Raw genomic sequence first — 60,948 nt, 5'->3', positions numbered from 1 at the left:
TCCTTGCCAGCGCCTTAAGGCCCAAACGCACTGAAAGCGTCTGTCATGCGTGTTTTGAAGTGCACATTTTTGTTTAAAATCGCCCAACAACAATCAAAAGCACTGTGATGTGTGTCAAACTGCTTTAAGGCCCCCTCTCCAACCTTGTTTCAATTTTGGAGAGTCAAATCAAGACCCGACGATTTAAGCTGTTTTTGAGGCAGCAGCGGTTTTTGTTCCCATTCCCATAGAATGATTTATTAAAGAAATAATTAATAATTATTAATCAACAATATTTATGGTACTGCCAATTTTACAGATTTAAATGACAAACACCATCAATGGTAGGTCAGCTGTCACTACTTGACGTAAATTTCATTAGTAGCTTGATGGCAGACCAAAATGAAACTATTTGGTTGTAGGCTTTGTGTGCTCTCTGCAGGAAGGTGTCTGTACTCAGCCAAAGATTGTTTATGAGGCAAGAGAAGCTTCACTATGAAACAACACTGAAACACTGCGAGTAGACTGAATCAAAAATAGTGATAGTGAAAGTCATCCATGTAGCGGATCGTGGGATGTCAATTTCACATTATCTAGTTAAACTTCCATCTATATCATACCTATACTTTAATCTCATCTATATACTTTAATCTCATCCACCAATCTCTAAAATAGTAGTGATTCTCTGGTATTGGCATCGCAAATCTGATGCCTGTTGTGCAACAAAGAAGCATCAATTATTGCTTTCAGAGAGTTTGGGCCTTTCAAATCAAAGTTCCTTAAAACAGCTCCTTAAAAGAATAAGACACATAGAGAGGTTTTTCCTCATCTTTCTATCCCGGTGACTACATGTGACTACTTGACGCATGTGACTACTTGAAAGCACAAATCACAGAGGCAGTTAAAGACATTTTGCAGAAGTAATATAATGAGTTTGTATTCTACTTAAACTCATCAAACGGCATACTACGTACAAGTAAAACACCTCTCTTTATTCACATTCTAATTTGCAATACATCGGATTACTAGTCCAGGTCATGCAGATACACAGCCCTTTTAACGTCCACTCTGACCTCATCAGTAATTACAGGTCATGCATTATGGAAATTGGTTTTGTGTGTGTTTGACAGGGTCAATATATGTCAATATTTTTTATGTTTGATCATTCAAGGTCTTGCTTTAGTTCTCTATACGCACATCATGAAGGAAAGCTGAACTCGCTGCAACAATCTAGCTTGATAAAAAGGGATGGTAATCGCTGCATTGTCCTTATATTCTGCTGACAGCAAATGATGCTCGGCGACGGCCGCCAAATCAAACATAAACAAATGAAGACCTCTTCACCCTCTGGCAGCCCGATGAAAGCGAGGCCCACTGAGGCCTGAAGTTTGGGATACATCGTTTGTAGAGAGAAGTTTTTCTCGGCCTAATTGATACTAGTTTTATCCTGTTTCAACCCTCTGGGAAGCCAAAGGTGATGTTTTCATAAGAAGATCATGTAAATAAAGGCAACACAAGGGGAGGACCCCTGCCAGCAGAGCATCATGGGAAGGGGCTACAGGCAGAGCCCACACAAGACGCTGATCATGACACACAAAAGGTTAAACATGGACATCATGCTTGTGTTAAATTTCCCTCTGACCCTCTTGACTACAGATGATTGGAGAAAGTATGCTTTGGAAATGTGCACTGCTGGTTCCTTGAAATATGAATAATGGCGTCGCTTTTGAAGGAAAATAAATGATTTGGCGCACCGGTTATGTGTTTGGGACAACATGAATTATAGAAAAATAGCTTTCCTCCATTAAAAAGGGATGATTTGATTGGTATGTTCGATAGTTATGCATTATTGCAAAAAATATTGGTTTAAGCCAAACTATGGGTCCTTTCACACCGGACACATGTGGTTCGGTTAAAATGAATTAGTACGGTTTGTATTAAAGTAGGCGAACCAACCACAGGATTTTATGATAGCAGATATGGGGTTCAAGCATTATTTCGATAGACGAAAGTCGATATTCCAGACAGGTGGACCGACAGACTGACATTGCCAATAGTGTTGTGAGTAAAACATGTATGTTTCAAGATTTAATTACCATAATAAATCATACAGTAACTGTGTGACTAATGTGCAAAGAAACAAACTATTTTCAAAGTAACCAAACCGCTTTTAAAGTTCACTTATTTGTGCCCACATTTGGGTACAGATACTTTTTGAATCTGTTCTTTTGGTTGTTTTTGTAAAAAGGTGACAGAAATCTGAAGCTAAATCTTGCAGTGCTTTTGACCTCTCGGTGGTATTATCTGATTACACTGCTGGCAGCCAAACAATACTACACCACAGAAGAGCCAGGACAGGAGCTAGACATACTGTATGTGCTCACTAAGCTAAGCCTTTCATTTCAGTGAAGTGCCGCATGTGCAGTGGAACACACAAACTGAAAAACCCTGTCCTGTGTGGGACTAGGTAGTAATAACTGTACATTTACAAAGGCTGCAAATGGAAATAGTACATAGTTGATTAATTATTTTTCCATGATATAGGATAGTCCCATGAGTCATAAAAAAACACCTGGTAAGCTAGTATATTTGAATAAACCAAATTAATACTACTCATCAGTTTTGTAATTATTATCTTTGCTGAAGGGAGGATAGGGTGACTATTTTGGGGGAGCAGATGAGGCTTTTTTTTCCTCCCCCATATACTTTAATCAGATGTATGAGTATAGAGTTTGGAACATACATGACTAACATGATATGTCCTGCAGGGCCTTTTTCTATCTCTATGGGCAATTTGGGCAGACTTTATCATCCGCTCTTCCACAGTTAATAAAACTGCAACCAAGACACTAAAAGCTTTCTTCATAAATTTCACTTTGCACTTAAAACCAAGTTCCCTCATGCGTAAAACCAGAGTTTACTGGTAATGTGACAGTTAGCAGCTCTTGCAGCAGACAGTGTGGCTGGTATATTTATCTGGCATGCGTCGTTTGTTAGCCATAAATTCAGCAATTGGTAATATCATTTCTGATGTGTTTTTTGTGCACATTGTGATAATTCATGTTATATTAAGATATTAAATGTTAACAACATGGTACGTTGGATTAAGTTATTTTGGCATTTTTCTCATTTAGTTTTTCTCATAGGAGTTTAACCAACCCCAATCATTTTCACACAGTCCCTTAAATGTACCTATTCATTATTAAAACTAGTGGCCTCACAATTATTTCATTAACTCAATAGTATGCTACACTGATACAGTGAGCAAAAATATTTCTTTTTAAAAAATATTATTATATGTGTTTTTTTGCTTTATGTATATTAGTAACTGAAGGCTTAACTGCAGTGCTATTTCCCACACTTTATCACCTGTCATACCTAACAAAGAGATGGCTATGAAAAAAATAAGTGTTTTTTTGTCCCCTTTTAATTTTAGTGTCACAAAGTTGGCAGCTGAATAGGACCAGTGAGTTGAATCTGACCACAAAAACATGTTTGATTGGTCAGAGCTGAGGTGGGTGGGTGGGTAGGTTGGTTGCGGGCGGCTGCTGTGCGTGGAGGGTAGCCCTCTCCTTTGGCAGTGGAGAACAAACATAAATCTTCTTCAACAATCTATTTTCCATCATACTTATTCACAGGGGACATTTCAAAGTGGTCTTTACCCTTTCTGTCAATGGCTGCCCTCATCCATCAATTTCATAGAGAATTATACCCCAGATCGATGTAGTTCACGACCGCTGAGCATTTGTCGAGGGGCGGTGGAGGTGGTGGTGGTGGAGGAGGGGGCTGTGTGGGGGGAGGTGGTGGGGGGGGAGGTGGTGGGGGGGGGGGGCTGCTTGTTCACAGAGGCCTTATAGCTACTTTAGGTTGGCCGACCGCTGCACCTTGCAGTTTAGAATGAGAAGCGATGCAAAGAGTCCAAGCAAACGCAAAAAGAATAAATGGATTAATTGAATGAATGAATGGAATCGTTCTCACAAAGATGTTATTCCACTACGAAACAAATTAAAACGCTATGTGAAATGGATCGCTAAAATGCTGCATGCTCACTGAAGCTCATAGGCCACATCAAACAAGGCTTTTAGTTTGGCAAATGGCATATTTGTTCTTAACATGAAACAATAGAGCAAAATAAACATAGGCGTCTGTCTCCTTGAGTGCACAGCCTCTCAAACTTCACTTGTGTCCTTGTTATCTGCTTGTTGTCAAAAGCTATTATTCAAAAAAAAAAAAAAAAAAAAGAAGCTCAATTTAAGGAGAAGGACAAGCTAATAATAGGTGTGAGGGACGAGGCCCCGTCTGGCCATTATGGAATATGTAGCAATACCATTACACACCCTCTGACAAAGATATTCAGGCGGGATAATGGAGCTATGAAGAGCTGGAGCACAATGCATAATTGCTGCTTCTGAAACATTGATGAATTAAATTAGGGGGTAGGTGGGATCAAATTCATAAATCAAATTACAGTACCTTTGCTTCTAAATGCTTAAACAGTTGAGCACTCTTTAGAAGTTGCGTTTAAATTGCGTGGAGGGGGGCTAAAGTAAATGAAGTAGGCATAATTATGTGTATCTTCTCACTCCAGCATTGTCTTCAATGAATTTTTAACAAAGGCGACCATTAGCTACAAACTAATACCAGTTAAGCCTCAGCAAAGCTGAATTATTAAATCTGTCGGCCAATATCCTGTTACAGCCTACTTATGAATAGTTGATTTTATTTTGTATAATTGACAAGGCTTATCGTACAGTGGGGCCTTCCGTGGCAGCTTGGGTTTTTGAGATGCGGCGATATGTATAGCCCCCGTGGTACAAAAGGCCGGCTCACGTCAGGTTCATTTCATGCGCTCGGTTGCTTTCCTTACGGGTGGGATCTTATGACCTGTCATAACCGCCTCATGGAACGGTTAGCCTTCTGCTCTATGCCTGCTGACAGGGTGAATGCATGACAGACCATTTTATCATGATCTGCATACAGCAAAAGGGAGAACTAAAGACACTGCGTGTGTGATGCAGATCTTGAATTATTAAAATATTTAAAGCCAGTCTTGTATGAGTAGACTCACAAACGTCATGTTTGCGGAAAATAACTCAAGTAAAATAATTAATTAAGTAAATAAGTACGCACAAATGAGTAGCCCTATTTCTCTTCCTTATATGCAAATGTCTCTCCTGCACACACACACACACACCCACACGCACACACACTTAAGACATTAAGTCCTCAACCTGGACCGGGCTTGTGAGGGATATTGGCATGTACATGAGATTGATGAAAATTACTTCCAGAGCATTTATTTCTTCTAATACCACTGAAAGAGGAGTGTGCACTCAGGAGATATTTGATCTGAATTAGGGAAACTGATGAAGCAATTGATTAATTGGAATTTAAGCCATCAGTCACCGGAGCCATCAGCAGCATCATTTACATTCCAAACAATCAGCTGAAGGGCCCAATAGGACACTAAGTATTAATACGCAGGAGTCAATGTGATACTGCCGCGTCGCCACCAACCCTTATTGACAAGCACAATGACATTTTTAATCCCTGCCTGATCAAATTGCATATATTTTGGGATTTCAACACCAATTCAATATATCTTATGAATTTTTAATCTGGTAGGAGGAGCAGGGGGTTTAGGCAATAGAGATTTATCTTTTCCTTTCTTTAAGGTGAAACACACTGAAGACAGGAGGGGAAGACCAGATCCATTATTAATTACTTCCCCCTTCATCTTTTGTGTCGCTGTTGCCAGGTTATTGTGACGTGAATTGTTTTTAATTCATGTTATTTTCCATGCGGACACTGACACCACCCATCATGTTCCAAATCTGTTTATTTGAAATTAATTTAAATTGGATATTATTTGCTACTATTAAGTATATAAAGCAATAATGGTTTAATTAATACAACTAGTGTTTAGGTCAGTTTGGTCGTGATTGCATTTGTTCTACAACTACCACTTTGGAATAAATGTTTTATGATATGCATACTTTTGAATTACCTGAAAAACATTTTACTGACACATCACACCTTACACAAATGAAAAAATGTGGAAATCTATCATACTTTGGAAGATGTGAATTCTATTTTGGCTTACATCTTAGTGATAGCAACAACTTTGCAATGGCACTGGCCTATGATGTCATCAGGAAGAGCCCTTTGCCAGCAAGCATTTGATGCATTGGCAGTAACATACAGGTGGTGGTAAATTTTAACATCCACCCTAACAAGCTCAAAATGTTCCCAATATACCATTATGATAACGTAAATACACACAAACTTTGGAAACCGATACTTCCCGGGTTGGGCCAGCAATAAAAAAAAAAACTGACTATAAAAACAACAAAGTCTTGCAGCAGGAAATGCTTTACATACAAATAGAGACTCTATAAAGGAAACAAGCAAAAAATAAATGGAAAATAAATGGAAAAAATAACAGCAACAAAAAATATGAGGATCTACTTTGAGTCAGAGTATGAGTGGTGATGCTGTGACTCATAACAAGGAGTCATGCATAACCTTTAGCTTTGTTTCTGCAGACTACAAATAGTTTTTGTTCCCATGCTCCGGCAGAAATTCACAGACGCAAACATGAATTACATGCCGGGCTATATGATTCACAGAAGGCACTGATTGTTCTTTCAAAGTGCCCATTACAGAGGCCTATCATTGCAACATCAAGCCCTCCTTCCCATTGACAGTGCTGACGTTTTCCCACTTGGCCTGAGCCCCCTACTGACAGCAACACCAGTAATGCTCCCTCCTCTCCCTCCTCCCCCCCCTCTCCCTCCCTCTCTCTCTCTCTCTCTCTCCCTCTGCTGCTGCTCTCACATTGTTAGATTTTGCTGAAGAAGTTAGTCATTAGTTGAAACAGCAGAGTGTTGTAATGAAATCTGCTGGCCACATCAATAGTGTTTACTGTTGCCTGTTTGCTTTGCTCCGTGCTTTTATTTTATTTTTTTATTTATTTGTTTGGTGTGCAGCAGTACGGCATCACTGTAATGATGTTTGCCCCCGCTGACGTGTGAGGGCGAGCGACTCAACCCCATGTAATATCTGTGTAACATTTCAGAAGCAGGTCGTCATGTACCCTGTAGGTTTATCATTTATCAGCACCTCATCAGATCACACTGATTGATTATTCTCAATAAAAGTGCCTTCCTCTAGTTGGTTAGCCACATGGCTAGTTTACCATGAGAACCTTATACTTTTTCCCCCACCAAAACGTAACGCTCTAATTAAGTAGCCAGGGCGCTAAGTTACACAGAAACAGCCAGCAGGAACCACAGGAGACGGGCTGCAGCTCTACAGCAGCAACAGCAGCGGCCCCACTCACTGCGATCGTTCCCTCAGACGGGTGTCAAAACACCCCGGTCTGCCTCCCATCAAGTCCCCCGCGCAGAAATAGGAAGTGAGCCTCTGAGAGGAAAGATTAAAGTTTTCTGGAAGTACTGTTGGCAGCTGCACATGCCCTAAAGATAAACTTTATCCGGCCGCATGTGCAAAACTTTGCCGGAGCCATTTGTCATCTTCGAAAGTAATACGTTTCCAAGTAGAACACGAGACTGGCCACCGCAGTGGGGCCTGCTAGTGGCCCACTGTTTGGATGCAGAGGGAGGAATCCAAGTCATACCAAACGTGTGCATAAACAAATGAATACATTCTATCTTATGAGTTACGCTATATTTCATCTATAGCTCAAAAGCTCCGATTGCTATATAATTCTATCCGTTCCGTTTCATTCATTCAACATTCACAAAAATGTTGAAGTTCCAATGGAATGTCAGGAGAGCAGCGATGTATTGTGAGAGAAATGAAAAGGTTTCACTTTAGGTTGGATTCAACTTCTTCCTAGAGAAGAGACATGACAGTCAAATATGATGAATCCAGATGTTTTACAGTGGTTATACTGCACAAAAACGCTAAGACAGCTGTCAGAGAGAGAAGAGGTGGAAAGAGTACAAGAATAATGCACTTAAGCAACATTGATGATCCATATTGGCAGATACAGATCCCTTTGTTGTTTGATTAAAGCAGCTGGTCTACAAAGCTCCAATTTGTACAAACAATTATTTCAACTGCTCTGAAGTCAGTTTAAAACATAAAAAATTCTAAATGTTTATTAGGAATTAAAAGATTTAATTTTTTGGGGCCTAAAACAAATCTAATCATAATTCATCTATAATATCTATTTTTGTGTTGTGAAAACTTCACCTTCAAACAACTGGACAACTGAACAATTGGAATTACATATGGACACATCATGATAACGTTATATTTATCTTCTTTTCCCTGAACAGAGCCGGAACGCACCTTAATGTTACTAAACAGAACCTTTGTTCGTTAGCTGTTAGCGGTGCTGCTAAACTTTCTAGCTCTTCTTCTGTCAATTTAAACACGGATTGGTTGTTTACAATGTAACATTATCAGGGATTGGTGAACAGAGAGCATTTATGAATATTGGTGGGTAACGATCGTCAGTAAAACTTTATTTCTCACTGTGATGGTTAACGCCATTACATTTGTGCCGAACCATGAGGGGCAATCCGTACGGATCAAAGATCGACAGTGGTCCGTTACACCCTTAATGTGCACACACCTGATCATCATTAGGGCCTACACAACAGCCTTCATTAGTGTACATGAAGCCTCACTAGAATTAACCAGAAAGACACAAAACTCAGACAATTAAACAACAAAAGACCGACATTAAATAAAAAGTCTGCCGGCTACAAAAAAATCAAATAACCTGATACTTCTTTTAGAATCCACAGGAGAATGAAGCACCTGTTGATGAGGCAGCATCTGTCTGACACAGGTGTGTCTGATTTGGGTCACCATGGTGAGCTCGCCGTGTGGTGCATTAAATCAGTGACAAATTAAGGTAGATGCAACCTTTTTTTAAAACTATGTCAAGGCTCAATAATGCGACAGAAACCCTCACCATAAGGATACAATCCTTAATGTGAATGCATTGTGATGGATTTTTGGTACTGTTCACGAAGTGCTAGCCCCGGCCGCTACCGCTGTTCCGCATACCCTCGCACCCGCTGACATGCAGCCAGTGAACGTAAACATTTAGAACACGCGTCATTTCCGGAGTGTCGGCTGAGTTCAGAGTGTCTCCTCTGCAGAGCTCTGCCCTCCTGCGGCTGCAGACCCACCAGCAGTTTCTTCTCTGCTGCAGCTGCTGATTTATCTCCTTTCTTTTTGTTCCATTCTGACAAAAGTTTATCAGGATTTTGTTACGGATGCAAATAAAAAAGATAAAAAAAATAAAAAATAAGAAAGTACATGTGCATAAAAATTCTGTGAGGAACTTTTAAGTAGTTATGAAACACAGATTTTAATACGAAATTAATGAATAATGAATCATTGGTTCCATTGGGTTGGATGCTGCGTGAAATTAGATCAGGCTTTGCTTTCGTCTTCTACCTGCAGTCAGAGCGCCTGTGGGAAGTGGAGAGATCTGCACCCGGCAGCAACGTCTCCTCATCTGACCAGGAGCCATCGGTCCCCGCTGGGAGCCAATGACGACACCACGGTTCTGGAGGCCCAGGCCGTATTGCCGTTAGATGAACGGGACGCTCAGGAGAACCAGAACCAAGAATGCGTGGGTCAAACTGTCAAACCCTGCTGCAATAAATTATGAGATTTCCTAAAGGGATTTTGGTGCTAGAAAACACTACCATGTTTGTCCTCAGGGACCGCCAAAATCAACCCCAAATTAGAGTTCCTCATTTTGCTTTAAGTAAAAGTATAATTACCTTTTTTTCTTTTTTAAAGACTTAAAAAAGGGCAGAAAAAAATACTTTGATACAGTAAAGAGAATAAATGCAATTTCAATTCCATGGAAGGCAGAAGCTAGAAGTTGGCATTCCTAACTATGACAGATACAATCATAAAATTCAACGCACACAAACATACAAAGAAAAAAAATGAATCTCTCAGTAAATTGGCAAACCATGATGATGATGATGACTCCCGGAACGTGGCTCTAAAATTTCGTTTGTACTTAAGAGAAAAATCAATGAATGCCACAAATTTTACTAGATATCTTGTGTCTGCCACACATCTTTTTGTGTCGAGTTGTTCTTGCATGAGGCCCACTGTCTCTGTGTGTATATGCGTAGCGTTTCGATATGTTTCTAAATGAGCAGTCACAATGAATTGCTATTCATTCCCACTTAACCCCTCCCCAGCGCGCACACACACACACACACACACACACACACACACACACACACACACACACACACACACACACACACACACACACACACACAGAAACACATGTTCAAACATACATATACACACCCTGCCAATCCAAGCCCTGGTGCCAGCTAGCCATCTGGTCAGAACATGATCATCATATGCAATCTGCCCACCCAGGCTGGCACTGATTCACCAGACCAACACTCCAATTACCCTCATCATGCCAACAGTACAGCAGAAAAGCAAACAACACACACACACACCACAATGGGACCCACCTGTGCATGGGTGGAATGATTGCCAGATAGACTTGTAAAGAGGGGTCAGTGTGTCATAAAATTGAAATACTCAGCTCTACAATTAGAGGCATTTCCAAACATAGTCCAACACTCCATTAGCCTTCATATCGTGAAGAGGAAAACTCTGATTATATGTTGCAAGGTTGGATTCATCTCATACAAATCATCTGTCTGCATCATCACAATGGATTAGGGCTATAAGGTCGTGACCTTTGAAGGATCAATAAGCAAACATATTCAATGCCCACCCAGGATGCATATGCGGTTGCCGATGCAAACGTAAGCATAGAGGAAAAACTTAAATCCACCCAAGTGTCTGATGCTTTTTGCTGAAGTTTGCCGTGAAATTAAGAGCAGAAGTTTCTAAATGATGGATTTCGCCTCATCGGTGAAACCTGGCCGCTACGTCTGTGGCCCCCATCAGCTGATAAGCCCACTGGCTCAACATTGATCTATCTCTCAGACCATCTCCCTTTTCTTAATTTTAATTTTCCCATTCCTAACCCATGCTAATTCATCCCCCTCTGCTGTATGATCCATGGAGCAGAGGCCTCGGCGGCGCAGAGTGCCAGGAAGGGTCACTGTTAATTATATCCATTTAATACCCACTTATGTCTGCAGCGACGTCTTCCTCCTGGGGTCACGCAGACTTCGCCCTGCACTTTATCCAATAATCTCGCAGAATATAGGCTCGGATATTCCAAAAGATCAATGTCATTAACAAGAAGGCACAGAACGCATTTGATTATAGATGTAATTAGTACAGGCTTGAGGGGACTTGCTCCTATGCACAAAGAGGCAAAATCCATTTAGTATCAAAATTGCCTTAAAAATGGACACCACTTTGAGATCATCTTTGCAACTGATGACCACCATAATGCAATTGGTAGCACTAATGACAGGGAATTGGGGCTCATATACATAATACTTCTGTCTAACTTTGACAGATAGAGAAGAGCATTAAGTGTGGCTGAAAGCGAGTCATGTTCCAAGTTGTGGTGAGAGGGGTTCACTTACCATCACCAGTGGCTGATGTTGGATCGAGTGCTCGTCTGTTATATGCCAATTTACCTGTGAAAAAAAAAAAGGCAGTCCTACCGGGCAAGTGTCTCTGAGGACCTGTGAAAGGTGACACTGTGAATGCTGCATTAAGAGGATGAGCTTTTAATAATTCTGTCACGGGGCCGGAGAATATCAGACCAGGATCACTTTACAGCTGAACTGAACATGCAACCATCTCTCCAACGAGAGGCCGGCCTCATTAAAACGCTGTCCCCTGCTGACTTTATCTCTGCGTCATCAGATCGCTTCTTTCCCTACTCCATTTCTTTCTTTTCTTTTTTTTTTTTTTTGGTCTCCAGCATTGTCTCAGTCAGCTTTTTTGACATCACACAGACACCTAGAGGCGTTGTTGTCCATCAGCGATTCACTGGTGGCGAGGGACTAAGTCAGTCACATCTCAAGTGAACTATAACTTAGTGGTATTATACCATTTAGAAACCTTTCAAATTCAGTTTAAATTGCCCATCATGCACCGGCAAGCCTTTGAAATAGCTGCTGTGGACATCAGGTTAAGAATTTCAGCTACTTTCAGTCACAATAAGCTCTGCGGTTTTTCTGCTAATGTAGGTAGAGGAGCCACACATACCTCTTTACTGAGAACAACGTTGGCTTCCAGTGGAAACCTGTTGCGAGGGAGATGTGAAAGGGAACAGACGAAATGACAGGACTGAGGAGAGTTTCTGTGGCTTGTATTGGATTGCATTGCCCTGAAACTCAAGCCTGTGTGGTAACAGGGTACAGCCACTTAAGATGGCGAGATAGCCACGATGATGGACAGTTTGATTTTTTTATTATAATATCATCTACGGGTTGTACTTTGCAGCACGGAGAGAGGAGAGACAGAGTTTCCAAGCGGAAAACATCCTATAAAACCGCTTAATGGAAAATAAATACTCATTTGGGATGACATAAGATTTTTTTTTCCCACTTTAATTCAACACCAGGGGCTAAGGTAACTAATAATCTCTCACTGGCACACATGGTTTAAATGTCGGCTCTCGCAACGTATAAATTCATAGGCACCAACAGCTGATAGCATAGCCAGTGTACATGTGTACTTTGCATGTTAACAAAACCTCCCATACACCATCAAACATCTCATGATACTCAATTACAGGTCTGTATATGTCTTGTAGATTAGAGGACCTTTGCGAATGACGGGAAAAAAAGGAGGGGGAGGCCTGCTGCATAACGTCTAGTTGATTTCACTTTATAGTAGACTACTAAAACCGCCGTGAACGCACACATGCTAAAACCTTCTCTGTTTTCCATCAAGCTGCTGTGTAGTGGCTATGTTAAATGCAGGTGGTAAGCTCATATATCTAATTATGCAATAGCCAAACATTTTTTGTTAATGAAATGGAAGGAGTGTAATTGAAAACTTCAGCATAATTATTGCTCGGTGAGTGGCTGGCTTTCGGAAAATTGCACGTGTAGGAAGAGGTCTCGGCATGGGGCGCCCGTGACTTATGAATCAAGCTGTTTCAAAAATCCTTACAGAGCGGCACTAAATTCTAGCTTGCACGCCCTCACACATTATCATCATTCTTATAATTGCAATAACTGCAACTTGAAAGAAAAAAGAGATTTTGCAAAATTCATGCTTTCCCTTCTGGATGAAGTATGAGTATTATTTTTTTTATGTGGAGAGTACGTAATGGGTTAAAAAAGGTAAGGATATGGATAACTTGGGACATCACCTCATAGGTCCTTGCGCAGAGAAACCAGAGCAGCCAAGACACATAGAGCCAGGTTAGAAAGGCTTGGCAGCGGCGCTAACAATGTTTGTCACAACTGCCCTCTTTCCATCCCAAGCTCAAATGAGAGAAGTCAGAGAAATATGGGATTACCATGAGTTATTTATGACGCTGAAACCCAAGACCCTCTTTATGAAATCATCCCTGTTGATTGGGTTGCTCTTTTTTTTTCGCCACGCAGCATCTGATATGATTTCAAATGGTTTAACATCAAAGCCACTTGTGTAAAGTATGAGTAGTTTTGCACACGTTCAATCAAAATACAGATCTTTATCGGCATCATGCTGATTGACATGAGCGGACTGTTGTGAAACAGATACCGCGGCTGTCATAGTCATTATGGATTTTTCAGTTTAAAGATAGAGCTAGGGGGGGAAAAAAGAAAAAAACATGTGGCCTTTACGCTGAAATGTTCTTTAGCCAGCAAAAGTGCAGTGGATTAAAGAAACATGGCTCGAGGGTAAAAGGACAACTGTTACCTTTAATAATTCTGAAATCAAAATGTACATGATCAAATCAGATTTCGCTGATAAAAAGTATGTGCAGTATATTTTGCTACGTTTACCCCACATGACTGGACTAACACACATGTTGGCTTTCATAGCTGTAGCAATAGACCGGCAGTGTACTCAGTAACCATGTTTCGAAAGCTTACACCAAGCAGAGAACTACACAAGGATACAATCAATGGTAGTCTATAGTTAATGAACTTTCTGACCTTTAGGAAAATGTATACTGCTTAACCAGATTCTGCGTATTTAATAATTCAGTTAGAGAGTAAGAGAGCTGAACAGAGGAGCATCTCTCACCCAATATACTCAGGGTATATAATTTTGTCTAGAGACAACGGTTGACATTATATTGCTGTGGCCAACAGAAGAAAAAACTCATTATGGAGACATCCATTTGTGGGGGTTTTAATAAAAAGGACAGAATGAATCTTGCACTGGACTAATGGGAAAATCTATGCGGAAAAACTAAACTCCCAAATGAGGGTGCCGGACATTTGAAGTCATTAGTGGGGGGATTGCGGTCAGTGAGGTGCATTTACATATATGGACATTGCTTTAAAGAAAGTATCTGGAAGAAGTGGAGGGGGAGAGAGGAGCGGAGATACTAAAGTAGCTTGATCTGCCATTGAGATCTTCTGAATGGGAGATCATAGGTGCATTATTGATGAGTCTCAGTTTGAGTTTCAACTCCAGAGGAAATGATAAGGTGTAATGCAATGGTCTACTGTGATCATGGACAGCTTTGTCCTGCATACTGTATTGCAGGCTGCTAAGGTGGCAACCTGCCGCCACACTATATCTCTCTGTATCACCAGAGGTGGAAATAGGCCTGCAATATATATTACACTCAAATAATAGTATGGTTACTTTAAAGACATTCTGCCAAAGTTAAAAGCAAAAATGTTAAAATGTACTCCGAGTAAATGTTACTGTATTGCCTTAGGTTGCATAGTCTACAGAAAAGATAGCTTACTCTTGTTGCTGATGCAACAGCATCAGCAACAAGAGTAAATATACAATAGCCTTCCTCAGTGTTTTCCCAAGAATTACCCAGATGAATGATAAATATGATAACAATTATAAACAATAAATAAAACAAGCTATGTACACAAAGGCCCCTGAAACTTCTTATGGAGTCAACATTAAAATAAAACCATCAAAACAGATAACGTGGACATGTGTAAACGATATTCTCCACTGCAGCCACGACCCTATATTACAGCGCGGACAAACGACTACGTTGCTAGGCCTCCACAATCTGCTCCATCTTTAGCGTCTCTACTTCTCACAGCCCTGTATAACCAGTACTCTCGGTGTCTCTGTCCCAGTACAACCAGTCCACACTGCCTCTCTGGTCCCAAGGCGCTCCTCAGATTCAAAACGTTTTGAGCATCAGTGATAAACAGCAGAAAGTCCTCAAACACCTCACTGAAGGTAGAAACTCCTCAATGAAGCTGAAGTCATTCAGCATGAACATGTTAGCATTTAGCATGTTAGCCAGACCCAGAGTACCCTACTGTACAGGTGAGGGACATCGTAGTTTGTCATTAGCATGCTCACAGGTTTAATAAAATATATAATTAATTATGATGAATGCAACTTTTTTGTTCAACTATGCCAAGGTGCAATAGTGCTAATAATAGCCACACCCTACAAGTGTTCCTTCATTTGACAGTGCTGTGAGGGGCCCGGGCCTGTGAGAACGTCTCCTCTCTGTAGCTCCGCCCCCTGCGGTCGCTGACACACCTGCAGCTCATCCTCTGCTGCAGAGGCTGATAAATCTCTTTTCTTCTGTTCTGTTTATCATGACTATTTCATGACTTTTGCCTCAAACGGATGGTACTTGAAATGTAGAAACGTTACCATACTTCTGATCAATAGAAGTTAAGTAAAAGTAAAATGACCAACTTAAAGAAATGTATTTAGAAAGGTACGAGTTACTGAAAATATTAGAAAATTTGAATTTTGTAAATATATTTTGTTACTCACCTTTAATGTACTTATTTAGACTATGGTGAGAATTGTTAGTGCATGGTTGGTTACATGGTGCCTAATAGCTAGCACCCAGGTCCTCAACCTATAAATATGATAAGTGATTTTATATTAATAAATTGACTGTTTGACATTTGGCCGATTCTCTCTTTTGTCCAGTATCTGGTAAAAGCATATAATCCTGTGTCCCATGCATGATAACTCCTTAGCATACAATTACGTTCTAGATAATAAAATGAGAAAAAAAAAAGAATAAGCTACTTAATGTTTGATGCTATTTACTAACTATTTAATGTAGATGTAAAGATAGACCAGATAACACTTTTTTTACACTGTTTGACTATGTCAACATCTTCATCAGCTTGTAGTCATTGGATTGTACCTATCATTTTAAAAACTACTTTAGGCCTACATTAAATGGAAAGATGTCATTGGACAATTTCATATATGTTTCACTGTAATTTAGCATGAATATTTTTTCATGTTTAAGAACTTCTTCCGCTAAAGTTTCAAAGCTTTGCGTGGTAGAACAGTGCTTGACTTTCAGTGTTGCTTGTTTTGATTTATAATTACCATCTTATGTACAAGTGCTGAATATTTAAGTGTTAGCATGGAAACGCAAATTTTGTTTTGAGACAATCTCTCACAAACTGGGCAAAGTAACCAACTAACCCCAGTTGTTTTGGTGAAGATCTGTGCAATGCAGAGTGTAAATGAAATAAAGAGAATGAGCAATGCCAAAGAGGACAGGGGGAAAAAAAAATCTGCCTCCTTAGCCAACTTGATTGTTATTGCACAGTGCTTACGGTGTTTTCTGGGCCTGCACATGTAATCAATACCCCCAGGCAATTTTAAGCGTGATCAGTTTGGATGGATTATTGCTTGGCAGTAAGGCTTTTACATTGATCCTCTCATCATGTCAATCACTGACAGTGACAACTCTGAACTCTTCAAATTCCATACATCAGCAAGTGCTGTTAACATTCTGGCTGCATCAAAAACAGTAGGAGTCAAGAGGCTGCAGCGGTATCTGCTGAGACTGGGCTTCTTATATTTTAATGCACACTGTAATGTATTTCAAGGCCCAGTGTGATTTCAGTGCTGTGCATCATTCATTCCTCTCTACAGTTCTGTATTGCTTTTTTTTTTGTCTATGCAGAGGAAACTTTGCAGCACTGTAATTACAAAAGTGTATTGCTATCACTTATGTAAAGATGGATATAAAAAACTTGATTTGCTCGTAATCATAATCAGTTATGGCTCATTTTTTAACAGTCATTTTGTTTACTTGATCCTACAGATAGACCAGAAAAAGGTCAATCATACAATCCCCATGTGAGAGAACATCTGTAAAGTCAACATGTGGTGATGGGATCTCTATAATTTGAAACCAGAGATTAAGCGTTAAATTGAGTTGCTAAAATAATAACATGTTTAGCTGCAAATGTCAGTATTTGATTTCAGTGGAAACAGAACAAGAGCCCACTCTGCCATATTTGTCAAGTGCTGCTGCTGGAGTAGTTTTGCAAGCCCTGCCTTTATTCCTTCTTGCAGCTACTAGCGGAGCTGACATCTCATCTAATGAAGAGCAGATAGCAGAGACTGGTTCAAATCAGTGTTGGGAAACGCGCTGGCTAGTGAAACACAGAGTGAGTTGTAATATCCTCAATTTCTCCCAGCTGGAGAAGGCTAGAAGCATGTAACCGATAGTGTCCGCATGCATATTTTACACTACAGCCCAGGTGTAAAGTTTCAGCACTTGCAAGGAGCTGAACAGATTTGACAATGTTAGGCTGTAGGACAGGAATGATACGAGCATATATAGACTGAAACTGCAAATTGTTTATAGTTGAAATTGCAAAATCTTTATGGAATTGATTTGCCAGTTCTTCTCTTTATTTCAGAGGAACTTTGTGTTGCTGTACATAACTCTTACCCTAAAAACACACTATTCCTCATGCAACAGAGAATATGTTTATTACATTGGATAAAAGCACTTCATTTCCACAGTGATCCCTCTCACCACCAACGCTTTCTGCTTGTTTTTTGGTTGCTTCCTGTCTACATGTCAGTGTGATTGGTTGGACTAAGAAAATTGCTAGAAAAATCAGTTCATGTCTGTTGGTGCTTTTCTAGAATGTGAACATGATCCACTCTGCCAAAAAAAAAACTGTTCTCTCTTGGGGGGAACCTTCAGTTGTGCACCTTGCAGTCACTTTCCATTTCTCTCATATGGAAAAAGTTCCTGGAAATGTTTTTAAGAAACTGCTCCACATATATGCGAACACTGCCTCAATCTTTGTCAACATGTTCTATATTTCAGAAATTAGACTTTACATCGGAGTCGTTGTGTGTCTGAAATACTAGGAGGGTTGAAAGAAAGTCAAGAGAGTGGATCATGATGCACATAACAACACTGCAATTACTGGCAACTCTATAGGCCCATAGACCAATAACACAGTTAAACCAGCCGATTAAAGCTGAAATAAGTCAATATTTACCATTGCATAACTCAATTGCAAAACTCCATTTTCTCATAATGGGCTCTGATAATGAGGAAGCTCTCCATGCTCACGTGACTGAAGTGGGGCCTAATCATTGGACAGTTACAGTAAGTCATGACAGTTTATTGACATGGAATTCCATAATGGCGCGGATCAATAACAACCCAGGAGGCTTTCCTCTCAGCCGGATTTGACACATTTGAATAAGTGCCGCTGAGGGGGAGCAGGCTTATGTTGAGAGGACTCAATCCCTCAACGACATGTTAACCAGAGTGATATTCATCTGCCGAGGAGTAATCCCAGGATGAAACAGACTGCAACGGCAGGTACGGAACCTAATAAGAACCATCAAACTTTCCTGCGTTTGGACACGGGGGGATCATCAAAAGCCATGAACACAGTCTGAAGTAACGATGCCAATACGTTCTGAGAATAAAAGATAAAATCAGGCTCGTGCCCTTCTCACACCTCCTCCTCCGTTGAGATCTCTGTGTTGGGAATAGAATAATATAAGGCTTGAGGGAGCAGGTTGTGAGATAAAAGGCCACATCACAATGATGATCTCTATCGATCGGCAACCTTGGGCACACAGAGGAGATCCGGCATTTGTCACGTCAAAGCCGAACCCAATAGCTGATCCACGCCGCTCTCTGATGAATTGGCCCTGTTCGCCAAGTTTGTTTAATTGATGACGTGTTCCCTTTCAGGTGGACCACCACTGTGTTCCACGCATTCATTGATTTTCCCAAGCAACCCCAACCTTTCTCCAGAGCTTCTTTTCCCCACTTCCTTTAAGCTCCCAAGACAAACCCGCCACCCCCCTCCGCCTCAACTAGACCTCGAAGACATTGAGTGTACTTCAACCTGCTTCTGACCAGCCGGTTAGACTTCCAGTGATGGATATACAGTGCTCCTTTGTTAGTATAGAGGCCTACTAGGTGTATCAACTTAAAAGTATTATGAGAAGTGAGCAAAAGTCAAGTCTCGGCTCACATTCCTCGAAGAGGAGAAGGAGCAGGGAGCTGAAAGCTGTACTAAAATGCACACATTTACACACACACAGGCACACAAAAGTCATCTCAGATGTACATGAATGTCAAAACTGTCACTGATGCCCATTAGAGCTGTGGTTTTGTGACTTAAATTAACAGTGATGTGGAAATTTTCTGAATCCTTCTCACTCTCTTAGCCCTCTATGGTGAATGGCGTTAAATGTAGGTTATATTAACCACCCACTACTGTTGTGTGCATGCAGCAGAGTGCATTAAAATGTTTTTTTTTTAAATGTGAACTAGTGACCACAGGCATCTTCGTTGGTGAGCAATACCGAGCAGTTGATCCCACTCCGCACCAAACTCTTAATGTTTGGAAACGCTCACCAGGCTATGGCGCGCTATGCTTCAGCAACCTTTAACAATCCATACAGGAAAGAATTTGAATTCTTAAACCACACAATCCTATACCGGGGGATCTGGAGTGCGTAACTTTGTCATCTTGAGAGCCGGCATGAAAACTAACACTTGCTGGAGCAGCCAAGCGAACCATTCAAGCGATAGGTAGGCAGCTTTTGGCCATCAAAGGGAAATTCCAGCCTAATGGGGTTTCAGAGTTTCCAGTGTATCCCTCTCCATCCCTCTCCATCCGCAGAGAACACGATTACCTGAGGAGCGTTATCACACACACACACACACACACACACACACACACACACACACACACACACACACACACACACACACACACACACACACACACACACACACACACACACACACACACACACACACACAAATGTAAGTGTAGGAGTGAATGTCACGGGACTCATTATAGGACTTTTAAACAAATATAAAAGGATAGCAAGCGAAGCACCCCAGCAAGCTATGAATTCACTCAAGAGTTGAGGCCTGGAAGTAAAAAAACAAACAAAAAACAAACCAGAGAAGAAGCACCAACAAAGGCAGAGAAAATGTGCAAAAAAAGGCATACTTTTGGATTTAAAGCACCTATCTCAGATCCCAGAGCCTTGAGAATGGGATTGGATTACTGTCGGTTAGATTTACTCCTGTGGCTCTTCGCCACTACATCATCGTAGGGCCCCCTGCCTCTGGATCAATGGGGATATTTACTGCGCCTGTTTCAGGGAGACTTTCACAGTAGGCAGGGCATTAAACAAACAGCCAACAGCCCCGTCCCAATGATGGCCTGTCTGTTCACACTGTGCCATGCCCAAACGTCACACATATTCACTTCAAAACAGGTAGCACACAAACACCAGTGAAGTGCAGATAAAACAAATCTAAAAAAGAAAAAGGAAAAAAGGCCCAAGCAATTTGCTCGGTGTGCTGAACAAAGAGGAAAGCTGCCACATTTCAGAAAAAATAAAAAAATATATCCAAGAGAGATGGAATGGCATGTTATGTTTACTTTTAGATAATTAGCCTTGTAACTCACTCTAACATGTACTTGTTAAAATCCTCTTAAATGGACACACCTCAAATAATTCCTTGTCTGCATTCCCCTGGTTGCTCATAAACATTCTGTTTTAGACAGTAAAATGAAATTGCCCTTCACGTGTTAGACATTCCATTGTCATGTATTGCTTAATGGAAAAAAACAATAACATAACGGCCGCAGAAAATCTAGCTAAAATGCCAGAGTTTTGTTGTGGAAATAACAACTAACAACATGGCCATATTAATAACCTCATTTAACCCAGTGTTGAGCTGGAAAAGGCATCATAATTGAAGTCACTTGAGGTAAAAACAGCCCTCTGTCAAAGAATGTCTCTGTGAAGCTACAGCCATAGCCTATTGAATTATAGTATAAATGTGTGAAGAATTGCCATTATGGTGTCAAACAACAGTCTTTACATGCATGTATGCTGTCTGTCTGCAAGATCTTTTGCTAAATGCTAGCGCATGAGTGCAAGAATGAGTGGAATGTATTTTGCTCCCATCCAAATATGAGCAAAATAAGTGCCTTCATAGAGAAGAACAGTCAGTATGAAATTTCTCCATTACTTGACAATTTCACTGACTAAGCCTGCGCTATCAGCTGACAGCGCAATGTCAAACAATGGGCTCACACACGGCAGCACGCATTACCGAATCAGCCCCGAAGGCTTGACTCCCGTTCATCAACATGAAAAGTAATATGTGTGTGAAATTCAAGAGAAAAATAACACAAAAATAAACACTTATGGCTCAGTGGTGAAAGCTGATGTAAGCTGGACCTTGATGGGCCAAATCATCGCTTCGGCTGCGGTGGATAATGTGCTCACTGGCTTTGCAGTAGGAGTCAGGCTTTACATTGTTGCCCTTTCTCCTCATACATATCATTACATTTTAAGGTTTCCAGGGTCGCTCAGGTAATTAGCATGTCTAATAGCTGTGGCTTGAACATGTCAGCTGCTCAGAAACACCTGGTAGAAACAAAGCAGGCGTTCATTAAAATTGAAAGGATGGGCGAACATTAAGGAACATTTAAATCAGATCTTCATATTTGTTGAATTGGAGTGGTTTTAACTGTATTATTTTTGAAATATTTAATGTCATGTTCTACAGACTGACATTTAAATGAGTTGAAGTCATGGTAATCCTACTTTATATAGTGAGGAATTGGCTTTAGTCAAGTGAATCACATCTGCCAGTCCAGTTGCCACAGATAAGCATCAAAAAACTTTTTTGTTCTCAGTGATTAAAGTAAGCATTAACTTTCATTTTGCACCTGATGTGGCTACATTTTGTTCACAACAGGGATATATGTTTTTCTCCATCTCTAAGTATATTTGATGTTTTGTCTTTCTTTTCTATGTTCGAGAAAGTGAGAGCATGGGTGCTGTGTGGGAGTGTAAGATTGTGCGTGTGTGTTCCCACACATGTCGACCATGTGTCAAGTGTGCTGCACCGGGAGGGCTGAATGCTGGGAGGAGGCCACCGTCGCTTTATCATGGCATTCACACACACACACACACACACACACACACACACACACACACACACACACACACACACACACACACACACACACACACACAGACACATGAAGATTTCACTGAATCACACACCTCACTAGCCTAGGAAGGCCTCATAGTTATAAAGTGAAATGCCTTGGCACACTGCTGGACAAACACAGATTATTTTACAAACTAACATGTGATTTCTAAATCTACTATTCTATAACACAACAGCCATGACAAGTTTAAAGTTATATGGTGTTGTTTCATCAGGGATTTTACATAAGCTCATCTGAAATCTTCCTTGCCATAAAGTCATTAATAATTGTTAGTATTATAATGTATTGAAAATCATGATCGAGATTTGGATTCTCCTCACCAAGCATACAAAATATGAGAAAGTTAGTTTTAGATTTAATGATTGCTATAGATTTGATAAACACAATCTAATTAGGAGGATATGTTTTTCCTGGGAAACTATTTTTTATAAAACAGCATTTTGTACATTCTTTACATATTCTTAGAAATATTGCATCACTTTTGTGTATGACTTATGCATATATTATATATATATATGTTATATTGATATGGTTCTGATATTTTAAATTCTTTATTCCATGTAGAGAGAAGACCAACATATCATCAGCTGCAATTGTGTAAATTCGTTTTTTACTATTGAAGTACAGCGCAACGCATAACAACTACAATAAAAACATTTTAACAAAGGTTGAAAATGAAACGATTTTTGTTGGATCTTTTTAAGGGATTTCTTTCCTAAAATACTTGTAAATATCTGGAAAAATTAATATGTTTCAAAAGAGAAGGCACATTTCTTTTCTGAAAATAAATGGTCAATTGTATTAATAGTGAAATGTCAAATAAAAAAGCTGAAAAGTTAAATAGAAATTATTTGAAATTCATTGACATAATAATACAATTTAATTGTGTGGTTCTCTATCAGGACCATAGTACAAGATATGTTGCCTGTACATTTTATTCTGCGTTATTGATTTCAGCATAGAAATATTGAAAGAATATATAATGAAAAAGAAAAGGATTTTGAGAAATTTAAATGACAATATTATTGATATATAATGATAGCATAATGGACCCTGTTTGATCATATGTGTCTGGTATTTCAGTTTTAATTTATGGAAATAAAAGGGTGACAGAGAAAGGGAAGACATGGTGCAGATAAGGAAACCATTCAAACACACACCTGTTCTCTTTTTTTTATTCAAGAAGGTTTTGATTGAGTGATGAGTTTGCACTCTGACGAGTAGCACAGATGCAATAACAGAGAACCGACTCTGCAAATTGTAGGAGTGGTACGCTGAAAACAATGAAAACAGCACGTGATAGATAGTTCAGTCAAAAGGTTAACGGTAACTCACAGACAAAACGTCTTGTTTTTAAAAAGTGCATTCACAAACATGACAAATACTCTCAACTCATGATGTCTATTTTTATGTGATACAAAATATGCATACCTGTTTTAGATTTGTCTGTATTTCTATACATAGATATTTCTTCAAAAGGATCATTTCTTTTTTCTTTTTACAAAGGTTAAAAGCAGGGTTGTGGTCATAGCAGCTTCGGATATCTCTAGCCTCTTTACCATGTAACGAGATACACATAGTCTCAACAGATATCCAAATAAAACCTACCATTTTCTCTGTTGTTCAACTCAAACGACATAATGTCTTTATTGAAAGAGATATTCATCAGTGAAGCCTGCAGTTTAGAAAAGAAATGGATCAATAAAATGCTTGGGCCATTAAATATATTTTTGTATACCCGCTTTTTTGTCAATATTATAAATACTAAAGACACAGGACAATATTATAAGACAATGCTGGGAGACTAAATGTAAAGATTAAAATAGTTCAAACATTATTTTTTTCAAGTTTTCTAGTTCATGAGGAAAAAAAATATCAGGCGAGAACACAGAAACACTATACTTCAGTCTTTTCTTCAGTCTATCCACGTCCCTTTTTATATTTAAAAGAGCAATCATAAACAAGGATGCCAGACAAGGGCCAGACTTTTCTGTTTTAGTTCTGTCCAGATTAGATGCTTGCCCATCATAAATGAGGCAGGATCCTGGTTTTCAAAGAAATTCATAAAAGCAGTCAAACATACTGATAAAAACAAATAAGTACCATGCAAATCTTGCAAGACGACATATTCTCAAACAAGAGACAAAGTATTCTTCGTATAGGCGAAATATCAAGTGAGGAGGGAATGGGTGAAAGGCAAAGACCTCTAATCAATACTAAATACTATATTTCCAAAACCAAACAAAAAATATTTAATCTGTACATAATATAGTACGCATGAGTTCAGACTGGATCAACAGTTTCGTTCCTTCTTGTTTGACTCTTAGTCTTTGCCAAACGCCTACCTTGGAATTATACAGAAAAGTGTTTTTAATTGATCCCAATCTCTTTGTTATCCTCCATAAATCTGGAGAAAGGGCGGCTGGCCCCGACATCCAGACCAGCCTTCTCCATACCCGTCATGGAAGGGCTGCTTCCGGTGTGAACACGGTCCATTCCTCCTGGCATGTGTCCCAATGAAGTGATTCCTGCACCGCCGAGGCTGACGGGCAGCTGGGTGATGCCTCCATTCTGGATCACAGAGATCTCATTGTTCTTCATAGCCAGCCCGTTGGTGATGGCGGCCGCGTACTGGTTCCAGAAGCCCGGGTCGACGTTCATGGCCCGAGCCGCCAGATCCTTCTGGAACATCTCGCTAAACTTCATGGCATCCCCACCCAGCAAGGCCATGGGATTCTCCACAGACAGTCGCCTCCCCCTTCGGGCTGGAGCGTTGTTCCACATGTGAGTTCCCATGTGGACCTAATATTAGCAAGAAAATGAAAAGAAACATCTTGAGTGTGTCATCCTGAGTCGCAAATCTTATGTGCAAAGCAAATACGCTACACAAGCAAACATTTTATGGGTTGGAAATGGAAGGAAAAAGGCCAAAATCGAATGTAAAAACAAACAAGCATTTTTTTCTGGGGATATTAAAAATGTTGAAACTGTTGTAAATGTATATATATTGCACAGATATCATAAACCATTAAGCTGGCAGCTACATTTTAACTTGGAGACCGTAAGAAAGAAAAACATTAAAAGTCGTGTCAAGAGTCGGGGACATGCAGTACTGCAAAGGTCTTTAGCCATAATCAATCCCAGTACTACATGTAACTTGGCAAGCATCTTTGCAACCACAATGACCCCATATATGTAAAATTGTATTTGATGCTCCATTAAACAGGCTCGTACCTTCAGATTGCCCTTTGTGGTGAAAGCCCTTCCACAAATAGAGCAGGCGAAAGGTTTTTCCCCAGTGTGTGTGCGCTCGTGGATTTGCAGAGCACTGGCTGAGGAGAAATTCTTCCCACACGAGTGGCAGTTGTGCTGCTTAGGAGTGCGTCGTGGAGGCGGGGGAGCCAACATGGGGTTCATGCTGGGGCTCATGTTGCTCTGGGGTGCTGCAGCAGGAACCTGGATCCCCACGGGCAGGTGAGAGCTGTCACTTAGAGACACTGACTTGCCGTGTCCATTCATTTCCATTTTGATCATGTTTGACGCAGTGCTGGCCAAATTAGGAGTGCTCAGCCCTGAAAAAGACGAGTTCAAAAGCATATTATTATGCTGAATTAAATAAAACTACACAGGGCAGAAGCAATAAAGCTGGTGAAATTTCACACTTCCCTGCTGAAGCCCACTACATTAACTAGGCTGAAAATACATTATTTTTGTTATCAATGTATATAATGTCAATATATCAACATATCACATTTCTCCCCATAACTATCAAAGTATAACATTATATTGAGTACATATTTTCATTATGAGTACAATCATTTTCATTGAGACCTGCACATTAAATAAATATAGATATTGAATTCAGTTTGTACAATGCATTAAGTTTAAGTTGATTTTGCACATACACACCTCGATCTCTATTTAGAAACAGCATGCTGAAGTGGCTCTCCTCCTTGATAAAGTGCCTGCCAGGTTGAGTGGCAGTCAGGTCAAGGGCCCCGGTGCCTTCAGCTGCAGAAAGCGGAGATGGGGTCTCTGATTTTTCCGACTTCACTGTCGCCAGGCCAGATGAATTGTTCTCCTGGCCCTCGTCTACTGTCATGGCACTGCTGTTGTTATTATTGTTGAATGTAGCTGGGGACTTGGCCCGCTGACTCTCAGAATGGCTGTGAGCTGGGGACAAATGCTGCATAGAGCCAGAGGACTCAGACAATGCAGGGCTCCCCAAGCTTTGACCTTCAGCATCCCCCAGTGCAGACAGGGAATCAGTGGCAAAGCAATCAGTCTCTCCTCCAAAGCTGAAGCCGTTCTGAGTTGGCTTCTGGCCAAAAGAACGCGTCATGTTGGCAGTGGAGTCGATCATCTTCATCTGGTTCTCCATTGCAGCGATGCTGGAGATGATGGAAGTTGGTGGGGAGCTCCCAGGTGAATAAGGTTTACATGGGTCTACTTCTCCCTCTTTCAAGTCGCATTCATCTTCCATAGCCTGCTCCATTTCATCCAGAAGGTCATCATCATAATTACTCATCGCATCTAAGCTCCTCTCGTCAAAGGATAGGTCAGTGTCCATCTCTTGCAGGCTTTCAGGGACCGGGGTGTTGGGGATCTGCCCTCCCATGTGCATGCGGATGTGTTGCTGCAGCACAACGGCATTGGTGAACTTCTTCTGACATATTGGGCAGGAGTGCTGGACCCGAAGTGGGGGTTTGGATCTATGGACACCAAAGTGTGTTTTCAGGTTTCCCTTTGTGGTGAATGCCCGCCCACATATCTTGCATTTGAAAGGCCTCTCACCAGTGTGGATACGGTAGTGCATCTTGAGAGCACTCTGGCAGCTCAGAACGCGATGACAGATGACACACTGATTTGGGTCAGTCATCTTCTTGTCAATGTTCTCGACAAGCTGCTGCAACTTTGATGTCTCTGAGGTTTGCATAGAGTCTAGGAGGCCTCCAAAAGGAAACTTGGCTTTGAACTGGTCTGAGAGCATAGGAAGGACAGGATGGGAGACATGGTTAGAAGCAGAATTAGGGCTCGTGATGGGTTCACTGACCTGGCCACTGCTGGACAATGTGGTGGAGTTGACAGATGAGGAAAGAACCACTTGGGTTAGCGTACTTGTGGTGGTGGTGTTTTCTCCAGGCCTAGAGCAGCTTGGTGGAAGGAGAACACCTTCAGATTTCAAGAGAGGCGGTTCTTCACTCCCTAGACTGGGTTTTGGGGAAGGTGAAGTAGTGGTCATGCCAGAGTCAATAAGAATATTAGGGGACAAAGATGCACACTCGCTCAATGGTGGAGATGGCCTCTGAGGGGACCTGTTGAGCGGTGTGAGGCTTGGAGACTCACCAAAACCTCCCATCATACTCGGCAGTGTGGGAGGCAGCTGGAGTCCAATTGATGTGGGCACCGTGGGGAGGACAGGTTTGCTGTCTAGCCAGGTGGTTACAGGTTTTTCTGGGGGCAAAGACATTCCATATGGGATGCCTGAGCTTGTGGGCACGTTGTCCAGGTACTCTGGCACTGGGTAGGGGTTCATCTGAATATGTGGGTATTTCTCTTTGTGCCTCTGGAAGTGGACTTTCAGATTTCCCTTGGTGGAGAAACGGTTGCCACATATGTTGCATTTGAAGGGCCTCTCTCCAGTGTGTGAACGCAGGTGGATCTGTAGGGCGCTGTCACTGCCAAACACCTTGGCACAGAACCGACACTTATGCTTGAAGAAGGGGTCCTCGGAGCTGGGCTTAGTGTCAAACACAGACACGTTTGGGGGCTTCCCCTTGCGGTGCTTCATCAGAGCAGAGAGGGGGTCGAGCGCATTGGCTGTGGCTGCTATGCTGGCCAGCGGGTTGGGGAAGATAACGCTGCTGGGTGAGCTGTGAGGTATCAGCGGTAGATTGGAGGCAGAGCTCAGGAGGCTGCTGTGGCTGAGTGAGGGAGGGGTGGTGGAGTTCCTGGGAAGAGCTGAGCTGCTGCTGATGCCACCACCTCCTGTTGCACTACAACTAGTGCCAATGTTGTTTGTGACTGACGATGAGCAAGAGGGAAGTAACGATGACAATCCACTACCACTGGGCGAGGAAAACACCAAGTTATTGGAGCAAGAGTTAGGTATTGAAGAGTTAGACTGTTGACTGCTACTTTGTGGTGTTTGAGAGAGGGGTCCTTCTATCCCTGAGGTCAGGGGTGAAGGGCCTTGACCACTTAGAGTGGCCGGCAGCCTAACAGGCAGCTGATGGACAGGGGGAGTGATGAAGTTGTGTAGTTGAAGCTGACTTGCAACCGTAGGGGCGCAGGAGGATACAGGCCCCTGGTTTCCAGCAACATTACTGTGATGGTGGTTTAGAGCAGGCTGTGAGGCAGACTGTCTGTTCATCAGAGCCACTTGACTGCGTATTTGTTCTATCAGCTGCAGCTGGTGTATCTGCTGCTGCTGGAGGGCCATCAGCTGGTCCAGGATCATGGGAATAGCCATGGTAGAGACCCCACTACCCGCTACTGCCTTTACGCTCTGTGAAAACTGGGCAACTGCAACCCGGGTGCCATGCAGGGTCTCCAAGGTAACATTGGTGCTTGGCATGGCGTAGCTTGTAACAGTGGAGGGGACGACATCATCGAGCTGAGGTAGGGAGCCGTCTGGCTCAGGGGATGTAACGTCTGTCTCTTCAGGATCCATGTTTTTTTCTGGTGATAGCTCTAGCTCCATCGGCTCGTCCTCCTTTTCTAGGACATTGACCCCATTTAATGTTGCTGTCTCTGGGATGTCATCCCCCTCACCAGCAGAACTGTGGTTGCCCTCCCTGGGGTCCTCGCTGTCAGCCTGCTCACTAGAGCAGCTGGGTACAGGGGAGAGCTCTGTAGGGTACTCTTGGGAGGGGTTAGGTGTGTTCTCATTGTCATTCACTATGAGCACCAGTGGGTTTTTGGTGCAACTTGTTAAATGTTCACAGAAGTCTGACCACTTGAAGAACTCAGCGCAGCACTTCTCACATACATGCGTCTCCTCACTGCCGCTGCGGCTCTCATTCCCGCTGTCGGCATCATCCAGCACCACACCTCGGGCTAAAGGGAGGGGAGGGGGTCAGGAGAGTAGAGGGGGAAAGGAAAAGAGAGAGCAAAAAAAGAAGAATTAATGAATAATTAATCAATAAAGAATCAACACATATTTTGCAGTGTAGTGCTGCAAAGATTTAACCTTTGGGTTTTTTCTCTCTTTTAACATAACCAAAATCAATATTCTTTTTATTTTTTTACTCTGAACAAATTGCCCTAGTTTACCAATTCTCAAGACCCAGGTTTGTGCATTCGCACCCTCTCCATAGAGCCAGCTAATAATTTTCTTCGTGCAATCCATCAAATTATGAGAGCCTATCAATTGTGGATACTGCCGCTTAATGAAATTCCATAGAACCTATTGATTTCCAATATTTCATACAATTCACAGCTGCCTCATCTGTTGGGTACAAATCAGGACTTTGATGGCCCCATTAGGATTCCCCTCTGCTATCAAGCCCAGTCATTTCCACCTGAATTTCAAATGCCTTGGCCTTTTCATTTAGCATTGCAAAGGTAATACTTTAGCCCTGAACCGTAGCAAGGGAATCTATACTGGAATACTCTTTTGTTATCATGATTAAAATTGTGTTGCCAAAAGTAAAAGCGGAGATCTGTTTACTATATTGCGCTTGACCATTTCCTGCACCAATCCCTGTTAAATTGGACCCAAAAAAATGTGTGCAACCAAAATATACATTTTAAATTACAATCACTTTGAAATATTTTGGAAATGTTTTGAAATACAAAACACTACCTTTGAGTTAAGAAATTCCCAGTTTCTCTCTCTCTCTCCTTCTCCCATGCTCTATGAAATAAGACTCAACAAATTACATGCTAGTGCCACGGCAGCAACGTCTCTGATTAGTTACACATGTTTAATCACAGTTGTAGGAAGCCACTTCCTATTCCACAAGCAACCATCAAGAGTCAAACAAGCCGACGCAAGCTCTGAGCATGGACCCAATTCACACCTGATCAAAACCATGTAGAACTGGCCTCCCTTGTTTGTTTATTTTTTGTGTTCGAGTTAGAGAGTTATACTCTATGTGTGTGTATGTGTCCGAATACACATTTCCCTTTCATTACGAGTGGGAAGTATGCTCAATCACTGCAGGAGCAACCTGCACATACTCTATTTCAGAGTCTCCTGTTCAGTTTATACTCAAAGACCCAGCATTTAATATGTTGGCAATATAACTATTTATCCACAAATTAAACTTTTGTATATACACTTTAAACTATAAAAAAAAATATCATGACTATTTCATAGGCATTATTGCAAATAAAAGCAAGTTATTTCCCCAAAAAGATGGTTGCTCTAAAATAGTTGCTAGTTAGGTGACTTAATAATTCTTTAGGAATGGGCTCATAGCAAAAAAAAGAGCAAAAAACTGTTGGGGTAAAGTATGTGACTGTATATCAAAACACACACAGTAATTGACTAGATTTATGCAAATGTCATCCCACGAATCATAGAAGTGCAACTCACATTATAGGCCGAATAGGCCTGAGCTATGAATGTAAGCGATGCAAATTTACTTTGTGAGTGATGTTACCTCTAAAAACTGCTAGAAAATACTGCACATTACAGACTGCACATGTTTACTCAACATTATAGGTCTCACCATGTGTTGCAAGTGAGTAATCGTGAGATTCATACAGTGCTTATGCTCATTTCAAAGGTTAAAATGGAGCGAGCCGTGGTGAGGCGGACATGAAGCATTTGTGCCAGTGACTCATTAGTAAAGAAATTCATCACTCCTCCTGTAATTTCTGGCCAAAGGGGGCATTAGCTATCAAGGTCTGGTGTCTGTAACTTAATTAATTATCAACAGAAAGGCTTTGGACGGGCTCCGTGTTCTCATATTCACTGGGGGCAGGGCTGACAAAACTAGATATTATTTTATCATGTAGTTTGCCAGGGTAAATTAGAAAAAAATATTTAAAGCAGCTAAAGGGAAATTAAATGTAAGACCCTGCTTTTCATTTTGGGTTGTGCATTATCAATGCCACATCCATCCTTGTTTTTTTCAGCCACAAGTCAGCAAACTCAGTATAAAAATCCAATTAAATCAAAAGAAATAATGTGCATTTTCTTAATTTCTAGTATTTACCATGTTATTTACCCCGAGTGAAAAGGAACAAGTGACTGCAAACGTCAGCGACACGTGACAGCAGGCTCCAAATCTCCTTAGCCGAGCAGCGGACAGCAGAACTCATTTCCATAATTGAGGGTTGAAAGGTCAACGCAAATGAGTAGGCATTGTGTTGAGCTGATTAGTTATTAGAATGGTATTACTGTCAATCTCTTTTATTCATTCATACAATTACAAGGGGGGGTCTTTGTATGCTTCTGACCTCACACACACACACACACACACACACACACAAACTGACACGTTTTTTTCACACAAACATTATTTGCGTGGATATGTATAGAGATAAACACACACATATTATTTTAGCTTTCACTGGACAATAAATAACTGTAGTGTGCTTGCACAGGCCTTCCGTGTCAAATTTACCTTATTCAGAGATTTTTCTGAACTAAAAATAGAAAAAGATGTTTACATTAATTATATTTTGTAAACTTGATTTTTAAAATTCCTGTTTTTATTTAGCAAATGTCTTTCCCTCTTGGCATTTTCAAACAATAATTGTAAGCACAATCAAATGAATATTGTGAGGAATATTACACCCTTAATAGCTTAATACTTTGGACTCATTCAAAAATGTGCACATTTAAGAAGAGATTTAAGAAACCATTCAGTGATTCAGTGGTGGGATTTTGCTCTGGTTCCTGTCATTTTTTTACATAAAATGAATAACATTTCATTGTGAAATTACACAAAATTACAAAACATTCCACACCAGTGTGCCACTTAATTATTTGTATGCTTTTGTCCGAAATATTATAACACTGCACATGCCTATGAGCTCAAAATAACACCATTCAATCCTGAAACAGTGGGGGGCCATTGTGTTGTGCAGCTGTGTAAAGGCGACATTTTGTGTTTTTTATGTGTTTGCAAGACAGTAAAAATGTGTGTGTGTGTGTGTGTGTGTGTGTGTGTGTGTGTGTGTGTGTGTGTGTGTGTGTGTGTGTGTGTGTGTGTGTGTGTGTTGGGGGAGGGGTTGGGGGTTATTGATTTTCCTATAGCATGAGAAAGGAAAGGATGAGAAAAGAATCCAATCCGTTTTTCATTCCTTTAAGAGTCTTCATTTACTCAGATGCAAATATTAAGCTGAACGCAGTCAATAGGGGGATTGTGGACATTGAATCTGTGTGTCCGCTATCTTGCTCAGCAATCTTTGGCATGCTAACTGAAACCGCTAATCTGGCATATTATATCAGATGAGGTATTCATCCATTCCACTGATTCTGTGAAAGCCACAGAGCCGAGCATTGAGCGAAGCATTGAGCAATTACAAATTCTTCAATTCTAAACAATTTCCAGATTCACTTAATGAGCACACACACACACACACACACACACACACACACACACACACACACACACACACACACACACACACACACACACACACACACACACACACACACACACACACACACACACAGACAATGACACTGGTAACATTTACTCTATGGTAAGGTAAAGTAAATTCTATATTGTTTTTAAAGAAAAGAGGTCATTGCAAGAGTATTGTATCCCTGAATTTAAACTATTTTCCTTTAAAAATGTCTTCGTCAAACTGTGAGATTTTGAATTTAATTTACATTAATGTTGACAGTGAGAACAGTTATCTCAAAAAGGGGCTTTGACTTACAGCCTCACTAAAACCACCCCTCCTTCTACTCCTTTAAAATGCATTATTTTCAAGCATCTGGGGATAGCTTAGGACCTTTAAAGAGAGATGCATCACTGTAGGGCTAAATTAAGAGGGGAGGGCCAAAAAAGAATAAGAAAAAAAGAGGCCTTCTGTGTTCAACAATGTTTGAATTCTTTGATCACACATCCTCCAATCTATTCTCGTAAGAAATTAATTATTACATTTAAGATTTTTTAATATATGTATGTTTTTGTTTTTCACAGACAACTATTTTGACTGATGCATTGTGTGCGAGTTGCCACATTTTAATCTGGTAATTAATCTGTCAGCACAGGATCATTCAGACCATCAATCACTCTGAAATCACTTTGATTGTGCACTTTTGTGAAGTGATAAATTTCCCTCCAAAAAAAATGAATTGTTTGTCACATTGTTTAAGCATTGAATTCATTTCCTCTGCTTTTATCTATCAATATGTGCATGCTTTTTTTTAAACCAGCAGATCGTTTATAAAAATGTATATTTGTTTTTGCACAGTTCCTTGACTGTAATGTCAAACAAATAAAACATCCTCAAATGATCCCAGGCATCCTCAGACTTGCAGATGCTCGAGCGTCCTTAGCACAGCTCTGTGTGTGTGTGTGTGTGTGTGTGTGTGTGTGTGTGTGTGTGTGAGTGTGTGTCATCGGCCTGGTCAGCCCTGCTGCAGAGTGGTACAGTCATATCTGCACTAACAGAGAGGCCTTTGTCATTGCCTGCAGATGTGGAGCAGCCAAAACATTAACGATTTGTTTGTGTAAGCATTTGAAATACAGTATTCAATGACGGCACTCTGTCCGGATGACTGTGTCACCCGTCAAGATGGCTCTCCGTCTTCGGGATGTGGATTCACAGAGACGAGGCTTCTAGAATCTAATGGACGCTCATCGTCAAAGACATATTTATTAGATTCTGTCATTTTACAGAGTGATCTTTGCTTCGGCTTTATTTAGATGGTTAGATTTTAATTTAAAATTTAAGATAAAAAAAAAAAAAAAAAAGCACCCGAAAAAAGCAAAGCGCCAACTTTATCAAACTGCAACATCTCAGCTGTCAGACCCTTTTTCCATGACTTTACTTTTTGAACAAATCAGTGCTAAAATCCCAGAAACATAAACAAACCAAATCATCTTAAGAAAAGCTACTAATGACAAATGTAACTTTTCAGTAGGTGGCTGGTTACCTTTCCTTTAAATCCGATAAAGTCTGCTTTTTTTGCCTTATGTAAAGCAGTCCTGTCAAGTTCTCCCTCCCAATCAGGATATTACTTGTTTCTGTGTGTTTTCAGTGCTGAGAAGTAATTAGGACACAGCCATATTTGAGTGCCTTCTTTGGCACATCTATGTGGGTGGTCCAGAGGCCTGCACCCAATGGTGAGAGGGGATTAAAACAAAAGCCAAACAAAGCCCCACTGCAGGGGAACCATGTTGTCACTGTCAGCGGGGATTTCCTCACTGTATTGTACTTTTTGCACCTCATAACTACATGCATTCCTGTCTCAAACATTATACTGTAGGGCAAGGAAACTGCTCTGCTCAAACACTGTGACTGTGTTTCGACGATTCAATAAAGATTCTAACTGTAAATGTGAATTTGTCTTTGAAGAAAGCTTTAAAAAAGAAAGAACTGGAACCACATCTGTGGTTGTCCACCTGTTCAGTGAAAGCATGACCAAAGTGTCTTTCCTGAGGTACCTCCTAAGATGCAGAAAATATAAATTTTACAACCAATAATATTGTTGGAACTTGATCCTTTACGTCTCCGTCCAGTGCGGGGAATATTGACTTTTTTCTCTGAACAGGAGTAAGCACAAGTGTGCCCATATGCAGTACGTATGCCATCGCCTCCCACTCATTCCACATGCACACCTTCAAAGACACTGGCTGCAGCGGGGGCGGTGGCGAGATGAAAAGCCCGTCAATGTTCACACTTTCTGGGACACGAGCGAGCCGTGCTGCCAAGGTCAACGGAACACATGTCCTAATTGTACGAAGAGCTTGACATCTAGAGGCAGGGCCTGGCTGGGCCGGGGCTGGACAAAGGTTAAGTCAGCAAGCTTTATAAAAGCACTCCTAAGCAGAGCCCCCCCCCCCCACCCCTATCCTCTCTCCTCTACCCAATCTGAACACACACACACACACACACACACACACACACACACACACGCACACAACCCCCCAATGCCCAGAGGGGGCAAGTGTCCGGAAAGGCCTGAGGGGGAGATGATATGCCAGACATGGGCTTGTTGGCGCTTTTGATTTTTCAGGGATGTATCGCATTAAAAGAAGACCTCGCTGAGCTGCAGTGGACAGCAGAGTGGGAGAAATTCACACAAAAAAGGTCAGATCAAATTTAAGATTTAGTTTTAAAAAATGAACACACATGGGGGGAACTTTATACCCAAGCTCTTGTGGTTGTTTTTCTTGTTTTTCAATGGCTATTTTAATGGAAATGCGCTACGGACAGAGTGTGTGTCCTCAAGCACAATTTGAACGCCACTCGAATGCTCGACTTCCTCTTTACCACCATCCCAACATCATATGGATTTTAAGTCCAAATCAAGCGGCGACTGACGATTGGAACTTCTGAATTCCTTCGACATTATATGCAATGATTTGTCAAAGCCAGTGATCAATAGTGTCGTCAGGAGCTGCACCACGACAATAGGCAGAATCTGATCATGCTGCAAGGATACAACGACAGTATGACATTTCTAGCTTGTCTATGTGGAAGCTTTGGATGAGACATGGCATTATTAGGTTTATTTAAGTGTGTATGAGCTCTGCTGTGCTCTGCCAAAGGCTTGGGATTGTTTCACTGCGACGTCTGCCGTGAAAACAAGCGAGCCAGTAATGTTGCTCCGACGAGGACAGGCAAGAACATTCCACGGCCATTTCCAGTCTTAAGCACAATTGCGTCAATGCTATAGGTTACCCACAACACAGTATGTGTGTGTGTGTGTTTTTTGATATTTTAAACCACACATCCATGTAGGAATGTGTGTTTTAAAATTGAGAATAGACTGTATTGATTTTTCCTTATTCTGGATGCGTCTTCCGACTGTTTTCTGTAGCACAAATCGTAGTGATGATTTTCAAATGAAATGTAAAATCAGGAACATTTTACAACAGTAAGAGGTGAAGCTCACTCTCCTTTCCATAATCCTACAGGAGAGCAACCTGATGGACGTTTTGTATCTTTCATCAAAACCACGAAAGGGTATCTGAACATTAAGACGGACACAATGTTTGTGTTAAAACGTAAAAACGCCCCGAAGTGACAAAAATCCACAGAGGAAATCGGACAGAAGAGCCAAGAGTCATCGGTGTGATTCTCCAGCCCTCACACCAACATGCAGAGAGCTCCCCAGAGATTACATCACGCATTTCTTTTGTAAAGAAGCCCTGCAAAGTGTGTGACTGTGTGTGTGTGTGTGTGTGTGTGTGTGTGTGTGTGTGTGTGTGTGTGTGTGTGTGTGTGTGTTGGCCAACATGAGCCTAGATAGTGAGGTATAAATAAAGCAGTGATTTGTTTGAAGCACTATGAATACCAGAAAATATAAAGACATCTTTTACAGTAAAAAAAAAGTGATTTTCTTAATATTAAAAAAAATGCATTGTTATTGGTGTTGTTCAAGTTATATAAAAATGAGAAAATGAATTTATCTTTTTCCTCAAAGATGAATTTGGATTTTCTTCTACATTTATTGCAATGTGCTTTGATTAAAATACAGCAATTAAAAAATGCCACAATTTAAAAGAATTGTCAATCATGTATTAGGATTTAGGAACAATAACATTCCTATATGTGTCGTGTTGGTGCTATAATTCCCACAGCATTACGCCTTGCATAAGATGTGACTTTAGCTCTGTAATGATCGTTTTATTGCGCAAAAGCCTGAGTACAGAATAAAAGATGAATGAGACCCTTTTTTTTTCTTCCTCCTGCACATGGCGAGGACGAGCCCTGTCAACCGGTGTTGTCGACATTGTGAGCAAAAGGGAACAAATCAAGTGTGCTAAATTTATGTGAGGGGGGGTAAACAAAAACATTTCCATAACAAAACGAGGCTTCGACCTGCAACAGGATCCGCATTTTGCTCCTCGGAGGACTAGACAGCCGCTGAGGGACAAAAGACACTAATGCCAGATAAAAATTAAAAATAATAATAATTTAACCGGTTTATTTTTTTTTTTATATAATGAAAAAATATACGTTGTTGCATGATTTACTTCTATATGCGCTGAATTAAGAATTGTAAAGCTGCAATAGAGAATGTTAAATATTTTCAACTTCTCAATTTGCGTGTGCATGTGTATGCGTTTGTGCGTGTATTTTAGTGCGCGCGCATGCACACCCTAAATCAACTGTAAAAGATTCCAAAGACATATTTAAGAAAACAGCTCCGACAAAATGACACATCATCTAGTATTAAATCAGTTCTATTTAAAAACAGGTCTTTCATAAAGGCCTCCAGCACTTGATATAAACGTTGTACATTGTTGCAAAAAGGAATATAAGCTTTATTTTAAAAAGTCACCTCTCAGCCAGCAGCGGATTATGTGATGCAGGTTAAACTAAAACAAACACACAACTTCTAAAACGGGAATCGCTCCTGTCCATCGAGGAGACTTAATAACTGTATCATAATGAATTTATTCCAAATGATTGCATCTATGTTAAAGAAATAAATCGTATATCGGGAAAACCCCCTAACACTAATCCAAATAAACCCAAACGACTTTTCATTTAAGGTGGCCCCTGTAAAAAAAAAAAAAAAAAAAAAAAAAAAAAAAAAAAGAAAAGCTCCTAAAAGTGAAATGAAAGACCAGAAGTTGCGCAAAGCAGAGCATTGGAGGAGGAGGGGGGGGAGAGGAGAGAGAGAGAGAGAGGGGGGGGGGGGGGGGTAAAGTTGTCTTTGTTTTTGAAAAGAAGTGACCCCCCAGCCGATGAAAAAATCCACTCACCGTGCTCGGAGATCACCCCGGCTATTGCGGGTTCCTCGTCCGACTTGAGGTGCTGCGGCTTGGCTTGCTTGCGTCGGGACATGCTGCTGCTGGCGTCAGTGCTGGCGGTAGTGCTGCTGTGCTGCTGCTGCTGCTGCTGCTGCTGCTCTGGCGCTCCGTGATGTCTCTGCGTTTTGCAGATACATCAGCGAAGAGCGAATGAATCAACGCACACGCACAAACCACAAAAAAAAAAAAAAAAAAAAAAAAAAGTTAGCAAAAACGGCCTGGTATAGCGGAGAGAGAAGAATTAAAAAAAAAAAAAAAAGAAAAAAAAAAAAAAAAAGAATCAGAAATTAACCGGTGTCGCTGCTGCTGCTGCTGCTGCTGCTGGTGCTGTTGCTGCTGCTGCCACTGCCGCTGCTGTGCGTCGGATTGCGCATGTCGGTGTAATAATTACGATGGTGAATAATGCTCCGCGATTAATGGCACCGTGTGAAGGTGGGGAGGATTGGCTGCAGTCCAGCGGACGCGCATTGGATATGGTAATGAGGGACGGACTAAGCAATTAGCTGCTTCACTCTCAAGACTTTATCCGTCTCTTTTTCCTCTTTACTCTCCAACCTTCTCCCCCACCAACAACACAACACAACACACCAAAGCTCTTGTTATGCCCGGCTCACGGGGGGGTCTTCAACGGGGAACGCCAGGCTCCTTTTTTCCCCTCTCTCTCTCTCTCTCTCTCTCTCTCTCTCTCTCTCTCTCTCTCTCTCTCTCTCTTCCTTTCACGCAGCGCACTGACTCACAAGTGCTGAGGATCCGCCGCCGCGTTTCTTCTCGAAGTATCTCTCATCTTCATCACCCTGATCTTCACGATCCCACTTCTTTTTTTTTTTTTTTTGAACCTCACAACTTTCAGACAGCGTCGTCCCGTAAAGTCTGTATCTCGAGAGCTTTGGCTCTGTACTCTCTCTCTCTCTCTCGGTAACTTTTTTTATGCGCGTGTGCGTGTGTGTGTGTGTGTGTGTGTGTGTGTAGGCTGAACACGCGCGTCCTCCTGAATTGGACTCAGAATGAAGCGATGTTTACAGTCTTTTGAGTTGCGTTAAAGTTCCCCTCTTGATGGACACGTTTCCGGTAAGGTATCGCTGCGGTTTGACTTGCTACACCGACATCGGTAACAGCCGGTTGGACCGGATGAGTAAAGTTCTTAACAATAGCAATAAACTGTTACCGGGATTAGCCTTTTCTTTTCTTTTCTCCAAACTTTGACGCGCGTCTTCAGAGACAGCAACAGTCCTCCTCCTCCTCCTCCTCTTCCTCACAGTGACAGCAGCGGTGTCACTGTGATCAAAAACTCATTTGTCCCACAAAAGAGAAGTCGCTTCAACGTTTACGATCACAATGAAGTCCCCCCCCACCACCACCACACACACCTCTCTCCTCCTCCTCCTCCTCCTCCTCTTCCTCCTCTCGCCGTGTCTTTAGCTCCCGGTTACCGCGCCTTCGCCTCGGTGCGCTCTCCAAAAGTGGCTTTTTTCTGGATGTCTTGTTGGCGAACACTCAAACAGCGCTTGTTTCCCAGATTAAAGCACCGCTCGGTGTCGTCCCCTCTTCCCGTCGGCTTGCGGGCTCATACCGAAACCAACTTTGAGATCATCTTCTGGCAGAGTCGCGCCGTCGGTGTGTCGGTGCCGGGCATGGCTCGGTGTGTGTGGAGGGGACTGCGCTGTGTGTGTGAGAGTTAACCCCCCGAGCAGAGGGTTCAGCCCATTGCGTACAGCCACCACTAGGATGTACCAGCACGTTTCTGCTCACTGGATCGTCCTGTAGACTCCAGTGTGAACACCCAGATTTGACCTCCCATCATATAACAGCGCACCAGCCTGTAAGGGACACACCGTCATATTCATCTCGAAAGAGTTGGTTTTATTTATGAGAGCAGCTATTAATATGTGCTTCAGCGGTATAGGCTCTCCATCACAACTTCCTAAGGTTTACGTTTAACTTTATTTTTTACTCGTTTATGCAACATTTTACGTACGATGTGGGTACAAACCACTGGGGATGTAGTTTGTGCTTCGCTGACAGTAATCACAGCAAAGTGATTTATAGTTTTTAAATAAAAGAAAAATATTTATTTGTTTAATCGTCCTGTAATTACCTTTTTTTTTTTTTTTTTTTTTTTTTTAAAACATCTTATAAATATGTTACGTTATGAGATTTTTATTTTTTTGTCCCCTCTCCCCTTACACAGCGCTGAAATGAAAAAGACTTGGAAAGGAGAAACGATGTTGTGTGTTGATGTCAGCTCGTTGTGGTGCAGAATAAACACATTAACCCTTTACTTTGCACATTTCTATTTGCATTAAAACCTCCGGGTGCATGGTCACAGCAATGAGAAAGGGATTAAGAGGTGTAAGGGCGTCTTGACATGTAAATAAATCGGGAAAAACGTGCATGATTTTTTTTATTTTTATTGATAAACATGTTTTATGAAAAATCCAACATCATAATATATATATTTTTTTTAACTTATTACAGTCGTAATTTGCTATTCATACGTTATTTAATTATATAACGGTTGTTTGTAATATTGTTAAAAAACGATGCAGTAAATATTATCCCCTAGTTATGGTGTTGTTTAGTTATTCCAACGCGTAAAACGTGCATTTCGGAATAAATCAGAAACCATTTTACTGTACCGAAGGATCCTGAGCCCCCCCCCCCCCCAGTTGGTTGGGGGAGGTTCATTTCCCCCCCTCCCCCTCCCTCTTGTCTGTTTGACTCGTCTATTCCCCCGTGTGTGCACCTCATATGAGAGACAAATCTGTTGACAACAAGGTCGTCCTGTGAGCAAACTTTCTTTTTTCTTCTTCTTCTCTTTCTTCCTCTCCTTCTTCCATCATCCCCCCCTGGCGAAGTTATGTCCAAAAGGCTGTTATTATCTGGTATTAATAGATGCAGCCCCAGGAAGACAAAATCAGCTATTGATAATTGCAAGGAGTATACGGCAGCTACTGTATCGATCGGCGTGTCCTCCACTCCCCTGGTGCCGAGAGATAAGGAGACACACTCTTTAGAGCAATATAATTTCTTTTGACCTATCTGCTCGCTACAGACTTATGATGAATAGCCAGAGTGGCTGAAGTCCTTTATCACCAAAGTTACCCCCTTGATATAATATTGATTCTTTATAACTAGCTCGCCACACAAAAATCAAACTGTCCACTTGGCCATCATCATCATCAATATCATCACAAAGGGCGGAGGAATGAAGATCCCTGCGCCTCCAAAGGCGAGCCTTTACAATCTCCTCTGTAGGCCTAATCTTTATTTTGCTGATGATGAAAGGAGAGGGGAAACGAGGCAAGGTGCCATTTAAGACGAGGTGCCATTTAATCCGGTATAGACTACACACACACACACACACACACACACACGGAGAGAGGGAGAGGGAGAGGGAGGGAGGAAGATCCAGAGTGATCAGGTTTGCCAAACAGCGTGGACTTCTGGGGAAGTAAATCATTCGGTGTGGCAATTTTGATTGAAAGAAAAGGTTTTGTCTGATTTGAGGCCACAAATTGTGCCTACACATCCATCACATCCATCTCTATAACTGGTATGAGAGTAGGTTGGAGGTCAAAAATAAATAAAGGCCCCAACAACTCCTATAGAAGTATTAAAAATAATTATGAATTTGGAAACGCTTAATGTCATATAACTAAAAATGAATAGCTCTTTAATTGACTGCAGTAAAAAAAAAAAAAAAAAAAAAAGGAAAGTAAAAAAAAAAAATGGACGTTTTTTTTTTTTTTTTTTTTTTTTTTTTTTTTTTTTTTTTTTTTTTTTTTAACGATACGGCCGACACCGGATGCGGCCCGGAGGCATCTATTAACCCTAAAGAACAGGGGGGGGGGGGGGTGTTTTGCTGCATAGCTGGAGCCCCATAGAGGGCTATTTCAGCGGGGCCACTCTCTCTATTCAGCGCGGGAGGGGAGAGCGCAGCCGGTGGAGGAGAAGCGGGGTGGTGGGGGGTGATGGAGGGAGGAGGGAGGCTGGGAGAGGGAGAGGGAGAAAACGTGTAATCACCCAAAACAACCATTTTTTTTTTTTTTTTTTTTTTTTTTTTTTACCCATTTCAACCCCCTCTGGATCCGCGTCGCTAGGTAAGAAAAAGGGGTCTGCTTGGCTCCTCTAGCGGCCCTCTCTGCATCCGAAACCTGCAGCGGCTGACTTCTGTAAGAACTCCTCTCCTTCTCTCTCTCCCTCTTTCTCTCCCCCTCCTCCCTCCCTCCTCCTCCTCCTCTATCACTCCGCAGCAGTTTGCCGCGCGGCTATCTGCCTGTCACTGCGGATACCGCGAGGGGAGGCCGCGGACCTTGAGGAAAAGCACCGAGAGGTAGGTAAACGAGGCTTGAATTCATTCTTTTATTATGTGTCGTCACTCTAAAAAAAATAAAAAAAATAAGCAGAGCGTGTCAGCCATAAAGTTATCCATCACATATCTTTAAATGTGAGGATTTTTAAGAGATCCATTGGGTGTATTTTGATTACACACGTTGTTTTGGATTGTAAAGCATTTGATTCGACCGCTAAAGTAACGCAGTCTGGGAAAAAAAAACTGCGTCCCTTGCGTCGGTGTCCAATCAGACGTCTTTGCGCCGCCGCAACTGGTGCCAAGACGCATTTACACACAGACACACGTACACACCGCAGGCTAATGTAACAGCCTATGGCAGCCTATGGCATACTGCTGAGGCTTCTTTCTGCACCAATCAGAGGCGACTTGTTACTTTTTTTTTTTTTTTTTTTTTTTTTTCTGCTATTGGATGATCATATGACAGAATCCCTGAAGACAAGTCTCTATATACTCCTTAAATATTCCTGCTGGATTGTAACTCTTTTATTTTCATTTATATTATTTATATTTATATTTCATTAATTGTATAATACTTTATAATTCTCACGCACTGTGTCTTCAGCAATCAGTATTATATTATCATGAAGTTGATACTTTCTGTGGCTTCATTGTAGAATTCCTTTAAATCAACAGGGCAAATTCAGTGACCATATCATGGATTTCTTTTCTCAAGCAATACCTTAATATTTGTATTAAAATAAAATGTCCCTACAGATACTTATATTGTGTCGAAGGGACTTGGTAGTGAGTTTGAAACAATCATGTATTCTATTCGGTGCTAACATATCATTGTAATATTCCTATAATTATTAGTTAGATTATATTATTGAACTTGAGGTTTTGCCCTATACTAAATAGCATTTTTTATGATTACGGCTACTTACATGCTACTTGTTATAGTGTGTTCGGTCAAGTGTTGGTGAGTTCAATTTAATGTGATCTTTTTTTTCTGTTGTCTATTATTATAATACTCCTATTATTGTCTCACTTTAGGGTTTATCTTAATATATAAGTATTATTTTATCATTTGAAATAAGATACGTGAGTTGTTTTTAGAGTTGGCTTAGTTGTTATGGTAGTTTCTTCAGTAAAATGTACATTTAAAGTGATCTTTTTTAACTATCTTGTAGTTTATTATTATTATACTCTTATTATATTCCTTAAGTAGCTTTTGGGTTTTATCTTATTGTGGCGTGGGTGACTTCTTCGTGTAGGGTCATATATTAAGGGTCTTTCCGTTAAAGTGTTAAAGGTAAAACTATTCAGGAGGGAGCCACTCTAAGTGTGTGTGTGTTATTGTTAGACACTGAGCGAAACTATAGCAGCTGGATGACATGAATATAAGAGTGTGTTTTTCTTTCCTGGCATGTTTTCTAGCTTTGCTCTGTGCCACACATCCATTAGTTGGATATGTAAAACACACACACACATGCACACACAATTTGATACATAATTGTGGACATCATGCATAAGTAATGACTGTTGTAGCTGGGGCTCTACTAAGTGGCAACTGGCTGTGATCCTGCGCTGAAAGTGGAGTGTTTTACTCCCACAGTTATCAAAGAGTCAGAGATTAGGAGGCATTTGAATCCGTGTGAACAATTTTTTAACTCAGACGTCAGTGAACCGGACCATACATTTTCAGTTATCATATCATGACCTGCTTATCCTGCCTCTACGAGGCGAGCAGAGATCAGATGTGACAGGAATGCCCGTACCTGAGATGAGTAAAATGTGATGTGACTGGTCCAATCAGGCCTAATTGAAATGAATTGAATCAACCCATTTCTTCTGCTACTGTAATTAAATTAGTAGCCGGGGTGTAATTGGACATCGAGTTGGCACTCGAGAGGAGATGACAAAATGCTCATTGCTGCCACCGAAGGACTATGTGTCAAATTCAGTGTGAACGGCAGCGCACCAAATGCTGGCTGACGCGCTGACAAGGCTGGTGCTTCACTCCAAGAGTCTGCAAACAAAACCCTCCGATTATCTGCCAGACTGTAACGCTGCCTAATATATAGAGGGAGACACTAGGAGATCTAACTCTGTGTGAATAAAGCAAACATGATATACAGTAAGTGTGGAAATAAGCATATTTACTGTATGTACAGTGCATCAAAATTAAGACCACAATTACTGTTTCTCCTACTGGACCCTGTTCTCCTAAGAGAATCCCAAAATGCTGAAATTGTTATAATGTTACCAGCTGTAAAATACAGAATGATCCTCGTAATCTTTGGCAGAGAAACTTAGAATGTAATAAATAAAGAATGAACTGGTAAAACGACATTTTAAACAACTAAAGATTCGGTCTTAATCAGAAGTGGATAACACTGTCGGCTGATATTTAATACAAACTTGAGACTTGCAGACCAATTACCGTCCATCTAACCCTCCTAGATACAGATTTATATGTGAGAACATTACTACATGTGGATGTTTGAATTGGAGGCCCTGTATCAAATATCTCACATATCAATTTGGCCCTCACAGGAAGAGAAGAGGTTTTTTAGTGCTCCAAGGCCTTGGTCATCTGTGGCTCTAATGCCATTTCCAAGAACAATGAGCAGAACAGGGCTAAAGTCGCACTGATGACACTTAATCTCATTGGAATTCCTTGTCAGGTTTGACCTTGGGAAGATATTAGCCTCTCGACAAGTGACTCTGTGTGTGTGTGTGTGTGTGTGTGTGGGAGGGGAGAGGTGCCTGTGTGTCTCTGTCGGCAGTAATGCGATTGCTAGTTGTGCATGTGTGTACGTTTCTTTTTGTGTGTTTTCAGAAGTAAACACAGGTGAAATGTGCTTCATAGAGCAATTTTTTAGATCTGGACTGCATGATGATCTGTCAGTGTAACTGCGAGCCGGAGAACGTTTCCTGTATCTGCATGGTGGTCCAGCACTCCTGATGTGTTGCTGGATTGGAAGGGGGGGGGGGGTCCATGTGCATAAGAGCAGCCAGCAGCCAGACCAGTAGGCTGCTGGGATCTGTGGGCCGGTGATATGTGTGCCACATTGTCTGTTCAATAGAGGCCTTTGAATTTTTAAACAGCATCAGTTACTTCGTACTGTCATTGTTTTGGCACCATTTGCCTTGCTTAATCCTGGTAAGTGCATATCCACACTGTTTTACTGACAGAGTAGAGGTGTGGGTGTGTGTATGTCCATGTGTGTGTGTGTGTGTGTGTGTGTGTATGTTCATGTGTGTGTGTGTGTGTGTGGGAGAGAGGTGGGTATAGATAGATATGTAGCATCATCATTCAGAGCTAGTGAAAGTTAGCGTGTTAATAAATGCATGTCCACTGTAGTGTTTCGACTGTCATATGAAGTGTGAGTGTGTCTCCTCTCTCATCTAAATGAGAGAGGAGACAGGAAACAAAACACTAAAACAACAATGTTCACAAGGTTCCTCGGATATTTAAAGACAAATTCAACATCTCTAAGTTAGAGAAACGCGTGTTTCTGCATTTGCTCCTGAAATGACGACTTCCTTTAATGAAACACTTTCTTCCAGAGCATCAGCTTGATCTCGCTGTTCCCACTACAAAGATGCATACAAAGTGAACAAGTGAGGTCGATTGCAAAAGGCCTGCAAGCTTCAAGAGCAGCAATTAGAGTTAAACTGATACCTTTAGTCAGGTATGTGAAGCTCAGGTGGTATAAAAAGACAGCATAGTTTAAGCCCCTAAATGAAACTAAAAAAGGCCATATATTATTATCAATGATAATAATTGGTGACCAGGTTGTGCATAATCATGTTTATTACTGTTTTTGACTCAATAAGAAAACAAAATGGATGTCAAATTTTCTGTAATGTTTGCGCAATACAATAATCTAGCAAAAATATGAAATATAATCACATAATAAGAAAACATAAGAAATTGCACAGATTTCAAAAGAAACTGAAATGAAAAATATGGAACACGAGACAATTTGGAGGTTCTTATGGAAACCTGCATGCAATATCACTCAAAAACACAGAGTAGGCTTTTGTGTGCTTTGCCAGAATAAATCCAAGTTATTGTTTGAAGAATAATTGATATATGAGTAACAAAGCTTTTTGAAAAGAAGAAACAAAACTCTTTATATCTGTGCGGGAGAATCAGCTTATGTTATGACACACTACTCCATTTACAGTTCTGGATGCACCAGCATATCTACAGTCCTTCAGCTTTTCTCTTTCTCTCTCTGTCTCTGTCTGTCTCCATGGAGAAATATTTGCGCAGTCTCTTTATGTGCTCTTCCCTCTTTGTCCCTGCACTGACTTATTTATGGTAACCTGCTAATGAGCTATACGCTCTTTTGTCGTGAGAGACAGCATGTGTAAACATTTAGATTTTCTCCCTCAAGTAGGCGGCAAGATCCACCAAATTAAAAGGCACAAAGTGAAACGAAATCACGGAGCAACCTCACACCTGATCAAATACAAGGTTACCCATGCAGTGTTTTGTGTTTTGCCGTGTTAATGCCCTACGCTGCTATCAGTCTGGCGTGTGTTCTGGAGGACTGCCAGCCAGTGGAGGAAGAGCACCTATTTTGTGGAGAGGTAATTGCTACACAGTAGCCTCTGATTGCCAGGATCTTTCACTGGGAACGGCCCCGGCTCCCTTTTCACTTGCACCGACAGCCTGATTACAAATCATCTTATTGATTTGATGAGTGCAAGATGTTTGCTAATAACTGTTCTCATACCATCTGTTAATCTTTGTTGTGATTAAAGAGGTAATCCCAATACCCATTATTCCCAATGACAAGAGCGGGGATCGTTCTCTTACACAAGCTTTAGCACCTCACAGGCCAGAGGGGGTGTGGGGTGTGTGTGTGTGTGTGTGTGTGTGTGTGTGTGTGTGTGTGTGTGTGTGTGTGTGTGTGTGTGTGTGTGTGTGTGTGGTGTGTGGTGGGGGGGGGGCAGTACCAAGGATATCAGTGATCTCCGAATGCAATTGAGAAATCTGCGCCACCTTCCACATAACAAACGCGATACAAAAAAAAAAGAAAAGAAAAAAGAATTACCACCCTTGCTAAAAATCCATTACCTCGTATAATCACGCAAAATGATTTTTCTTAAATATGATAATAAATCACAGGCTGGATCAATAGCCTGCGGACCAACTGCTATGCCCTGATAACGTATCAATCAATATTTAGTATTTAGATTTTAATTAATACCTCTGTGGGGCTTGGAGCCTGTTAACACAGAGGGAGAATATAATCTGTGATTAAAAAAAAAAGGGGCCATAGTAAAGAAACTGATAAAGGCGAATGCAGTCCTGTTTGCATTCCACAGTTGTTCCTCATATCTGTCATTGATCAGTCAATTGCTTACTTGTGATTAAGGACCCCTCAAAATCAAGCTTGGTGCGTGTGTGTGTGTGTGTGTGTGCGGGGTTTTGTGTGCGCACAATGAATAGGGGAGGTATGTCTGTGTGTGTTTACAAGGCAACGTGCTCATCGATCACGGTTTGAAGGGATGACCGGGCATCTGGAAGATCATGAGTTGGATTACAAGGAAGAAATATTAAGGCATAAAAAGCTCATATTGATTATGGAATACGTCTGCCAATTCTAAAAACCTTTTAGGTTTGCTTTAAAGTGGAACACAATATACTGTGCAGGCTGTTTTTCCTAATCCTGAATGAAGTAATCCTAATCTTCACACTCCTGCACGCTTACAGGTTTCTAGCATACACTGTTGCTCAGCAGCTAACAGCAGAGACCTGCGATTAAATGGACGCCGTGTGACAGAAACACTTAGGCAAATAGTTTGAGAGTGATGCATTTAAGACATTGTATCTCCAATATACACGCGATGGCCCCTCTGTAATCTTTTCTTAAGGTTTTACGTGTTAGACACAGGGCTGCAATTGGATTGACTCTTGCGACATTTGTAATTGGAATCCTTTTTCCGTTATAAAGAGATTAAAATAGATAAATATAGAAACAGACAGGCAGAGTTTGACCATTGGGAACTGCATGGCTAACACAAGATTAATAAGACAGATAGATAAATAGGATTTGGTGTTAATCCTCCTTTGAACTAGTGCATTTGGCTTCTAATCTGTTGACTTCCGCTTTTCCTCCTCAGTACCAGGGACAAACATAGCAATTAGAATATATGAATGATACGGATCAGACCACATCAAACAGTTCCAGTCAAACGTTTGACCATCATTTTAGGAAGATATGTAAAAGTGGAGCAACTTGAAAAGTTGAGTCACTTTACAACTGGATTTAAACGTCCCGAGGCTGTCTGCTCTCAAACGCGCGGGGTCAACAGGACAGAATGCCACAGCGAGTGGTTGGTGCATCTCTTGAGCTGATCCCTGACACACATAGACGCCACTGCATTGGCACAAACAGGAAGACACACACGTAAACATGCGCGGGAGGTCAGTCGAGGCGGCTTGGGTGTCAGGCAGGGTTATTATATAAAAGGCTTTAACCCCCAGTGGCCTAATAAGTTATCAAGTTATGTGGAAAAAAAAACAGACATTTAATGATTAGCCAGTGCATTAGATGGAGTTGATGCTGCAGCCAACAACAATACAATGCAGGCCTAATTATGGTAAAGACGTCAGTAAATTACAGTGGGAATCCTCTCAAATCCCTCATCGTAATCTCGATATAAAAAGACGAGGGACTACAGTACACAGCCATCAAATTGCAGTTATCAGTGTCACTGGCACATCGGCTTAGTTGTGTGTTAAAGCCCAACACTTGCATGAGACCGGGCTGGATTGGCCAATCCTTATTACCCTATTAATCCCTTCTTACTGTTAGGTGGACAAGATGCCAAGGGGGCCCGGTGCAGGGTTGGCATTGGGGGGGGGGGGGTGAGTCAGCTGCTGCCGGCATTACTGTAATTGAATTAGTGTCTGTGTGGTCGGACACACTTCTCTCAGTGCAGGTGAGGGCATGTACTGCAGTGCATTTCCTCTGATTATTTTTCATCTTGTCTTCTGAGCAGCATACAAACGCATTGTAACATTCACAGATTACTGACTATATAGCATTGCATTCAATTATTCTAATAGACAATAGTAGCATGGGTTACATTGACAATTGAGGATTTTCAGAGTCAGAGTCAGGTTTTGACGGTAAATCAGCAGAATTGCTTTACTGCACAAAAGGGAGCCAGCATTCTTCAAATGTACTGATAATTGAAGAAAAAAAATTCAACATTTTATACCTTACAGAAATGAGGAGGTTGGAAAGCAGCAACAGGATTTATGGTCTTAATTTTGAGGAGCATTAGCAGTAACGACACCTCTGGTGTGAAAGTGAGGCTGTCAGTTGTCTTGGCTTTCAGGGTTTAATTTGCCTTCAATATTTTTTACTTGAAGCAACTCAAATATCTTTTTTTAATACAAACTGTGACTGCCTGTAATGTGAAAGTTTTTTTCATGATCTTTCCCCATTTGACATAAATAATTACTAATTTAATGTATTTACTTTGCACTTGATGGCTAATATTACAACATGGTTTAACGGTGGCGTCTGTGGTGGCATGACATTGATCCTACCTGGCAAAGTGAAGCGTGTGGTTTCCTTGGAAAATAAAAAATCTAAATTTGTGACTTTATTCTCAAATTTATTTGGGTGCAAATTTATGACTTCATAACCTCAGGGAATATTCAAGTTTGTTCCTGGTACTTTGGGAGTTTTTTCTTGTCAATTTACAATTTTTTTCTCATAAATTCAGATTATTTTCCCTTGATACCCCCCTCCCCAGGCTCCAGGTTTTTATTTAGTATGTTATCTATGATCCTTATATGCTATTGTATTAACCTTTGTCCAGGTCAGTGTGCAAAGTACAAAACTCTTGAGTGTGTTAGTAGTATGAACAACAAATACTGCAGCTACAATTTTGCCTTGCAACCGATTGCACTTCCTCGGGGAGAAATTTGTTGATATCTTGCTTGCACGCAGTTTACCAGCTCGGGGCTTAAAGGGGATTTCTCTGGGATTTCCCCACTAACTAAACAAAAAAAAAAAAAAAAAAAAACATTACATTGTTACATTAATAAATAATTTGACATTATACAATTAAAAAATAAAAAACAAGAAAAAAGCAGAGCATGGAAAAACATCACAAATGGAAAGCTTGAAATCAAGTTAGAGGAGAAAATGAAGATGGTGGGTTGAGGAGGATGACAGACAGTTGTGGAGACAGGGTTGTTAGTTTATGTAGGCTGTGGGCTGAGTCGACTGGAAAATTTTGATCACTTTAATTTACTATATCCAGCGTTTGCTTCGCTCCCTGTCCAGCACTTTTATCAAGCCCTGTGAGCCCCGTATTGATTTTTTTATTTTCTGCCCAGGATAAGAAGACAGAGAGTTAGGGAGCTCTGGTGAATGGAGAACTTTCCTCAGATTGCTGCTATTCTCCAGCTTATTGCATCCTGTCGTTTGTAGTTTCAGATGATGTCCAGTACGCCACGGCTGCTCCAGCCAATAAACAAGGTGACTAACAATGGAAGAGGGCCAGGAATGAAGAGAGGGAGACAAGCTAACCACCACACCACACCACACACAGATAGAAACAAGTGGGGGAAGGAACCAGGTTTTATAGCTAGAAGTTGCCTTTGTTTTACGGCTACGTCGACACTTTTTTTTTTTTTTTAAAGTGTGTGCTTTAGTTTGGGTGAAAACCTTTTTTTTTCTTGTTAGTATTTAAGAAATGTTTTTGTTTTTTTAAATGTTTAAGCATATCAAGGGATGTTTTGAGGGATAAAGCCTACTAAACAGATTTTTTTAATTTGTCAAATTAAGTTGATGTCAATCAATCACACGGAATTAATTAATATGAGCAAATGATCCTCTGAGGGTGATTATGATGCCGAGTAGTGCTTTTCTGAAAATAGCTCAGATTTTGTTTGTGTTTCAGATGATGTGGAAGTCAAACTGTAATCCTCCAACTTTTAATTTACAGTCCACTAGGACTTTGGTATTTTCTCCCTTTTCTCCAGCGTTCTATTTTAAATCATGATGTCATTTGAGATGAAAACAAGCAGGTAATCATCCGTGAACAATGCAGCGGAGTATAATGTATTATTTGCTCTCATCTTGTCCCACAATATGCTTTTCATAGAGTTACCATGTTGGAATTTAAAATAGTTAGTCTAAGACTTAAGGCAAGAATACTATTTACCGTTTTTGTATATTCTTGTTACTGGTTCATGTGTTTCTCCCTGAGCAAAATTAATTATCACCTTTGCCCCAAAGAAAATGCAATTAAAAAGTAGACGTAATCGTTTTTTTCTTCAAAATGAAATGGGACGATGGATTTGTCCCCAATTCATTGCTTTTTTGATAATGCGTGTATCAGACAAATTGTTGTACTATTCCATAAATCTTTTTGTTTCTTCATTTTTTTTATTTCTTCTTGTGGCTGTGTATTTGCATTTCTGAATGTTGGGATAAGAGGACGAGAGTGTGTGTGTGTGTGTGTGTGTGTGTGTGTGTGTGTGTGTGTGTGTTTGTGTTTGAGAGAGAGGGGGTAAGGGGGAGGGAGGGAGACTGAGAGAGATTAGTGACAGTCTGATAAAAGATGTCTCCAAAACCCTAATTAAAATTGAATACCCCTGCAAATGCAAAGCAACATGCAATCTCCAGGTATTTCATTTAGAGCAACTATCTCAGTGCGAGGCTGTTTTTTTATGTCTGTCTTCATTGCACACAAATAGCTATCCCCCTTTCGTTTTATTTTTCACACTTGCACATCTGCCACTGTCTTTGTCAAACCTCAAGTTTGCTCTTCCCTCCCTCCCTTGATGTCAGACACAATGACAAAATAAAATCAAACTGAGTAACCCGACGTGTGTCCCTTTATTTTCCAAAACATTTCCAAGGTTCAGCTCATTAAACTGCAGAAAAAAGAAGGAAAAAAAAATCAGGGCTTCTAATGCAACTGTGAGCACAGCGTCAAGCTCTTAATGTTTTTATAACACAAACATGTTCAACAATTAAGAACAAACTTTTTTTTAACAAATGCTGACATTGATTATACTTAAATAAAGGTTGTGTTCTTCTTTCCAGTTAAAAATAATCTCTATGACTTATTTTGTTGCAGAAATACACATCTTCACATCTGCATTGAAAATGATGAAGTCATCTCATTGCTAGAATGATGTTCTATTGATAATAAAGTAGTGCTTAAAACAGTTCAAATACATAAATATTTCTATATATTTCTACAAACTTCTATTTGTAATGATTATTGGGACTATTTTTGTTCATGCATTCTTTTCTTATCTTATCGTTTTGTAACTGGCGGTTATTCTAGGAAACTCCTCTTGCTTTGTGTCATTCCTCATGCCGGATCTTGAACTAAAAGTGCATGTTCACAGTTTTCTAATTCCTCGTCGTCCTGTTACATCATTAAAACCGGGGCTCGTCCTATGTCCTTGGTCTTCAAATATCTCCTGTGGCTTTGTGAGTAAAACGAGAAGAGTGATTGCACTGTACAGCGGAAAACCGTGTTTGAGAGCTGACCTGTGTTGTGGCTGCAGTGGCACTTTCACTTCCTACTGTCTGGACTTGGAGTGCCAACCATGTGATCTCACTTAAGAGGAATCCACACACACACACACACACACACGCACACACACTTGCCATTGTCATCAGCAACTGGTGGCCTATGGTTCACCCACCAGTTTACTTGAATTCACATTCTTAGTTCTGGAAACATACTGGGCTGTTATTAATGCATCAGATATTGGCTAGTCATTTAAATCACATAAAAGCACAGTTTAATTTCTTGTTCATGGTCTCAGTAAAGAGGTTTAGTGAATGTTTAACAGTACATTTTTTTTAATGTTTTCATATTTTTCATGCTCCGGCATGTGTTAATGTAGACCGGTTCATAGGAAAATTAAATCACGTCAAGGAGAATGGATGAATTCCTGCACGCCAGTGAATTTATTACGATGCGTGTTTTGGTCATGGACCTTCGTCTGGCATCAAATTCACAGTGTGAAACGTCATCATCTTAACACTAGAGTCACAGGATACAACAACCAATCAAAATGAGAGCCAAGCCTCAAAAACTTAGGACAATTAACAAATTGGCATTCAATTAAAACATGTCAAAATCCCTAGAATACTGATACAAAATTAAAGATGGGCAATAAAAAAACAAGCTTATTATATCAACAATAAAAGTTAAATTAGTATAGAAGAGACAGGTGTAACAATAACCAGTCCAGGTCTCAGCCAATACTTTTTTTATGAATTGAATATTAACTTTAAAATTGTAAAACAAAATATAAAAGAGCTGTTGGAAGTGTTAGTGCAAATAAAAGAAGCAAGTATCCAGTAGCTCTGGTTGTCACCAACCCATACTGCCGGAACATTACTCAAAGCTCACACCTATAATCATTTTTACATGGCTGCCTGCAGAAAATGCAGAGGAAATTGCTCTGGCTTAAGCTACCGTTTAGTAATAAGGATATGGTCAATTTGGTACCCTGCCAAAACCATGCCCCTGAGTCACTTTACTGTATGTATTTTTTGTCATCCGTTCCCAGAACACCAGTTGAATCATACTGCAAATAAATAATCCCCAGCGCAGAGAGTTGAGGGAGGTGAGCAATAAACATGTGTCTCGAGCATGTGTTTGCTTTCCTTTAACTACACAGAAGTGCCTTTTTTTTTTTTTTTAAACCTCCCCACTCTCCATCTAGACAGTTATTAACTCTGCAGATGATATCTTGTCATGTTAATTATTAATCCCCGTCATCATTGGAGTGGGTAACAACGTGGCTCGACAATTTTGTTGCATGTGCGAGGAGTGACAGGCCCATGTGTTAAAGACATGTTTACTTCACTCTGGGATCAATAAATGCTGTGAGCCAGCATGAGAAAGCATAGGCCCTCACCAGAGTTATCGATGCACGATGTATCACATTATGAAATATATGTAGGAGGAAGCTGCCCGCACGATTAAGGAGTCCTCATAGATCAATGAAGAGCACGAGCATTAATATAGTGTCTGCTATTTCCCTCCCCCGGACACCCCGTGTTATTTCTGCTCTCAGGCTGAACACTGATGCACATAGACGTGCTTTCACGTGAACTGGGGGAATTAGATTTGCCTGTCGGTGTTACAATCCAATATCTATCATTGAAAGGGTTCTTTTCACTCCTATAGCCAATGGTCACTTATTTTAAGACCCGGGCAGAGGCCGGCCGCCATGGCAGTGAACATCGCATTCCTTTCGAGATCTTGAACTTATTAACACGTTAGAAAAATCCTCTTTTCATTCATGGGGGCGCTGTGTGTGTGTGTGTGTGTGTGTGTGTGTGTGTGTGTGTGTGTGTGTGTGTGTGTGTGTGTGTGTGTGTGTGTGTGTGTGTGTGGCAGCAATCTTGACCTTGGGACTGAGAGTGGAGAGGACTGTTTGCCAGGAAATGTTCCTTATTCAAGTGATTTCACTGTTTAATCCCATGCTGAAGTTTAGCTGTCTTCATTTAGCGCCTTATTTCAACCCTTGTTTATTTCATTTTGCACTAACTGCAGAGACCCAAAAGACATACAAAAAACAGTTTTTTACACCCTTTCCTGCATTTCTAACTTAAAATTGACATTTGTAAGAGCGGTAATCATTTTCACCACATCAAGTTGACCTCATATATAAACTGAACTCCTAAACCTCATTTCCCACAATGCCATGTCAGGGCCTATATGAGCTTCCCATCTGAATATATCCCCACTGTGGAGGACAACAGAGGCGAGTTGTCATCCAGCTGACCCTTGAAGTGGCCAGATGAAGGGCAGGGAGGAGGAGGGGTGAAGGGTGGAAGGGAAACCCGGGCCAAGGTCAAGAAAGCTAATTTGTTTCCTGCGTCCCCTACTGTTCCCTGAGAGGCGGACCACACACTGCCCATGGAAGAGGGGCTTTAATGTGGTTAAGGGTGCATAGCATGTTGCTGAGCTCATCAGCTACTGGGTCCTATATCACGTAGGAATCAAAACTTTGTGCGTTATTGTGTCTGACTAACTTCTCGTTGTCAATGTTAAGAAGACAATTCTAGTGTATGCTAAAGAACATTATTATATCAGAGCTTTTAAAGACCTTTTATATGAAAAGTAGATCCATGAAATTGATTTTTTTCGTTGTTGTTTTTTAATTGACATAAATCTTACGAAAATATTAAATCATTGGATATTAAATTGAAAAATACAGCATGGTAAAAACACGTTTAAACATAAAGTGGCGGAATGTAAACATAACTAATGCATTATTACATGCAAAAGTCATTCAGAATTTGAAATCTTAAGCATTTTTCTGTAATATTAAACAGTCATGAAAAATTATCAAAGAACCATTTTAAAAAAGCATCTTTATGTCATATTTATTTTAGAGTTTAACCCCGCAAAAACACTGAGATTCTGATTCAAATGCTACATTGCTAAAAGTACAGTATTTCACTCAAAACAGACATACTTTAGATTGTCTGTGTGTGAGTGCGTTTACCATTGAAACGTGTCCTTTAAAACTTTCAATTAATAATGTTGAAAGCAATTTAAGAATGAATGCTTTTACTAACATTAATCTCATATTTTCACTATAACTATAACTATATTTTTGGTTGATATTAAATTTGGCCACCTCCTGCCGTCAATCAAACGCTTACGGGATTAGATGACATGAAACAGTGTTTTGGCAGCTCAGTGCCGGCTCCTTTTAACAGTCAAAGTGAAAGAGGAAATGAATGTATTTGCCACCTCAAGGGCACATATGGTACCTCTGTCGAACCTCTGAAGCCGTGGTTAATCACTGTCTGCATAAAGCCGTAGCCTTCAGTGGGGAAAAGCCATCAGCCTGAAAGAGCTTACATTACCGTGCTCTCAGGTTTGACAAAGGCCAGACCCTGTAATTCATGGCTCATCAGTGTATAGATAACATGTATTTATTAATGAGTTCTATAACATTGTTAAACGTGTTATTTTATAAATATTATTATATCTGGATCATTATTTGTCTTTAAAAACAGTGTTGATATAATCAGAGATAAGTTTGCCAAGTTTGTGATGGATGATTATATATATTAATGGACTCAAAGTTACCAAAGAGATGAGTTTTTTTTCTTTCTTTTTAATTAGCACCTGTGAGCTGTTTCCCATTAACACTGTGCACATTAAAAATCCCTCTGCTTTTTCTAATTAAGTAAAGTGGAAACAGATTAGATGGCTTCTTTGAACAAAGGTCAGTGATTGCACTTTGTCTCGCTCCTCTGTTTGTTTGTTTGTTTGGCCGGCACCAGGAGAGAGCCTGCCACTTCTTCCCAGAATGTCACTTCACGATCACTGTTTGTTTTACGGAACAGCCTTTTCTTACCCTCCGTCTTTATCTCCTCACAATCTCTATTTTTTTTATTTATTTGTATGTGATCAATAGATAAAGACGTGCCTCTCACTACTGACAGCTTTGTCAGTTTTTTTTTTCTTTTTTATATGAAAGCAAAAGTATATTCGGCTCCACAGGTGGGGAACAGGGAAAGAGAGAGGCTGATGTGATATAGATTTTTGCTGATATGATTATAAAGCATGTGGAATGTCAGATTAAAGCCCGGCTGATGAAAGATAGGCATCAATCAGCGATGTCTCTGGAGAGGCTTCAAGGCATGACATGGTTGTCAAGAAGGTGGAATATGGTGACTCATCCCTCCCTAATCTCCCTTTCCTGGCCAATTGATTGGACTTTCATATCCATTAGCCTTGCTTTCATAGCTGCTGTAATGAATGGCCAGACTACAGATATACTTTGAAACCAAACTTGTCTCCCTGACAGAAAAAAATTGCAGAGCAGCTGATATTCACACAGGTATCGTGAACAACATTGTGATTAAATTCTTTACAAATGATGTATTCATAGTAGAGATTGGATTATTTGGTTTGGACGTATTTGCTGCTATAATTAAGTTAAGTGGCAACCTTTTTTTCCTAGGGAAGGCAACACAATCCGTGATGTTGGTTGTGAGGTTTGATGCTGTGACACCTGAGAGTGGGGTTCACATCCTAGGTCCTAAATGTAGTTAGGTTTAGGCATCAAAAGCACTTTGGTTATTGAAAGATATTTATTGTGGTAAAATGTTGACGAAGTAAACATGTCCTGTCGCATACTTTAATATGTTAGTGCTGTCAGTGCCCAAAGGGAAGCAGAACAAAATTTCATCATGCATTATTTGCTATAAATTAACAGATATATTGAAAATGTGAATGTTTTAAGGTTAAAATAAAGATATGTTGTCAATTAACATTTTGCAAATTACAGACATGGCAGACACATTCCTTAAAAAATGTTTCCTGCTTATATTGTTAAAATAAAATCTTAATTTGGGCAGCATACCATTTCTCCCAAAACTCATTTGTTGTTGCAAGTTAGTAAATTTAATTTAAAGGATATTCCTTGTACTACATATACACCAGGATGTGACCTTTTCGTCATTTTGTTGTGTAATTGTCTTGACGTGTATTCATTTGTATCTCCTTTCTTCAACTCTTATCCGTGGCATTTATTGAAAACATAGATTATTATTATGAATTAGTAAAGCAGCAAAAAAACTGAATTAAGTTGTCCTCCCTCTGTGTGTGTTCTAATATGAGCTTCTCTGTGCTTTGTTTCAATAGCTAGCTAGCTAATATGGCTGTGCTTAACTGCGCTCATATGGTGCTAACCGCTGATAGCGCCATATAGAACCACTTATTAAGGTCAAGATATAACATTAAGGTTGGGCCTTAATTAGGAACTCAAACTCAGGTTTAGGCTAAAAAACAAATTCTGTTAGGAGGCAGCAGCCATTTCACGTATTTCTGTGAGACCAGGTTACCCTGCTAGCTGTTAGCCTCCGACTCAGCCCTCTCCATAGAGCCCTGTGGAGGCAAAGGCCTATACTCTGTATGTCTATAATTCTGTATTCATATTTCAGTATTTTTAGTTCCTTTGAAATGTATATCCATAAATCATATGTGTGATGTTGTTTTGGACACCAAATAGATTTTTTTTTATTGTTGCATATAGTCATTGTATTGACATTGTAATTTGGCATCATGGCATTTGTGTTAATTTGGATGAAGTTCACTTAAATTCATTTTGATAAAATATAATTAAAGGAAAACGTGATATCATACACCAGAAATTTGAGGAAAACAAGTAGAAGAAGCAATGCATTTTCATTATTATTGTAGCCTCTGTGTGCCCGTCTTTTTAACACTGTTGGGAATTTATTTTGGGATCAGGTACAGTACAAACAAACACTCACACATTAGCATGTAGACCTGCAGTTTGAACACAGCCACTGTCACACTTCAGGATATAGAAACCAGACATTTTCTCAACAACAAGCTGTCAACTTTTAAAGTCCCCATTCCAGATGTGTGACAGTGATTCCTCTCAGTGGGGTTCTTATTGGTACTTTGTGGTACGGTTATCACTAACACGTTCTTTCAGCCTGAATCCCCTCCACAACACCTTTTAAAAAAAAAAAGAAATCTGTGTTACGCATGAGAAGAAGCTGACAAAGGGAGCTAGACGGGAAGGAGAGAACGACAGAATTTAATAAAGTTCAACAAGGCAGAAAGGATTGCACAAGCAGTGAATAGAGATTCTGCTTTTTTTTTCTCCTTTACAACTTCTGCCTACTTAAACACTTTTACACCCCGTCCTTTTATCTGCGTCTGCATTCACAACGAATAGCTGGACACAGAGGGAGACACTCATTCCGTTTTTTATTTGAATGTTGACCAAGAATGGCCACCATCTGTGCAAACTGTCTGACTCTATGACTCTCCTGCATCCCCAGCCATAAATATCAGACGGCGCTTCACTTCTCAGATAATACACACATGGCAATTTATTGTCTCTGCTCTGTTTTGCCACTATTAAGGCTTTTATCGCTATTCTCTTACAAAAAGAAGTAGCCTGTCATTTTCAGCAAACAGTGATTTCTGTCTAACATCATCTCACACCCTCCTGTCCTATTTACTGTGACATCTGGTGCTTTTGTTTTTCTTATTCCTCATCATAAAGAAAACCTCTCCAGTCTTTCCAGAAACCCAGCCTACACTTATCTCTTGCTGTGTATTTTTTTTCTCCTGCCGCTCGCTGAAAAGCCTTCCACTAAGCTCAAACACACAAGGGGAGTGGTGAAAATGGGGGTAGATGACATTGTTTTCAGTGATATGGATGTACGGCTCAAAGACAAAAGTGTTGGTTGAATGTTGTCATGTCAATAAGCCATCAGTCGCGCTGCTAACAATAAGTTAATGATTCCCCAGCAGTAATACATTTATGAATAGAGAAGTGTCTTCTTCAGCCCAGCGGGTGTGCCCATTAAAACAGAGCATGAACAAAATAATTGTGATTTGCAGATAAAATCCACTTTAGAATGGGATTCCGACCGAGGAATTGTTGAAAGAGCTGTAATTTTCCACTAAAACGTGACACACACTCACAGGAGCCCTGCTAATCAACTAGAGTATGTGTGTGAGTGTGTGTGTGTGTGTGTGTGTGTGTGTGTGTGTGTGTGTGTGTGTGTGTGTGTGTGTGTGTGTGTGTGTGTGTGTGTACGTTTGTTTTGAAGTCTGCGTCTTTGTATATACAAATTTCGCATTTAGTGAGGTAGTTTCTCTGTTTAAAGCAAAATTCTGTGAATTTTTTCTTAAATTAATGTCTTTTTTTCAAGCCAGTACTGTAGTTGCAACACAACACTGATACAACTCATAGTACCTATATCTACTTTTAGTGAATCTAGTTATTAATAACTCCCTAAGAGGTGGTTGGTTTTAGGTTAAAGCATAAAACCATTGTCTAAAGCAACAACAGTAATTTGTATAAAAATATATATAAAAATGTATAGTTCTCAGTCTCGACTTAACATCTTCCTAACTGCAGTGTGTTTGTTCTGTGGTTACACCTTTGTCGCATATAGTAATTTTGCCTATTGAATATCACTTAAATAAGTAAATAAAATACATAAAAAAGTGTTGCCAAATAATTTTTACTTGTCAATGCTTCAGAAAACACTGGTTCATGGAATGAATAATCATTGTTGGAGTAGGAGATATAAAAACAACCCTATTGCACAGAAATATGTAAAATTAACACAACCTCTTAGAGGGTATTACATTGGAAGCAATGACAATGGAAAGTCAATTGGGAAACTATTTTATGGTGGATACACGAATACCCAGGTTCAACAGAAATAAGTTATGATGAAAGCCTGTGAAGGGTCAAACAGGAGATTTCTTTTTTTCACCCAAACCAATATGTTTTCTTTCCTATACCAAACAAAGTAATTGTTATGCCTAAACCTATTGTTAAATTGTTTCTGAAGTGGCACACCATTTG

The 60,948-nt window shown here is 40.5% G+C and overlaps 1 protein-coding gene across 1 annotated transcript; it reads right to left on the bottom strand.

The window, feature by feature from the left end:
* Nucleotides 1-24,710: 24,710 nt before the first annotated feature.
* On the bottom strand, nucleotides 24,711-38,276 carry sall3a (spalt-like transcription factor 3a). The gene is made up of 4 exons (XM_054622075.1): nucleotides 38,195-38,276; nucleotides 26,250-29,399; nucleotides 25,575-25,912; nucleotides 24,711-25,142 (listed from the first exon to the last, which is right to left on the bottom strand). Exons 1-4 carry the CDS (start codon nucleotides 38,274-38,276, stop codon nucleotides 24,711-24,713), a joined length of 4,002 nt encoding a protein of 1,333 aa, XP_054478050.1.
* Nucleotides 38,277-60,948: the final 22,672 nt, after the last annotated feature.

Source organism: Anoplopoma fimbria, chromosome 20, assembly GCF_027596085.1.
Source record: "Anoplopoma fimbria isolate UVic2021 breed Golden Eagle Sablefish chromosome 20, Afim_UVic_2022, whole genome shotgun sequence".
NCBI classification, from domain to species: domain Eukaryota; kingdom Metazoa; phylum Chordata; class Actinopteri; order Perciformes; family Anoplopomatidae; genus Anoplopoma; species Anoplopoma fimbria.
The sequence above is the reverse complement of the archived record's forward strand: the minus strand, read 5'-3'. Positions and strand labels throughout refer to the sequence as shown.

Coding starts and splice junctions, on each gene's coding strand:
- sall3a (XM_054622075.1), bottom strand. CDS start 38,276: ATGTCCCGACGCAAGCAAGCCAAGCCGCAGCACCTCAAGTCGGACGAG. Junction 29,400..38,194: donor CGGGGTGATCTCCGAGCACG/GTGAGTGGATTT, acceptor CCCTCCCTTTAG/CCCGAGGTGTGGTGCTGGAT. Junction 25,143..25,574: donor CCACAAAGGGCAATCTGAAG/GTACGAGCCTGT, acceptor TGCTAATATTAG/GTCCACATGGGAACTCACAT.